The sequence below is a fragment of the Zingiber officinale genome, chromosome 6B (assembly GCF_018446385.1).
Source record: "Zingiber officinale cultivar Zhangliang chromosome 6B, Zo_v1.1, whole genome shotgun sequence".
NCBI lineage: Eukaryota > Viridiplantae > Streptophyta > Magnoliopsida > Zingiberales > Zingiberaceae > Zingiber > Zingiber officinale.
In genome coordinates, this window is record NC_055996.1 from 49560418 (window position 1) to 49632506 (window position 72089).

The following is a 72089-nucleotide window of genomic DNA, read 5'->3' on the forward strand; positions in this document are numbered from 1 at the left end:
AAAAATAGAATAGAGTCCTTAGCCTTGAAGCCTCTTCTAACCCCTCTTTTATAATCCTTGGTCTTGGCAAATAAGGAAAATTTAATAAAAACTTCCTTAATTCTTTTGCCATTGAAAAGGAAAATTTATTTAATTAAAAACAATTTTTCTTTTCAATTTGTAATGGCCGGCCACCACATAAATTCTCCAAGAAAATAAAATTTTAAACAAAAATTAAAACTTCCTTATTTGCTTCCGAAAATTTATAAACTTTCTCCAATAATTTTTATCCCTTCATGATTGGTTTATAAAAAGGAAATTTAATAAATTAAAATCTTTCTTTTAAACATGTGGATAAAAAGAAAGTTATCTCTATAAATTAAAAACTCGTTTAATCTACAAATAAGGAAAGATATCAAATCTTTTCTTAATCTTTTGTAGAAACTTATAAAAGAGAATATTTAATTTTAAACTCTCTTTTAAATCATGAACATGGTTAAAAAGGAAAGTTTTCATAAAATTTAAAATCCTCCTTTAATCAACAAATAAGGAAAGATTTCAAATTTTAAACTCTCTTTTAATCATGTAGATGATTTACAAATTAGGAAAGTTTTTACCAAAAATTAAAACCATCCTTTTAAACTACAAATAAGGAAAGAGATTAATCTCTTCTCTTAATCTTTTGTAGAAAGCTATAAAAGGAAATTTTTAAACTCTCTTTTAAAATCATGATATCCACATAAGAAATAATTTTAATAAAAATCCTTTTTAATATTCTAGTGGCAGGCCACCTAAGCTTGCGACCCAAGCTTTGGCCGGCCACCTACATGGCTCACCCACTTGGTCTTGCCGGCCCTAGCTTGGGTTCCAAGCTAGCTTGGCCGGCTAAGAAGGTGGGTATACGGTGGGTATAAATCTCTATATACTAGAGGCTACGATAGGGACCGAGAGGAGGAATTGGTTTTGGTATCCCGATAAAATTAGCCCCGAACACACAACTTAATTTTATCAATAATAATTCATTCCACTAGAGAACTATTATTGAACTACCGCACCAATCCCAAATTACATTTTGGGCTCCTTCTTATCATGAGTGTGTTAGTCTCCCTGTGTTTAAGATAACAAATGTCCACTAATTAAGTAAGTTACTGACAACTCACTTAATTAATATCTAGCTCCAGGAGTAGTACCACTCAACTTCATCATCATGTCGGACTAAGTCCACCTGCAGGGTTTAACATGACAATCCTTATGAGCTCCTCTTGGGGACATTCTCAACCTAGATTACTAGGACACAGTTTCCTTCTATAATCAACAACACACACTATAAGTGATATCATTTTCCAACTTATCAGGCTTATTGATTCATCGAACTAAATCTCACCTATTGTTAAATTAAAGAAATAAATATCAAATATATATGCTTGTTATTATATTAGGATTAAGAGCACAAACTTCCATAATAACTGAGGTCTTTGTTCCTTTATAAAGTTAGTATAAAAGAAACGACCTCTAATGGTCCTACTCAATACACTTTTAGTGTACTAGTGTAATTATATAGTTAAGATAAACTAACACCTAATTACACTACGACCTTCCAATGGTTTGTTCCTTTCCATCATGGTCTTGAGCTACTGTTTATAATTTATAAGGTACTGATAACATGATCTTCTGTGTGTGACACCACACACCATGTTATCTACAATATAAATTAATTGAACAACTACATTTATCACAAATGTAGACATTTGACCAATGTGATTCTTATTTCTAGATAAATGTTTTATACCAAAAGCTAGGCTTTTAGTATACATTCTAACAGAAGGTGCCTCCAAGAGGGTTGAGGGCGCCTCCAAGTAGTTTGACTGGATAAAGCTCTATCCGGTTGTAAACAGTCACAAAGATTGGGTCTGAGGTGCCTCCAATGTCCTTAAAGGTGCCTCGGACTAGTCTGAGGCACCTACAAGGTGATGGAGGCACCTTCAATGTTGAGGGTGCCCTCAATGATGTTGAGGGCGCCTTCAACCAGCATGGTATAAATACTACCTTTAACCTGCATGGTATAAATAGCTTCCAACTTCTCTTTTTCCTCTTCTTCTGAAGCTCCGATCGCTTGGGTGATTTTGGCCAACCGAAATAGGGCTCACCCGAACTGAATCTCCAACCTTCTCCTCGAGCAGGCTTCTGACTCGGCTTCTCATCCCTCGAATGTCGTGCACGTTCTTCTCGTCCATCGGTGTACTCTTCCGCAGCTCTTTCATCGTTCGGATACACCGAGCCCGTCGACTCTCTTCTTGTATCGTCCTTCTCGCTAACTGCGTCTTTCGCTCGACTTCCTGCGCTCCTAAGTTCCTGCACACTTAGACACAGGGATCAAATAACAAGCAGGACCTAACCTAACTTGGTTGATCACATCAAAACACCCACGGGATCCAACAGATAGTTGTCTTAAAGCTGTAGGATCACTAATGAAATTTGAGTCAGATCATCTAGAACATTAAATACTAATATTGTTGGTTGGTCCTAGGAAGATCGTACCAATTCCACTATACAAAAATTTTGTACAAGTGTCGAACCTTTCCTAACAACCTATTGTGTTCTTTAGAAATTAAATTCGGAATTACAAACGGAACTTAACATTATTGATTTCAAATTTAACTTATCTGTTCTTAATGGTTTAGACTTGGATCGCAAACGATGCTTAACATTATTGATCCAAGTCCACCTATGTTATAAATTTAATTAAATATTAATTTCCAAAATTAGCTTCCAAGACTACATGGTGGGTGAGGCACTAATCCTTCTTGGGTATGGGATCATCCACCACCGCCTAGACAAAGTCTTTTAAGGAAATCTAATATTTAATTTCCTTATATAACTCTAGGTTTAACCAAAAGGAACAATCGAATAACAAATTCGAAAAACAAAAAAAAAATTCGAATCACAAATTCGAAACTCTAGAATCATATGCCTCTTGTGTTTGGAATTCATACAAAGAAAAACTAGCGTGATGCGGAAAATAATTACTAGTAATACCTTTCTTTGTATGCAACAACCTCTTGATCTTCTGCCGTATTCCTCGCCTCCTCTTGGACGTCGTGTGGGCGACGAACCTCCAAGATGAACACCACCCAAAAACTCCTCCTCCTTCTCTAAGTTTCGGCCACAACCACCACCAAGGAACAAAAGAGAGCAAGGGGAAAGGAAAGGGGAGAGGGCCGACCACAAGAGAGAGCACAAGCAAGATAATAAGAATTGATGTATCATGAGGCCTCTCCTCCCCTTCTTTTATAATACTTGTCCAAGGCAAATAAGGAAAGATTTTTACAAAAAATTAATATTTTCCTCTTGTTTTCCTTTCCGCATTTTTAATTCCTTTTTCTCCTCTTAATTGATTGAATGGTCGGCCCCTTGGTTGGGCACCAAGCAAGGGTGGCCGGCCCTTAAAAGAAGAAAAATATATCTTGTAAAAATTTTATAAGCAAAGAAGGAAAGCTCTTATAAAATTTTACAAGCTCTCTTTTAATTTCCTAATGTCGATGTTTTTTTAAAAAAAGAAAATTTTAAAACAAGTTTTAAGATTTAAAACTTCTCATTTAAAATTTTCTTTTTTTAACATGGTTACAAAAAAGGAAAGTTTAAATTTAAAACTCTCTTTTTTAAAACCATGTGGATGGTTAAAAAAGGAAAGTTTTAAAACTATTAAAACTTTCTTTTAAACCATGTGGCCTAATTCAAATAAGGAAAGTTTTATAATTTTAAAATCTCTCTTTTAAAACTTGTAGATATCTACAAAGAGAAGATTTTAAAAATTCAAAACACCCCTCATACTTTGAATTATGTGGCCAACCCCCTTCTTGCTTGGGCACCATGCAAGAGGTCGGCCCCTTTGAGGAGGAAGTGGCCGGCCCCATGGCTTGGTCACCAAGCCATGGGTCGGCCCCCTCTTGGACACCAAGATGGACTTTTCATGAGTGGATATGAGGCGTTAATGAGGCTACGATAGGGACCTAGAGGAGAAATTGATTTTGGCCTCCCGACGAGCTCGAGTATCCTGTGTTCGCCCCGAACACACAACTCAAGTTCATCAATAATAACTCATTCCACTAGAGAGTTATTATTGCACTACCGCACCAATCTCAAATTATATTATGGGCTCCTTCTTATCATGAGTGTGTTAATATCCCTGTGTTTAAGATATTGGATGCCCACTAATTAATTGAGTTACTGACAACTCATTTTAATTAATGTCTTAGTCCAAGAGTAGTACCACTCATCCTTATCGTCATGTCGGACTAAGTCCACCTGCAGGGTTTAACATGACAATCCTTATGAGCTCCTCTTGGAGACATTATCAACCTAGATTACTAGGACACAGTTTCCTTCTATAATCAATAACACACACTATAAGTAATATCATTTCTCAACTTATCGGGCATTTTGATTTATCGAACTAAATCTCACCCTTTGATAAGTCAAAGAAATAAATACTAAATATATGTGCTTGTTATTATATTAGGATTAAAAGCACACACTTCCATAATAATTAAGGTCTTATTTTTTTATTAAGTTAGTACAAAAAGAACTTACCTTAAATGGTCCTGCTCAATACACTCAGAGTGTACTAGTGTAATTATATAGTTAAGATAAACTAATACCTAATTACACTACGACTATTCCAATGGTTTGTTCCTTTCCATTTTAGTCATGAGCTACTGTTTATAATTTATAAAGAACTGATAACATGATCTTCTATGTGTGACACCACATACCATGTCATCTACAATATAAATTAATTGAACAACTACACTTTGCATATAAATGTAGACATTTTGACCAATGTGATTCTTTATTTCAAAATAAATGTTTACAAAAGCTAGGTTTTTAGTATACACTCCAACAATCTCCCACTTATACTAAAAGACTAAGCTGCCATATCTACTGCCATACATTTGATTCCCATCCCCTCCACATGCCGATCAAAAGCTTTCGCCGGAAGGGCCTTAGTGAAAGGATTTGCCAGGTTATCTGCTGATGCAATCTTGGCGACGACAACTTCTCCTCGCTTCACGATGTCTCGTATCAGGTGGTACTTGCGCTCTATATGTTTACTCGCCTTATGGGCTCGTGGTTCCTTCGAGTTTGCAACTGCACCGCTATTATCATAATAAATTGTGATAATTTTGGGCAAACCAGGAATCACATCTAAGTCCATTGGGAAGTTCCTAAGCCATACAGCTTCTTTGGCTGCCTAAGAAGCTGCCACATACTCAGCTTTCATGGTTGAGACTGAAACACATTTCTGCTTAACACTCCTCCATGCAATGACTCCACCTCCTAAAGTAAACACATAGCCTGATGTAGACTTACTATTGTCCCTATTTGATTATAAATCTGAATCCGTGTAACCCACAGAGAGCAAATCATCTGCTTGGTAAACTAGCATATAATCTCTAGTCCTTCTTAGTTGCTTCAATATATGCTTTACAGCAGTCCAATGTCCTTGTTCAGTGTTACTTTAATATCTGCTAGCCATGCCCACGACAAAACAGATATCCGGTCTCGTACACAACATTGTATACATTAGGCTTCCTACAGCCGAAGCATAAGGAACTGCCTTCATGTCCTCCATCTCCTTTGATGTCTTCGGAGACATCTCTTTAGATAAAGCTACTCCATGCCTAAAAGGTAAGAAACATTTCTTTGAGTTTTGCATACTAAAACGAGCAAGGATTGTATCTATATATAAAACTTGAGATAGACACAACATCCTTTTCTTGCGATCCCTTATGACTTTGATCCCAAGAATGTGTGCACATTCTCCTAAGTCCTTCATATCAAATTGTTTAGACAACCATACCCTTACGTCCGATAACACTTTGACATTGTTGCCAATTAACAAAATGTCATCTACGTATAGTACGAGAAATACAACCACGTTTCCGTTACACTTCTTGTATACACAAGACTCATCCGGACACTAAATAAATCCATATGACTAGATTACTTCGTTAAACCAGATTCTCCAAGATCTTGAAGCTTGCTTCAGTCCATAAATGGACCGATTGAGCTTGCACACTAGATGCTCTTTGCCTTTTTCAATGAACCCCTCTGGTTGCTTCATATGGATGTTTTCTTCAAGACTTTCGTTAAGGAAAGCTGTCTTGACATCCATTTGCCAAACCTCATAATCCATATGAGCAGCAATGGATAAGAGTATCCGGATAGACTTAAGCATAGCTACCGGTGAAAGGTCTCCTCATAATCGATTCCCTCTTTATGAGTGTACCCTTTCGCAACAAGCCTTGCTTTGAAGGTTTCTACCTTCCCGTCTGTCCCTCTCTTTATTTTGTAGATCCACTTGCATCCAACGGCTTTTACACCATTTGGTGGTTCTACAAGCTCCCAGACCTTATTAGAATACATCGATTCTATTTCAGAATTCATCGCTTTTTACCAAGATGTTGCATCTTTATCTTGGAGTGGTTTGTCATATGTCCGGGGATCAGGTTCATGTTTACCCGGGATCAAGTCCGAAGACTCTCCCAAAAACATGAATCTCTCAGGTTGTCTCACAACTCTCCCACTACAACGAGGCACTGTCTGCGGTTGTGTATCATGTGTAACACGTGTTGCAGTTTCTTGTGGTACTTTATCTTGTATTGTTGGTACCGAAGTAAACATGTCCTCTCTCATTTCTTCTAGAACAATTTTACTTTTGGGCTTGTGGTGCATTATATAGTCTTCTTCTAAAAATTGGGCATTGGTGCTTACAATAACCTTCTGATCTTTAGGACTATAAAATAAACCACCTTTCGTTCCTCTAGGATAACCCACAAACACACGAACTTCTGTACGAGATTCCAACATATCAGCATCTGCGTTCAACACAAGTGCTGGACTACCCCAAATTTGAATATGTCTCAGACTGGGCTTTTGCCCATTCCACAATTCTGTGAGAGTAGAGGGTACTGATTTAGAAGGTACCAAGTTCAGAATGTGCACTGCCATTTCCAGAGCGTATCTCCAAAATGAATTTGGTAATTCTGAATAACTCATCATCGATCTAACCATCTCCATAAGAGTCATATTCCTTCATTCTACCACATCATTCTGTTGGAGTGTACTAGGTGCGAACAACTGGAATTGAATCCCGACCTCTGATAAGTAATTCCTAAACTCTCCTAAGAGGTATTCGCCACCACGATCAGACCGTAGTGTCTTGATACTTTTACCAAGACGTTTCTCTACATCAGCCTTGTACTCTTTGAACTTATCAAAACACTTAGACTTGCAGCGCATCAAGTAAATGTATCTGTATCTTGAATAATCATCTATAAAGGAGACAAAGTATTCAAAACCACCTCTTGCCTGGATAGACATAGGACCACACAAATCAGAATGAACAAGTTTTAACATATCTTTGGCTCTATACCCCTTGGCCTTAAAAGGTCTCTTGGTCATTTTCCCTTCCAAGAAAGATTCACAGGTTGGAAAGTTTTCCACCACTAATGAACCCAAGAGTCCATCAGCTATAAGCCTTTGAATCCTACTTAAGTTAATATGACCAAGCCTTAAATGCCAAAGATATGTTTGGTTCATTTCCGAAGGTTCCTTTCTCTTATTAGAATTAGAAGATGTGTTATTAATTTCCATTTGTTTCTTTGTGGAAGAAATTGGATTTAAAGTATATAAATTACCAACCAATGCACTAGAACAGATAATAACCCTATTTCTCTTTATAACCACATTGTTATTAAAAGAAACAGAATATCCATCCAAATACAGTTTAGAAACTGAAATTAAATTCTTTTTGAAACTGGGTACATAAAGATAATTTCTTAAAACCAAACTTCTATTCCTATCAAAAGATAAGTAGACGTCTCCCACTACAACAGCCGCCACCTTAGTAGCATTGCCCATGTATACAGTTATCTCTCATTCAAATAGTTGTCGGGTTTCCTGGAACCCCTGCAAAGAGTTACAAACATGATCAGTGGCTCCTGTATCTACATACCAGGTGCTGGTAGATAACACCGCTAAACATGTTTCAACTACTAGAGCATGAGATATACCTTTATTGTTCTCTTTCCTACGAGGACAGTCTGCCTTCTAATGTCCTGACTGCTCTCAGATGAAGCACTTGCCCTTCGACTTCTTCATTCCAGCTTGTGATCCTGTACCTTGAGGTTTATTCACCTTCTTTGCTGAGACAGCCTGTTTCTTCTTCTTCTTGCCTTTCGACCTAGAAGTAGAACCATTTTCAGCATAGTGAATCTGAGAATTATGACGAAATAGCCTTTCTGCTGCCTAAAGTTCTGTCAGTAGTTCCGCCAATGAATACATCCTTTTGTTCATATTATAGTTCAAGCGGAATTGCTCAAAAATTCTGGGTAGCGTTTGGAGAATCATATCAATCTGGGTTTCCCCATCAATTTCTCCTCCAAGGATTTGTATTTCGTTCAAATAAGTCATCATCTTTAGGATATGATCCCTTACGGGAGTCCCCTCTGTCATGGTGGCTGTCATTAATTTTCTCATAGCTTCTTGCCTAGAGGCCCGATCCTGGTAACCAAAGAGATCCTTGAGATTGTTCATTATATCATAAGATGTTGGTAAATCTTGATGCTGATGTTGCAGCACATTTGACATTGAAGCCAAAATGTAACACCGTGTCATCTCATCTGCCTTTAACCATTTCCTATGATTCTCAATCTCCTCTTGTGTAGATTCACCATTAGGCACATTAGGGCAAACCTCTGACAGTACAAACTTATAGCCCTTAGCAGTTAGGACAATGTCAAAGTTTCTTTTCCAATCAATATAATTGGGACCAGTAAGTTTGTTCTCTTTCAGTATAATGGCCAGTGGGTTGAAAGTCATCCTAAGAATTACAAAATAAACTTTGGTCAAGACTCTAAATTTAAAATAATATTGATTCCTCAAACAATACTATTTAAATTAACCAACACCTCAAATTACCGTGAATTTTGCATGTCATGATAGTGTGGGCGTATACAAAATCAAACATTTATAAGAGGAGGTTTTACTCATTAATTTCATTCTTGTCAACCTAACTTTATGACAAATAAAATTAATAGTTGGTTTTTCTTAAGTCAAAAAAATAATAGCAGTGGCTCCGATGAGAGGATACTATTAGATGTGCCTAAGTGTATATCATTACTTGACACTTAGTCCATTAAATAAGATTGTGCCCCTTCTGATGGGGAAGATCACACACTCCTAATTAATTTTCTATAGTTATCCAAAATGAAAGTTTGATCTAGTAATCCACAAACAAACTCATCTGATATGGAGGAAGGCACTCAAAACCAACGCGCAAATTTGTTTGCATCACTTACAAACCAGTAATGGAGACCGTGAAATTTATTTAAAAATCCCTCTCCCACTTAGTTATTTAAGGTGAGGAATTTTAACCTAGCAAGCATACATCACACACATAATAGTAAATAAAAGCAATAAATATGAAAATTAATTTTTCAACTATTATGGTCTTTTCCATCACTGTCCTTCACGTGCTGCCAGCTCTAGGGTTCATGTTGTCGGGTCCATCGAGCTTCCTTTTTTCGCTGCGCTTCTGGTCCTCCAATAGTACCACGCCTTGCAAGGATACGATCTGCGACAAAAAAATAGAATTTTACATATATCGATCCTATATTCCACAAAGGAATGTACATGTAATCTAGATCGAAACAAAAATATAAAATCCTCATAACTAATACAGCTCCGGCTGTATTTAATATTATAATCATACACATACAATAAAATGCCCTTGACATGTCCAAGGGTCCAATCACACACAATATCTGTAAGCCATAATAGTTGGAGCCTGCTGTAACGCCCGCCCTTCCACTACTATTGGCAAGGACGGTGCTACGAGAACATACATACATGCATACATAAGAAATCATTGTAGTGGAAGAAAAATTTCTTTTATTTATTTTTCTTTACAACTTAAAACTTAATTATATAACCAAAACATGTGAACATGTTAGCATTCATGTATATAAAATTTATCTACTATCTATTACTTGAAACATGATACATGCTTGTCTAACTAAAGCATAAAGCATACTAAGATAAGAAGAAGACTAAACATGTATACTGCTCTCTAGAGCTCATGATCACTAACAATTCTCTAAATAAACAAGTACTTAGCATTTCGAGGTATCATGGAAGCAAGGGTAAGTATAGTTCACCTTAAGTATAAAACATCCAACAAGTCAAGCTAATATCATCAAAAGTAGCAAGAAGAAATAATTCACATGCAAAAGCTTAAAACATATATAAGTCCTGAAAACACAAAACAGATCTCTTCTACCATGTCACTGCCACACACATCCTTTGCCCCTCCTGCTGCTCCCTTTAGTTTAACCATGCTTTGCCCTTTTCTGCAGTACAAGGAAAATAAAACTATAAGCACATAGGCTTAGTAAGATCCTTTCCTACTCACAAAAACATACATCATGAAGTTGATATAAAGTAATGACATGTTCATCTAATCAAACAAGCATAAGCATAAGGTAGTAGCATGTTCATTTAGGCATCATAGACATAGCACACAAGAGCATTTTCATGAAGCATAATAATCATGTAGCATGAGATAAGCATATTTAAGATGTTCTTTGAAAACATATATCATAATCATATGACATGAAACAAACATATGCAAGATGTTCTTTGAAAACATATATCATAATCATATGGCATGAAATAAACATATGCAAGATGTTCTTTGAAAACATATATCATAATCATATGGCATGAAACAAACATATGCAAGATGTTCTTTGAAAACATATATCATATAGGTACTTAAACATAAATCTCAACATGAGGACCCGGCATTGTACCACATACATGAATTGCGTGCATTCTAAGTAAATCCGAGGTAGCAAATCTCGAACCTACTAGGAACTAGGCCCGTTTCCTTGACCATCGACCTAGGGGCAACTTAGGAGCCCATCCCATGGACCATTCTTAGGGTCCGGTACAAGCCAATACAAAAGTAAAATAATATATCATGTTTTTGTCATATCATGAAACATAGCATATTCTTGTCATATCATGAAGCATATCATGTTCTTGTCATATCATGAAGCATATCATGTTCTTGTCATATCATGAAACATATCATGTTTTTTTTTTCATATCATGAAGCATATCATGTTCTTGTCATATCATGAAGCATATCATGTTCTTGTCATATCATGAAACATATCATATAACATACACTACAAGAAAAAAGTCATACAACAACGGTTTCTCACCGTTGTCGTAGCCCATTTTCAACTGTTGTTAAAGGCCGTGTTGTTAAAAGGGGTACCCAAAGACAACAGTTTTTAACCGTTGTCTTTGAAGGCAAAGACAACATTTTTACAACAGTGAAAAACTGTTGTCTTTTCCTTCAAAGACAATGGTTAAAAACTGTTGTCTTTGGGCACCCCTTTTAACAACACGGCCTTTAACAACAGTTCAAAATGGGCTACGACAACGGTGAAAAACCGTTGTCTTTTAAAAAAAAAAATTAAAAAAAATTAATACACAATTTTCCAATATTATAAATCATTCAAAATACTAAATTTCAAAATACAATTTAATATACAATTTTCTAACATTCAAAAGTAATATCTATAACATTCTGAAGAAATTTCATAAGCAACCAACAAAATTTCATAAGCAACCAATAAAATAATAACACTATTAAAACAAAGGTAGAACAATATAACACGAGATTTTCTACTTAGATGTCGGTGAAGAGGAGGGATTGCAGCTCCTAGTGCTCCTTAATTTGTTAAAGTCTCTCCATTTTTTTAGCTTGTCGGCATTCTTCCCAATACTCTTGAGGACACCTAAAAAGAGTAGAATGAAATTAATAAAGCCTTATAGTTGAGTTTATGCATAAACATCCTTTCTTGAGATGAAAAATGATAGAGGTGCAAAAGAAAACTATATGAAGAAATTTATAAATTTCATCTGAGCTAAAAATGTGAACTATAGATCTAAATAATAAACTAAATCTAGCAAAAACCCAAACTTTTAAGATGATTTAATCAATATTCAGAAGCTGATATGCTGATATGAGTGCAAAAAAAATTAGTGCAGTAGTTATATTGAAATGTAATGTCACAAAATCATGATGTTCTAACCTCTTTTACCTTTCGAATGGTTAGCCTGATAAAAGCCATTGAATCCTTATGCCATAGACTCGGCAAGGTCGGACAGCTGAAGCTTTTCAGAAGAAAACATGTACTAGCAGCTCTATTACTCTTAACATTTACTGTATGAGATGTTTTGTGATCAAAGGCTGCTGCAATCGAGTAACTTTCACTTCTCTCTTCTTGGCTGGCTGAAACCAAAGATTTGACACCCAAGTTAGACACATTACCAGCATAAGAAGAACTATATCAATCTCTTAATCTAATGGAAAAATAATCAACCAGCTGATCTATGACTTCATACCTTATTTCCACTCTGCTCATAAGAAGTCTGAAATTAAACAGTTCCATCAGGTTTAAACACTCTTGAGATCTACTCAACCCATTCCTCATCAACAAGTTCAAGTGACTTGGAGACTGACACAGTTACATCCAGTGATCCAGACTCAATGGGCAACTTTCCCCCTGTAACCAACCATTTACCCTAATTAATTATAATTGCACAAATAGTCGCAAGATCACTTTTTAGATGCCAAAAGATTACTTCGGCGATTAATGCGTCTGCAGTTGCTTCAATTGTAAACCATATGGATCACTAAATAGAAGTTCTGGACAACTGCCTTGCTGCAAGGAAAGAAGTCAATCCCAACAAAGAACGAAAGGAAGGGGCAACTATGACGAACACGTCGTCTCGAGCGGACAAATCCAATCCCAGACTCGAATCGATCACAGAAGCGAGCACCGCATTGACAGGAATGAAGACGTTATCCGTCAGCAGAAGCACTCGTCTCTTGGCCTCCGACATTTCCCTAAATCATAACTACATAAAAGAAACAGATTGTGGAAGATTCAATATAAACAGAAGACAAAAAAAAAAAAAAGTTATCGAAAACGCTGCCATTCTATGACAGATCAAACAGGGGACGATCCGGCCACCTACCAGCGAGATTGCAACTTGAGGAGAAATCTTCCCGAGCCAAATCGAGGAAAAGAACACTAATAAAATGGCAATTCATAAGAGTTAGGCAACTGATAAAATTTATAAACGTGTAATATAAAGTCAAGATTCAAGAATGTGAAAATGAGTAGAACAATAAAAAGAGATGCACGAGCAAATATTTGCTCATGATAAAAAGCATAGAGCATGAACCAACCAAGGTATATGTTCCATAACCTTTTAAAGTGAAAGCCCTACTCCAAACTCTCATATTTGATTATTACCTTTAAATGGGAAATTGTGTTATGTGCCTGAAAAATCAGAGTTCATGAATTCCTTATGCTTAACCAATGTCAATTGTAATATCAAATTCATATCAGTATTTCAAGTGATGCTTCATTGAGTTCAACTGTAGAAGGCTGCTAACTTGATTGTCTTATATTCTTGACTGATAAAAATCCTAAACACAGAAATAGGAGAGTTAATGCTACAATACAAACACTAATGTGAAGCAAAATTGAAATAATTTAATAAGATGTTTAAGTGATCTATAATAAATCTAGAAATGACCTATAATCACATCATTTATACAAGTGACAAGAAGTGCCCAGTTTGAATATGTTTAGATGACTAAATATGTTATTTGTAAACTGTGTGCTATTTAGTAGGCTTAAGCTATTTTTTTGAGGGAAAACAAAGCACCAAAACAAGAACAACTCATGATCACTTATTTTGGTCACCACAACAGATAATAATTCTATATATGTTGCCTCAACCTGACATTATTATGATCTCTCAGCAAATTCAAAGATTATAAAAATAGTTGGTTTGACCGTAAAGTGCATATCCATAGTCACTGTCGTTTCATCTGAATAAGATTACCAAGTCAATAAGATTGACTTGAAGAGAACATGAACTCAAGAGAGTGGAATGGGTAATAATGTTACATAACAATAGAAATTGTACCTTAGTTGCTACAACAACGAGACTTTCACTATGTTCTACTGTAAGCAAATAACTTGCAAAGGTTTTTTTTAAATGAACCTATACATCTTAATCTAGATCACAACCCCAAAAATCGTGAACAAAGGCACATTTCACAACACCATACCAAAATTCAACTCGTAGTTGTTTGATAAAAGTGCAAATAGCTCGGAAGTTAAAAAAAAAATATTTTTTTACAAAAGAAACATTTAAGAAACCATGAATCGGCCAAACTTTCACTCGGAAGATGTATATTATCCTCCCAAAACATTGAAAATACCACAAAATCATGGAAACTAGAAAAAAAACTTGAATCGAAGTGTTTGAGATCGAACCTCTTTCAAGATCCAATTCCCTCGACGCTGCGATAACAGAAGCTGACAATCAATGTTTTTGCCTATTTTAAACCAGTTGTCTCCGCTGATCCCTAACTCACTGAATCTGTCAAAGAGGGATTATTCAAGGTATGATCAGTGGAGTCTTACCAGAAAAGCCTAACCGTGAGTACCCGCGTCTCCACTTAAACCCCTTTGATGTGATCATTTGCTCCAAGGTAACGACAACGAATAAAATGACCCCCCGCGAGTTTGGAAGAGGTTCACAGGAAGGGGGCAGCGGCTAGGGCTCGAAGAGGAAGACGCTTGCGGGGAGGGGGCGGCTAAGGCACGAAGATGAAGAGGCTTAGGAGGAGGGGGGCGGTGGCCTAGAGCTCAAAGAGGAAGACACTTGCGGGGAGGGGGCGGCGGCCTAGGGCTTGAAGAGGAAGACGCTCGCGGGGAAGGGGGCGGCTAGGGCACGAAGATGAAGACGCTCGAGGAGGGGGCAGCTAGGGCACGAAGTAAAATAGACAAATGACGAAGGAGAAAAAGTGGCGAAAGAAAAAACAATCGCATTCAACAACACTTAATAGACAACGGTTTTTAAAAACCGTTGTCGTAATCCAAAAAAAGCGCACATAGACAACAGTTTTAAAAAACTGTTGTCGTACCCTTTAAAAACCGTTGTCATATCCCCAAAAAAACATAAATAGACAACGATTTTTAAAAACCGTTGTCATAGGCCAAAAAAATTACTAAAAGACAACAGTTTTTGTTAAAACCATTGTTAAAAGGTAAAAAGACAACGGTTTGGTATAAAACCGTTGTTGTTTGAGTGTTGTTGAATGACATTTTTCTTGTAGTGATAACATAGAGAGTCATTATCATGCATGGTTAGGGTTTTGAACTTTCCATAATTCCTAATCCACATCTTGGCCGAAACTTGCATGAACATGAACTTAAATTTTAAGCAACTTTAACCAAGAAAAGCATCATATTAGCATCACATCATACATAGCATAACATGGGAGAAAACATAAGCAAGTCTAGTTGGAACTAAGCTTCCCTAATTCCCTTCCTTGCTTCTTGGCCGAAACTTACAAGGTATGACCTTAGGTTTTAAGCATTTTTAAAACAAGGAAAGTATCATACTAGCATCACATGGTACTCATCCTAACATGGGAGACCTTTAGCAACATAGAAAGACTTCTTACCCTATTTTTTCTTAGTTGGCCGAAACTTACAAGAGGTGTCATCCTAGGTGTTAAGCAACATAAAACATGAAAACTTTACACTAACATCATATAATGGATTACATACCATGAGCAAGCATAGTTAGGTTTTAAAACTTTCCTAAATCTATTTTATTCCTCCTTGGCCGAAACCTAAGAGCATGGTTCTAGGGTTTTTAGCAACTTTAAAATATGGAAAACCTTAACTAACATAATCTAGTAGATCACATGCCATAAGGAATCATAAGCAAGCATAGTTTAGGTTTAGAACTTTCTTAAATTCCTCTTATTTTTTTCTTGGCCGAAACCCTAAGAGCATGGTTCTAGGGTTTTTAACAACTTTAAAACATGGAAACCTTAACTAACATAACATAGTAGATCACATACCATAAGGAATCATAAACAAGCATAGTTTAGGCTTAAAGACTTTCTTAAATCTATTTGTTCCTTCTTGGCCGAAACCCTAAGAGCATGGTTCTAGGGTTTTTAACAACTTTAAAACATGAAAACCTTAACTAACATAACATAGTAGATCACATACTATAAGGAATCATAAACAAGTATAGTTTAGGTTTAAAGACTTTCTTAAATCTATTTGTTCCTTCTTGGCCGAAACCCTAAGAGCATGGTTTTAGGGTTTTTGGCAACTTTAAAACATGAAAACCTTAACTAACATAGCATAGTAGATCACATACTATAAGGACGCATAAGCAAGCCTAGTTTAGGTTTAAAAACTTTCTTAAATCTATTTTGTTCCTTCTTGGCCGAAACCCTAAGAGCATGGTTCTAGGGTTTTTGGCAACTTTAAAACATGGAAAACATCTTATTAACATCACCTAACTTATTAAGCATCATAAGAAAATACATAAGCAAACCTAAATAGAGTTTAAACTTTCCTAAGCCCTTAATCTCTTCTTGGCCGAAACCTATGAGCATGATTTCTAGGTTTTCAAGCAACATAAAATATGAATAACACTTGTAAACTACTTATACCGCAGGTGAGGGAGATACTTACATCCTCTTGCTTGGGTTTACTAAGAGAATATCCTTGGTGAAGAAGAAGGAAGAAACCCTTTTCGCTTCTAGAATTCCCTTTTTCCTTATTTTCTTTTCTTGTAATGAGAAGTATGCTTCAAGAGCTTCCTTTTGTGAAGTTTTCTTAGGGAGAAAGCCCTTAACTTGGATTCGGCAATGAGAGAAACAAGGGGCTTGGATTTTCGGTGAAGGAAGGAGAAGGAGGAAGAAGGAGGAATAAGGAAAAGAATAATTTTTCTTTCCCTTTCTTCTATTTATTCTCCATGAAAGAGAGAAGGGAAAATACCTTTTTATTTTTCCTTTCCTTTATTCTAAATGAAGGGAGAAGGGAAAATGAACTCTTCATGCTAAATGAAAGGGGAGAAAGAAAAGATAAACTTTTCTTCTAGGTGAAGGAAGAAAGGTGTCCCTTCACCATCCCTACTCTTAACTACAATTCTCTTTTCCTTCTTACCAATGCTTTCTCTTAGCCTATTGGTTAACCCATACTACTTAAAACTTTGCCACTTGTTAAGAGGTTCAAGGTTCAAGCCTTGACCACTCTTCTTTTTTTTCCTATTTTCTTTTTGGTTCCATTTTCTCTTATTCTTAAAAAAAAATCATATGAAAGTGCTAGGCATTACACCTGCAACCACAAAGTTAGCACATCTTACCATTATCCTGCCTAAATTATGTATAACATATGCATAACTAAACTGAAAACCAAACACACAGAGGCAAATCCTAGCTCTGATACCAATTGTTGGTTGGTCCTAGGAAGATCGTACATGTTCCACTATACAAAAATTTTGTACAAGTGTCAAACCTTTCGTAACAACCTATTGTGTTCTTTAGAAATTAAATTCGAAATTGCAAATGGAATTTAACATTATTGATTCCAATTTAACTTATCTGTTCTTAATGGTTTAGACTTGGATCGCAAACGATGCTTAACATTATTGATCCAAGTCCACTTATGTTATAAATTTAATTAAATATTAATTTCCAAAATTGGCTTCCAGGACTGCATGGTGAGGCACTAGTCCTTCTTGGGTATGAGATCATCCACCACCGCCTAAATAATGTAACAACCCAATTTTCCCTATTTCGAGTTCTAAATGTCTTCGAAAATATCTGGAAATGCTTTTAAAATGTTCTAGAGATTTTTAGAGTATTTTTACATAATTTTTGGAGGTCGTTTGGTATTTTTACAAAACGAAGAAGTTTAGACAAAAAATTGTGTAAACCAAGATTCGACCCTTAGACCTCGGACAAGTCATAAGCCTTAAGCAAAGCGAGGCAACCAAATGAGCCATAGGTCTTTTGTGAATATATATGGAACGAAATGTATATATATATGCAGTAGTTGGAACATTTAAAATAAATCGAAATAAAAAGGACGTGGCTGAAGGATTGAAGCCGAGACCCTGGACTCGGTTAAAACCTAGCCAACCAACTGTGCTAGCGGGCGTTTTTTTTAAAGAAGGAGAAATATTCTAGTTAAGCAGTAGTTAATGATTAGGGAATAAATAGGAAGAAAAATAGTTACCGCCAAGACTCGAACCCGTGAGCTGCGCCTTAAGCAAAACGCAGCTAACCAACTGTGCCAACGGTTGTTGTTAATTAAGGAAAGAACGGATTATATTTAAGGTAGAGTTAGTAGTCGAATATCCTAGTTACAAAGGGAGGTTTATTTTCTCCCGTGACCTAACTTTCTTCTCTTCTCTTCTCACGCGACGGCGCCGACTCCTGCTCGGGCGAAAATGCAGCACCTCCGAGGGCTCTCTCTCCGGCGCCGGCGAAGGGCTTTCCCGGCGTGTCCTCAACCGTGTGCGACCACCATCGTCGAGGAGGATCTGTGGGCGCAAGAAGAAGCCGAAAACTCAAGTTATCCGAACCCTAGAATCATTCATCTTCTTCGGTTGTAAGTTAAAGAAGCAAGGTGAGTTGCTACTCACCTGCAGTAGGAGTAGTTCCGCGAGTCTTGATTTGCGAATGAGCTCTGATTTGGTATTTCTGCGCCTTCCTGTTGTTCGGCTGGTTTCCTTTTGGTTCTTGCGATTTTGGTGTTGCTGCCGTGGGTTTCAAAGAAGGATCAAGAAATGGTTTAGTTTAATCGAGCATCTAGATTGAATTAAATAACAAGAAATAGTTACATATATATGTAGTTATATATAGTTCTGTATCTTATGGAAATGAATCTGCAAATGTTTAAATGCCATCTTGTAGCTTCATTCTCATATTGAGATGCGGACATACTTCAAAATAGGTTGTGATTAACTTAAATGAATTTTAAGTTCATGTTTACCTTCGACTTGGGTTTTGTAAGCCTATAGCATTCAAATTGTCAATTAATGTATAAGCTATGAACAAATGGAACAAGTTTTACATAAGTTTGAAGATCCCAGTAGGTTTTAGCTTCAGTTGGAGCTTGCTGTGAGGTTTCGGTTTGCGCTGTGAAAGGGGCACGAACAGTCTTATTTTCTGTGGTATTTGCAGTAGATATGGACAACTCCAATTAGAGTATAGAATAGCCTTCCTTGGTGTATTTCTGTAGATACGGGCAGCTTCATTTGGAGCATAGAACAACCCTCCTCCTTGTGTAGTTTTCCATGTTTCAATTAGTTCCTTAACAATAGCCTATGTTTGTTATCATGTGTATGTGTACAGAAGTTTTCATTGCTATCAGTTGAGAATGTGCAACATCTTAGTTTTGATTCCTCCTTGCTAATTACCATACATGAACAACCCCTTATTTTGAGTAGATAGTTTAAGAAGTTTGTTAGTATTAACAAGCATGAATAGATTCTTATTATGTTAGTATGAATAGCATTTTAGTTAGATGTTCCTTTGCAATTAACTAGCACGAACAGCAATATTGTACATTACAAGTTTGGTTTTCTTGCTGGTTTACTAAGCATGAACTAGACAACTTGTATGAAAGTAAGCAGTTTAGGCTTCTTTAAGTTCCAGCAAGTTAAATCTTTTGTTACCATGCTAGTATTCAGTTTTAAGATCTTATTTTTAGCCATTTAATTTTAAGCAGGCAGAATTAGATTTTTCTTGCTACTACACAAGCATGTTAAACTCTTCTAGAAGATTATGAGAAGTAATAAGTAAGAAAAGACCAAGGTCTTAAACCTGATCCTAAATTCCAGCATTTGAGGATTAGCAGCACGCAAGGTGCTTGAAGAAATGCCAAGGCATTTTATATTAGAAGAGGTAAAAGAATAACAAGTATAAGGAAAAAATAAGTATTTTACTTTTAAATGGCATGTACCGGACACAAGGTCCATTGGGTGGGCTCCTAGATCGCCCCTAGGCACAAGATCGCCTAGAAGTACCTTAGTAGTTTCGGGATTAGCTACCTCGACTCTTATTAAGGATGCGCGCAAATTGGTACAATGTCGGGCCCAAGAGAAGTTTATTATTATTTTGAAGCATAAAAGTATTAAAGTATAAGTATTAAGCAAGTGAAATAAGATACAGAAGGTGTTTAGAATTCAGTAAGTTAAGTTCTTTATGCTAGCATGATAGTATAGACTTGCCTTACATGTTTAGCCTTTCAGTATGTTTCTTTACTATTAGAAGAGCATGAGTTAGCTTACTGTTATTCACTATTTATGAGCATGAGTAGCTATACATGTTTAGTATTTCAGTTAGTATGATTCCTTTATTGGTTTATGAGCATGATTAGCTATACATGTTTAGTATTTCAGTTAGTATGATTCCTTTGTTATGTATGAGCATGAGTAGTTTTACATGTTAGCATTCAGTTTTAGCATGTTTTTATTTATATACATGCATATCGAGTTTTTTGTGAGTTAGATAGCGCTCACTAAGATTTATGCTTATAGTTTGCATTTCCTCCTACTGCAAATAAAGGAAAAACTAAAGTATGAAAGGAAGGCGACAAGGTGGTGGTGATGAAGGTGTGTGATGGCTGGACTATGGGGAGATCAAGAGTTTGCTAAGGAATTGTCAAGACCTTTCTGTTTAGAGTTCTTTTTGGTTTTCCTTAAACGCTATTATGAAGTTGGGACTGTAATTGAGTTTATTCCGTACTTGTAGGCTGATATGTCCTATTGTTGGAGTTATATACTTGTTTACCATTGCTAGAATAGTTTCCTTTGAGTTATTGTGTTATTATTACTGCGTGGTTGTGAAAAAAATGTGTTCTAGCCGCCTGTGGCTGAGTATATATTATTTGTATTGTTGATTTGGTCATCGATACAGGGGAGACTTTGCCGAAATTTTTCGATAGGGATTCCTCGTGGTTTTTAATTATACCGGTTAAGTAGAGTTAGTAATTAAGTAACGGTCACACTTAGAAAGTAGCAGAGTATTAAGAAGGGTGGTCGTTACAAATAAAGCCTTTTAAGGAAATCTAATATTAAATTTCCTTATATAACTCTAGGTTTAACCAAAAGGAACAATCGAATCACAAATTTGAAAAATAAAAAAAAACTCAAATTCGAAACTCTAGAATCATATGCCTCTTGTGTTTGGAATTCATACAAAGAAAAACTAGCATGATGCAGAAAATAATTACTAGTTATACCTTTCTTTGTATGCAACAACCTCTTGATCTTCTACCGTATTCCTCGTCTCCTCTTGGACGTCATGTGGGCAATGAACCTCCAAGATGAACACCACCCAAAAGCTCCTCCTCCTTCTCTAAGTTTCGACCACAACCACCACCAAAGAACAAAAGAGAGCAAGGGGAAAGGAAAGGGGAGAGGGTCGACCACAAGAGAGAGCACAAGCAAGAGAATAAGAATTGATGTATCATGAGGCCTCTCCTCCCCTTCTTTTATAATACTTGCCCAAGGCAAATAAGGAAAGATTTTTACAAAAAATTAAAAAATTTCTCTTGTTTTCCTTTCCTCCTTTTTAATTCATTTTTCTCCTCTTAATTGATTGAATGGTCGGCCCCTTGCTTGGGCACCAAGCAAGGGTGGCCGGCCCTTAAAAGAAGAAAAATATATCTTGTAAAAATTTTATAAGTAAAGAAGGAAATCACTTATAAAATTTTACAAGCTCTCTTTTAATTTCCTAATGTGGATGTTTTTTTTTTAAAAAGAAAAATTTAAAACAAGTTTTAAGATTTAAAACTTCTCATTTAAAATTTTCTTTTTTAACATGGTTACAAAAAAGGAACGTTTTAAATTTAAAACTCTCTTTCTAAAAACCATGTAGATGGTTAAAAAAGGAAAATTTTAAAACTATTAAAATTTTCTTTTAAACCATGTGACCTAATTCAAATAAGGAAAGTTTTATAATTTTAAAATCTCTCTTTTAAAACTTGTAGATATCTACAAAGAGAAAATTTTAAAAATTCAAAACACCCCTCATACTTTGAATTATATGGCCGACCCCCTTCTTGCTTGGGCACCAAGCAAGAGGTCGGCCCCGTTGAGGAGGAAGTGGCCGACCCCATGGCTTGGTCACCAAGCCATGGGTCGACCCCCTCTTGGACACCAAGATGGGCTTTTCATGAGTGGATATGAGGCATTAATGAGGCTACGACAGGGACCTAGAGGAGAAATTGGTTTTGGCCTCCCGACGAGCTCGAGTATCACGTGTTCGCCCCGAACACACAACTCAAGTTCATCAATAATAACTCATTCCACTAGAGAGTTATTATTGCACTACCGCACCAATCCCAAATTATATTATGGGCTCCTTCTTATCATGAGTGTGTTAATCTCCCTGTGTTTAAGATATCGGATGTCCACTAATTAATTGAGTTACTGACAACTCATTTTAATTAATGTCTTAGTCCAAGAGTAGTACCACTCATCCTTATCATCATGTCAGACTAAGTCTACCTGCAGAGTTTAACATGACAATCCTTATGAGCTCCTCTTGGGGACATTATCAACTTAGATTACTAGGACACAGTTTCCTTCTATAATCAACAATACACACTATAAGTAATTTCATATCCCAACTTATCGGGCCTTTTGATTTATCGAACTAAATCTCACCCTTTGATAAGTCAAAGAAATAAATACTAAATATATGTGTTTGCTATTATATTAGGATTAAGAGCACACACTTCCATAATAATTAAAGTCTTGTTCTTTTATTAAGTCAGTACAAAAAGAACTTACCTTAAATGGTCCTGCTCAATACACTCAGAGTGTACTAGTGTAATTTATTAGTTAAGATAAACTAATATCTAATTACACTATGACTATTCCAATGGTTTGTTCCTTTCCATCTTAGTCGTGAGCTACTATTTATAATTTATAGAACTGATAACATGATCTTCTGTGTGTGACACCACACACCATGTCATCTACAATATAAATTAATTGAACAACTATACTTAGCATATAAATGTAGATATTGTGACCAATGTGATTCTTTATTTCAAAATAAATATTTACAAAAGCTAGACTTTTAATATACACTCTAACAAATATGTCTAACTCTGAGGCAATTTGACATCTCTGAGTATATGACCAATTAAGTATTCTAGAGCATTGATTGCAAGTATGACCAATAATGTGACAGATTTGACATTGTTTTGAATTTATTTTTTGTCATGATGTTGTTAATTATTTGACATTGTAAATAAAAGTAAAAAAGGAATAAAGGCGTGGGAAGATGATAGATAAAATAAAATTAAAAAATAATTAAAAAAATTAAAAATATCAACATGAAATACAATGATGTATTCTACCAAGGTGAGGAAGGGAGCTATAATTGATGAGCAGCAAATTAGAGAAAAAAAATACGTCTTCTCAAAAGCAAAGTATGAAATAGAGAAGCAAATTAGAGGGAGAAGGAAACAAAAGTTTATGACTCTAATATCATGTGAGATTTGATAATAGAACAATAAAATTGATTATCTTGGTTTGTCCATAAATACATAATTTATAGATACATTATAAAACTCTATCAATTGAGTAATAAAAGGAAAAAGTATTATAAAAGTTAATGTGTCCTAATGGTAAGTTGATTTGGCATAATCATGTTGAATGAAAGATTGATTTGGTAGCAAAATTCTTTTGTTACTAGGTTAGCATTTAATTTGATTTTAAGAGTAATAAAAGAGATGTTAAGAACATAATAACATCAAGGATGAATCTAAGTCTTGGTGAGCAACAAAAGTGAGGCTCGGTAAGGTTTTTGGGGAATTCATATAGTATCATGGTTCAAAACCCAGTTAGGGCAAAGGTGGGCTTGATAGTACAGGATTTTCGACGGTTGAGGTTAGATGTTGGGTGAATTATCGTGAATATTATTAGGATGTATACTAAAAGCCTAACTTTTTGTATAAATATTTATTTTGAAATAAGAATCACATTGGTCAAATATCTGCATTTATGTTAAATGTAGTTGTCCATTTAATTTATATTGTAGATAATATGGTGTATGGTGTCACACAGAAGATCATGTTATCAGTTCCTTATAAATTATAAATAGTAGCTCACAACCAAGATAGATAGGGACAAACCATTGGAACGGTTGTAGTATAATTTGGTATTAGTTTATCTTGACCATAAAATTACACTAGTACACTATGAGTGTATTGAGCAGGACCATTTGAGGTTGTTCTTTTTATACAGACTGCATAAAAAACACATGACCTCTGTTATTATGGAAGTGTGTGCTCTTAATCCCGATATAATAACAAGCACATATACTTAGTATTTATTTCTTTAATTTATCAATGGGTGAGATTTATTCAGTTGGATCAATAGGACTGATAAGTTGAGAAATAATATTATTTATATGTGTGTTGTTAAATATAGAAGGAAACTGTGTCCAAGTAATCTAGGTTGATGATATCCCTTTGAGGAGCTCATAAGGATTGTCATGTAAACCCTGCAGATGGACCTAGTCCGACATGACAATGAAGTTGAGTGGTACTACTCTTGGAGCTAGATGTTAATTAAGTGAGTGTCAGTAACTCATTTAATTAATGAGCATTCGATATATTAAACACAGGGAGATTAACACACTCATAATAAGAAAGAGCCCATAATGTCATATGAGATTGGTGCGGTAGTTCAATAATAACTCTTTAGTGGTATGAGTTATTATTGATGAACTTGAGTTGGGTGTTCGGGTCGAACACAGGAAGCTCAAGCTTATCGGGAGACCAAAACCAATTCCTCCTTTCGGTCTTTGTTATAGCCTCTATAAAACCTTGTATCCATAAAGTCCACTTCTTACCCTAGTAATGAGCCGGACACATCCTTACTTGGTGCAAGGGGGCCGACCAAGCATTAGCTTAGAGCCCAAGAGGTGGCCCACCAAGCTTAGTGCCCAAGCGAGGGGTCGGCCACATAGGATTAAAAGGAGAGATTTTATTAAAATCTTTCCTTTTATAGCTATCCACATGATTTTAAAAGAGAGTTTTAAATTTTAAAATATTTCCTTTTATAGCTATCTACAAAGGTTTAAAAGAGATATTTTAATTTTATTAAAATCTTTCATTTTTTGTAGTTATTTATAATGTTTAAAAAGAGAGATTTTAATTTTGACAAAACTTTCCTTTTTTGTAACCATTATTTAAAAGAGAAGTTTTAATTTTAATCTTTCCTTTTTTGTAGTCTTCTACATTATTTAAAAGAGAGATTAATTTTAAAACTTTCCTTTTATAGTCATCACAATAGGAAATTTAAAAAAGAGAGATTTTAATTATTATTAAAATTTCTTTTTTTGCCATGACCAAAGATTATAAAAGAGAGGTAGAGGGTGCCTTATAAAAAACACACATATCTCTACAATTTTTCCTCTCTTTTCCTTGGTGGTCGGCCTCTCTCCCTTTCCTCTTCCTAAGGCCGGTGGCACCTTGTTTCTTCTCTCTCTTTCTTCTTTCTAAGGCAGCACCCATCTCTTCTTGGTGGCCGAAACTTGAAAGAAAAGGAGCACTTGGTGACCTATTGTTTGAGAGGAAGAAGAAGAGAAGAAAGTTTCCTATTTTGGCATTCCTTGGTGGTCAGAATTTCTTGGAGGAGAAGAAGTAGTTTGGGTGGATTCCATCTTGATAGATCATCGTTCACACGACGTCTAAGAGGAGGAGAGAAATACAACTAAATATCAAGAGGTTTTTATTTACAAAGAAAGGTATAATTAATTCTTAATTCCGTAGTGAAACGTATGTTATTTTATTTTAATTCCGTAGTTCAAAGGGATAAATATTTTTCAATGTAAAAGATAATGACACGTATGTTATTTTATTTTAATTTTCATTGTGAAGGTGTTCATATTACGTTATAGGTGAACTATATATATTGTTTTATAAAACGAAACTACTGATTTGAAAGTTAAACTATTTCTGATAGTGTCATTATACAAATTTAAACCTCCACATTTTATATAAAAGGGGTTATCGGTACACCCTCAACTAAAATAACAATAAATTCCTTATAAAAATAAATAAATTCCAGTCAAATAATCGATTAAAAATAAGTAAATTGACAAACATGACAAAGAATAGAAAGACTGATGACTGCAATAAGCAAAAACCCCTAATTTCTTGTTCTCGAGGCAGACAAATTAGACTTTCGAGTAGCATCTCAATGGGAATTCCAACCCTAGTAGTTAATTTCCTTTCTTATCGCCATCTAAAAGCTAGGCCATGACTTAAGTGAACAAATTTCTTACCATCTCTTTTATCTATCAGAGCTCTAAAAATAGAATCTCTTCGAGTTTAGGGTAAGACATGGAATGTTTACTTCGACGGATAAGTGATACGAAAATTTATAGTATAGTTAGTGTACGGGAAGAAATATAATAAATAAGGAATAAATTAGTTATTCCAATGAAATAAAAATAATAAAGAGCCTTAAGTAAAATTCTTAAAGGCTGCAATTAGATTTATTTATTTCTTCCTTCTAAATCATGTGTTGTAATTTGTAGATACCAAAAGATGCCATGTATGTCATACGATGGCAAATACCATATGACAGTTGCTTGTCTCGAGGGCCAAAAATAAGTTTGTGTTTGTACGATAAAAGATGCTCAGAAAGAATTGATGTCTAAATTATGCATGGTATTAATATTCATCAGGCTTAATTTGTATTAAGAAATGTCTAAATTTTAATGTATCAAATTTCTAATGTTCTAAATTTTCATAGAGCTCTCATGATTTTAAAATCCTCTAAAGCACCCTCGGACTACAGTAGAACGGTAAAGCGCTTTCAAAGTTCTCTAAATATCCATGGATCAATTTCTAAATATCCATGGATATATTACAAACTTAATTTTCTCTAGTAGAAAGATAACTTTATAATGTTGGTTGTGGAGCGATTAGTCGTTCATATTTCAGGATTTATTATAATTACTGGTAGAAAATTTTAATGAGATTTGATCGGCCACCTCCAATTATATCTTAATTATCAAGAAAAAATAATTAAAAAAAATCTCCTAGGAGCTTCTAATATAATTTCCTGTATCACTGGATAATACGTGGCATTAAAGTCTATCTTGAGAAGTTTACAATTTGGACTTTGTTGCACATTGAAAATTCTACCAATTCGTTTTTTCCTGATCACATTTCTTCATTATTGCGAAATGTTTGTCTTACTCTTTATTAGCTTAATTGGCCCAACACTCGATCTACATATTCTATACTCACAAGATCTATATAAAGAGGGGGTTACTCCCCCTCAGCACATTATCCGTTTCTCTTTCTGCTTCTTAGTATTATTCCCTACCAAAATGGTTGTCGGTTCTTGCATCGACGAGATCACCGTCAACGTTTCCAACTGAAGGCTTTGGAAGGGAGCGGTTTGCGATGCACATATTTTGTACCCTAAGATCATGCCTGAATTTTTCGCCAAGTACGAACGTGTTGGAAAAGGAGTTGGCTCTATTAACATTCTTCACTTTGCTCCAGGTCTACAGCTGTTTTCTTTTACCAAAAAGTAGGCGAATAGCCTACCAAAATCACATTAAGTAAAAATTGTTTATATGTAGAAAATCAATTTGTTCCAACTATTTCTGTTATTGATTATACATGCTAAAATATTCTTTTCATTTTGTGCACAAAAAATTGCAGCTTCCAAAATGCCAATAGGAAGGGTCAACAAGACCAAGGTAGAGATATTCGATGAGGCAACATACTCGACTAAGTATTCGGTCATCGAAGGAGGCTTTGTCGGTGTGTATTTTAAATCGGTTAGCTATGAGAGCACATTTGAAGCAACGGGCCCCAACACTTGCGTTGCAAAGGTCAAGACCGTGTATGAAACACTCGAAGATAAGCCTCCTAGTCCTAGCGAAGAAGAGTTAAAAGCCATTAGAGATGGAGCAACCCAAGTGCTAAAGGCCGTCGAAGCATATTTGATTGCCAACCCCGATGTCTATGCATAAATCCCTGTGTTTTGCGTCCAACAGTACTTGTTTTCCATCCTCGACTTACATGATTAGTCTATATGTATCGTGCATCCAATAGTTGTGTGTCGTTAATAAAGGATGGTTTATATAGAATGCATCAATAAAGGATGATGTTTGTGCACTTGTTCCTATTTAATTTTTCACTTATTCTCCAATTCATTTTACAATAATCATAGTGTTTAATTTATTAAACGCCATTATATCTATCTTATTTAGTCCTCACCCTGATCCCCAACTATAATGAATTTGTAGAATTTTTTTTTCTAAATGTGACACGTAATTAAAGGATGTTGAGCTTCTTAACCGTCCACTGCAAGTACTTATCGATTTATTATGATGGCCGGTGAAAAAATTCTATGGGGCCAAATCGATCACTCCATGAGAATAACTAGATTTATAATTTTTTTTATTTAGTTCTCACCCTATAATTATTCACTTATTTCAAATTACTAGCCACTAGAATTATCATACACTAGAGAAAATAATTATGTAATCTTCTCAATTAAATAATATTGTGCTACAATAATACACAATAATAAAAGACCAAAAAATACAAACATATTATATATATATATATTAATGCTAACACAATTTCTTTTACATGGTTTAGAACCTTTGACGACTCCATTTTAAGGTCCGTGATCATTAATCATTTTTGTTAGACAATCCACTAAAAATTCGTCAATTACAAAAACACCGATTATAATAAATGAAATAAAAATAATAAACACTTGTACTGACAACTTGCAAAGATGTAGACTTGAGCGTTGTCATCGGCGGATCGTTTCGGTGTTGTGGAAAGCTTTTCGAAACAACAAGCAAACTTGGAAGTAGTAGATAATTATGTGTGTAGGGTGCTAGTTGAACTCTCTTTTTATACCCTTGTTCGGGGGCTTGACTAGTCCCTGACGCCCCCATCTGGCTGATGTGGCATCCCCTTAGTAAAACTCTATCGACAACTTTTATCCTGACGCAGGCACTTGGATCGTTCCCAAGCGCTGGACGCTAACATGTGTCGGTCAATTAGAGTGCGTCAACTCATCTACTAAAGTGGCTGAGTTTAGGCCCATCTAAGAGCCTAGATCCACTCAGGGCATCCGGACCTCGAGCTCTTGGATCGTTCTAGGTGCTTGGAAGCACTTTTTTTTAACCAACTTTCAACTCTCGATTTTTTGCACCACGAGTTAGAGAGACAAGCATAATATAATAATCATAATGATCAGGTCAGTCTCAGGATTATCTGGTTCTAACTTTCGATTTCGCATGAAACCGTAGATCAAATCGATGCTTACTATTCTCTCAACAGAACATGCGTCATCACCTATTCCTCTTAAGAGAGTTACCTTTTGTCAAATACCTGTTTGGACTTTTGCTTAGCATCTGATCTTGATCTTCGAGACTTACGCTAGACGTTCGATTCTTGATCCGCCTAGACTTCCACCTAGTGTACACGACCCCCAGGACTTCTGCTCGATGTTCTCGATCTGTCAAGTCTTCTGCCCAGTCCACCCGACTAGGATTTCATGTCCAATCTCTTGACAAGGACTTCAAGCCTAATCCCTTGAATAGGAATTCGTGTCCAATCCTTTGATCATGACTTTGTTGCCTAGCCTCAACTAAATCTTGCATGTACACTTAGATAAGCTTTTTAGATCACAATACAATTTAACTTTGAACATTTTGCCATTATCAAAACTAGGTTTGATTATATATATATATATATATAAACCCCAATTTTTTTAAAAAAATAATATTTCTTCGTATATAAACGCCAAATATATTACTATACCCCATAAACGCCTAAAACTTTTTTATTTTTTATTTTTCTTTTAGGTTGAATACTATAACCCAATTGGAAAGTTTGAACCTAGAAGTAAAATCTTGAAATATTTTAACTTAAATATTATATAACTCAATTGGGAAGTCTGAATCCTAAGGATAAAAAATTAAAAAAAAAACCTATGTCAACCCAAGGGCCCCTAGCACGCACAGTCATGCACCAAATAACTGTGTAGGATATCATCGCGAGCACACACAGTCGCACACCAAATAGGCCTGTAGGATATCAGAATTTAAATTATTTATGAAAAAAACATTATGACACTTGAGCAATGAGCAAGTAATCGTAGTTTTGAGAATCAAGGATGGGTTAACTCCCTGCTCGATCACTTCTAGTTGACTTTTTGCTACTGGATCTTCATCTTTAATCAAGTTAGTTGTCAATGAGTTGGTCTTCAACAGATTCTGTCTTTCTTGGGTCGATGTCGGGAAGATCAGATCTTGAGGAGTGGGTTTCCTTCTTCTTAGCTAAAAAAGATCAACAAAGGTTAGAAGGGGGGCTAAGGCATATTTTGGCTCGGCCCATTGAACACTCAATTCAAAATGAGAATAAAGTGGAGGATAAGACAGGAAATAGTAAAAGTAAAATAGTTGTTGAGCCAAGTTGTGCATACCTTCTTACCTTGTATAGAAAAGAAGAAGAAAAGGTGCTTCTTCGGTAGGCAATGATGTCCCTTCTTCACTTGGCGTATTCATTCCAAGTGACTATAGAAGTAAAATAGTTTTTGACCCAAGTTGTGCAAACCTTCTTACCTTGTATATAAAAGAAGACGAAAAGGTGCTTCTTCGGTAGGCGATGACGTCCCTTCTTCAGTCGGCGTCTTCATTCCAAGTGACGGTAGAATTCCAAGAGGTTGTGCCATGGTTTTCCTTTATTTGAAACCGATATATGTTTTCCTGAGTTTATAACTTACACTCATTACTGCCAACAAGATTTCCATTGGAAATTCTTGACTTGACTCCCTTCCATAACTGAAGCGCCTCTTCCTTTAACCCATTCAATTCAAGCTCATTAGTTTACTGAATAAACATTATATGGACTCGGCCCCAACTTTTCTAGATTATATGGCTAAACATTATATGGACTCGGCCCCAACTTTTCTAGATTATATGGACTCGGCCCCAACTTTTCTAGATTATTCAGGCTCATTAGTTTACTGAATAAACATTATATGGCTACAACAAAACTATGGCGAGACCCAATTTTTTATATTATTTAATTTTATTTTTGAGGACAGGAAAAATATTGACTCAATAAATGCATTTGATCATGGATGAGGTACCAGACACACGCTTCCCAATTGCTAGGCCGACTTGCTAAAGTATCATGTTCAATCATGAGATCGACTTGTGGAAGACCTCATGACCACCGCATAACCCACCAAATGTCTCCAAAATTTGGAAACCTCAAAGTTCTATATAGCTGCTTCGTCTATTGCCGATGAACATAAATCCCCAAAATACCTCGATCCCACCAAGCAATATCCAAAAGCAACAATAAGATCTTGTGGTGTTAACCTAAATCGAACGACCCACAACACTGAAGGTGAATTTATCAATTGCCCAATCAATTCCAATACCTTCTATGTTTCCGCAACAAATCTCCCAATTAACTACCTTAATTGATTGGTACTACAAAATTTCCTAGTTTACCGACGGTAAATTCTATCAAAAATCCATTGGTATATTTGATTATCGATGGAATTCCGATAGAAAAACGTTTGTTGGAATATTATTCATCGAAACGGGGTTTACCGATGGAAATCAAAATTCCATCGGTATTTTTTACTTAATAAATATTTCATTGATAAATACCACTGAGAATACTATTTACCGCAACCACATTTATCGATGAAAATACAATTTCCGTCGGTAACCAAAAGCTCGATTTACCGACGAAAATACTATTTTCGTTGGTAATTACTAATAGAAACATTGTTTTCATCTGTAATTAAAATCATATTTATTGATAGAAATACTCTTTCTGTCGATGATTACTGATGGAAACACTATCTCCATCGGTAATCATCGACGGAAAGAGTATTTTCTTCGGTGATTATCAAAACTAAATATCAACAGAAACTTTGCTTACGTCGATGTGCTGTCAGTAAAAAAAAATTAGAATGAGTCCATTTACATTTGGGATCTATTTATAATTTACATATCTATATAAAACTATCACAGGCGATGACATTTCATATATATAAATCTCACATTTTATAATTTATACATACAATCACATTTTACACATCCTAATAATTCATATACGCAATCACATTTTACACATCATAGCAATCCATACCTACAATCACATTTTACACATCCTAACAATCCATACATACAAACAAACTAACACAATTATAACAATTCATATATCACAAACAAATAAATAATATTGTGGATAGAAAAATAGATAGAGACAAACACAATCTAAACAAAACATAATCTAAACAAAATATTAAAATAATAATAGAAACAAATATCCATATATAAATCTAAATATACATAATCAAATATTTAAGTTCATACCATGATAACAAATACTACAAAGAAAACTAGTCATATAAAATCTTGCATAAAGTCAAATACGATAGATTATGATCAGATTATTGTATAAGTTAAAACATTTCATATATTTATAATAAATTTTACATGTAATAAAAAAGATACTAGGATAAAAAGAAGATGATGATGATGATGATGATGATCGTGATGAATATATAAATCATGATGCCTGAAATATCTAGTAATATAATATTTAGAAATGAGCATATTAGAATATCAAAATCAAATATATTTTTCATGGTTTATGTATGCTAAATAAAAAATAAAGTTGTAATTGAACAAACCTCAAAAAAAAGCTACTCGCCACGGTTTGATGGGTCTTGAGTCTCCTATGACTCAAAACCATGTGGTGTCTGTGTGTCGGCAAAATTAGCCACGATCACTTGCATACGGGAAAAGAGAGCTTCATTATCTGCATCAAGTGCGGCTCTAATCCTATCCTACTTGGCTCTCCTCTATTGCTCAGGAGCCCTCCACTGGTCCATAAAAGTCATCCTCTTATCCATTGACTTCAGTTGAGTGTGTAATTCTTCATTTTCACACCTTAAACACTATATCTCAATAGAAGAAGATGAACTAGCATGACCCCTAGGAGTTCTCAAACGATCAAATGCCACTTTGGCCTGGGAAGCCAAGGTCATAGAGGGTGATGTTTTTTATCCTTCCACTGACAATATCATAATATATCTCATTTAGCGCGTCGGTGGATAGAGACTGTGACCCCCCTCTCTCTGATGGTGACTGAGATGCTTGAGCCACTTTTTATGTCATTTGCTCATGTGTGGAAAAATATATTATTGATTAATATCTAATTTGATTATAATTACTAAAGTTAATTAAAATAGAAATGAACGCATGTAATAATATTAATAATCTTATGTGTAGGGCTCGGGATCGAGAATCAACAAATGACCCATCTTTCATCTTGTGGGTCTTCAGAAAAACCTCCATACATGTGGGATGTTGAGCAAGATCATGCTCCTGCATACAAAAATAATTTGAGACATAATTATACAAATTTAGTAATAAATATAAAATTTATTCTAGTTGGCCATCTTTCTGTAGCTCAAGTGGTCGTCCATACACTCCATGTGACCTCGGAAACATACGGTGACCTAGCGCCCTTTTTTCTTATATAGTATATAAAGTTTGGCACAGTGACTATTCCATGTAGCTTTAAATTGTTCTTCTTGTCCTTCTTCACATATATATCTTTTCTATAATTATAAGTTCAGAATTTAGTATATGAAAGGATAAATATATTATGGAATACCAAATATATTAAATTTACTTACTACAAATTTATTATAATAAAATATTTTCATCTCTTGGTCTACATGTCTCCATGTAGTACTAGAAGTACACACTCATTCTTTAAACGTTTTAGTAATATAAGAGGCAACTCGATGGTCATTAGGAACAAATCTGTAAGAAAAATATTAAGGTATGAAAATTATTGAAAAATATATGAACTTGAATTACTAATAACAAAAAATACTTGCGAATCTCCAACAACTCTAAGAACCTTGTAGCCATGGGGTGCGATAATAATATCTGCAAAATAACATTATAACACAATATACAAAAGTTTACAAACATGCATGACATCAATATAAAATAATATGGAATTTAACAGTTTCAACATCACATTAACATCTGTCTAATCAACATTAACAAATTCAAAGTCTTCATCGCTAGACTTTGTTAGTACAAATTTATAATTATTGTTGGGCATCTTTCTATCATCTATCCTCGTAATGACATTAACATCTACAAGTAATTGAGATATGGATTGGAGTTATGAATCAATTGAATGTCTCTCCACTTCGTCATTCTAAAACACATCATGATTTTAAGCAGTGATGGTGTTCGACATTTCTATAATCGAGCGAGGTTTCATTCTACTAATAGACAATCATTCACTACATCTTTTCTTTGTAAGATATTTAAGATAGAAAACTTGTCCTGCTTGTACCTTGAAAATAAAAGACTCAAACTTGTTGAACCTTTTGTTTGCATTAACCTCAACTAAATTATAGTTTGGATATGATCTGGTACTTATTCTTGAAGTAGGATCATACTATGAATATTTGAATAGCATGCACCCCTTTTATTTGTAATGCAAGATATTCAACCTCTACGATTTCCTCAAATCTATCATAGTAATCAAACTAAGTGTTATTATTGTTTATAAATCCTATTTTTCCAATAGCTGATGTTTTCCCCTTTGAACAGCGGGGTGTGAATCGTGCTGTAACCTTCTTGATAGGAGTTGACATTCTTGCACTCACAAAATTAACAAAAGGAATTTCTAAGACTCTCGTCTTGGGATTAGCAGTAAAGGATAAAAAGAAAATAAGTGTATAGAAAAAATAAAAATCTTTTTAAAGAATGAAATTTTTTTTATATTAAAAATGCTTGAAAAACTATTAAGTAAATTCAGAGCGACCTACTCTGATACCAATTGATGGATTGAGTAGAGGTGATAGAGGGGGAGGGGTGAATATAGCTCGTTTAAAACTTTTTATTTTATCGCAACAAATAGATCAGAGTAAAGCAACAAAAAAAGAAAGAGTAATAAAGATTACTCAGGTGGTTACTTGGTTTGGAGCCTATGTTGACTCCTACTCCAAGATCCGCTATCCTTGATTGCACAATTGGGTAATCCACTATGATTATTCTTTCCAAAATTTTTTGAAAGAAGCAATGCATACAAATGCAAGTAGAAGATAGTAACAAACTATTATCTTCTTTGAAATTAAATACAATGCAAGCTTGAATAAAATATACCAACAAGAATAGTGATAAAGATCATCGACACTTCATTGAAGCAGTAGCTTGCTTGAAGATGAGTAGCAGAGTAGCAAGAATGATAGCTTTGTCACAGAGTGATTAGAATTAGATTACACTACCTTGGACCTTGAGCTCCCCTTTTATAAGCCTTGTTCGGTTGACCGAAAAGTCATTCGATCGACTGATCCTTTTGGTAGACCGATCTCCCTATCGGTCGACTAAACACCTGTATTTATTTCTTCACTAAAATCTGATCTTCACTGCATTAAGTGCATTAATTGATCACCTTGTTTGTTCTATCGAACAGTATAGTTTCCTTGTTTGCTGAGATTTTCCATTCATTTGCCATTAATGCTTTGACTGTTCGGTTGATAGATACCTTGGTTCGATCGACTGATCAGTCTGGCTTCCAATTTTTCTTTGGCATTATCTAATCTCTATTCTGTATCAACTTGGTTTGGTCAACCAATCTATGGGTTTAGTTGACCGATCAAACTGGTTCTTGCAAAAAAGAGTTAAACATATATTTCTTGCAAAACAAATGTTAGGATAGTATATATGATGCATGAGTAGTAATTGATAGTAAGACTATCTTGATCTAAACTTAGAAACCTTCCCGGTTTCTTTAGTCGGATTAGCGACCTAAGGTTGTTCTTTTCTGGAGCATGATCTCACCATCGCTCCTCTCTAGTTGTTTACCTCAACCTACCTGCCAAACACTGATCTTCCAGACTTGTTTGGACTTTGCTGCTTAGCATTGGATTGCCTCACTAGGGCTTCCTCTCGATACCATGTCCTCCAGACCTATCAAGCTTCCCTGCCAAATGTCAGGTCCTCTCGACCTACTTGGACTACCTGCCTGACTTCCACGATCTACTAAGACTTTCCTGGTTGTGTAAATATTCTGTACACTTAGTTAATTTTATAGATCACAACTGGACTTAACTTGAATCTTTGATAACATCAAAACTCATGTTTGATTATGGTGCACCCTGCACCAACAGTAAAGAGTTAAGCTAGAGCCTAGCTCTAAGAGCCATCAAGAAGTACAAACTCGACTCAGACTCAGATATTGACGCAAAGCAAGAAGCTTATATGGAAAGGAAGTTTAAAAAGTTTTTTAAATCTAACAAGTTTAATGAAATGCAGACCATAAAAATCCTAGAAATAAAAGAAAGGTTTGATGCTACCATTGCCAAAAAGAATGACACATAAAGGTGTTGGTTGCTACTCGGAATACCGTCCTAGTTCCCCTGTACAAAATTTGTATAAGCATAGAACTATCCTAGCTACCCATGTGTTCTACTAAAGTTAAATTTGGATTGCAAACTATGCTTAACATTATTAATCCAAATTTCCCTTTAGAAGTTAAACTTGAATTGGGAACAAAACTTAACATTCTTACTTCAAGTTTAACCGATGTGATCTTCCTAAGTTAAACCATATTACAGAAGTTGATCAAATATCTATTTCAAGGATTGACTTCCAGGTCAAACGTGGTGAGACACTAGGCCTTCTTGGGTATGGGATAATCCACCACTGCCTAGACAAAACCTTTCAAAGAAATCAGAAATTTAAACTTCTCACAGTAAACTAGGTTTAACTATAGAGACCTCAACAGAAACACAATATCAAAATATGAAATCGAAAACATAAAATCGATAGAAAAAATGATAATTAAAAACTCGATAACCTCTTGTGTTTGGTTTTACAAGATCTATGCAAAAGGATGCACTAGTTATGATACGGAAACTAATAACTAGTTATACCTTTCATAGCTTATAGACCTCTTGATCTTCTATTGTATTCCTCTTCTTATCTCGGATGTCGTGTGGGCGACGATCTACCAAGATGAGAATCGAACCAAGCCTTCTTCTTCCTTCCAAGTTTCGGCCACCAACTTTCTCCAAGAGATGATGAAGATCGGCCACCAACCAAGCTCCAAGGGATGCTAGGAAACAATGTCTCCTATCTCTTCTTCTTCTCCAAAGCAAAATCTGGCCACCAAGATCTCTCCAAGAAGGTGATGCCGCTGGCCACTTAAGAAGAAGAATAGGGGAAGAGGAAGAGCCGGCCACCACCAAGGAAGAGAGGAGAGGAATAATAGATGTCTTGTTATGTGAGGCACCCTCTCCTCCTCTTTTATATTCCTTGGTCTTGGCGAATAAGGAAAGTTTTAAACATAATTAAAACTTCCTTATATTCCTTGCCAATAACTAAAAAGGAAAGTTTTAAAACAAAAAATTAAAACTTCCTTTTCTTCTTGTCATGGCCGGCCACCCCTTTAATTCCAAACAAGGAAAGTTTTAAACATGAAATTAAAACTTTCTTATTTGTTTCCGGTAAGAAATTTTAATTAAAAATTTCTTTCTTTAAATCCCTTGTTGGTTGTAAAAGGAATATTATATAAATTAAAATATCTTTTTTAAAACATGTGGATGGTTACAAGAAAGGAAAGTTTTATCAAAAATTAAAATCTTTCTTTTAACTACAAATAATGAAAGATATCAAACCTTTCTCTTAATCCTTTGTAGAAAGCTATAAAAGGAAAGATTTAAAATTTTAAAACTCTATTTTAAAACCATGGCTTCCACATAAGGAAAGATTTAACAATTTATAATCTCCTTTTAATGTATATGTGGCCGGCCACACTTGCTTGGGCTCCAAGCTAGGGTCGGCCACAACTTGACTCACAACTTGGTTTGGTTTGGCCGACCCTAGCTTGGGCTCCAAGCTAGGCTTGGCCGACCACCAAGAAGTGGATAAGAAGTTGGATTTTTGGTGGATATAAGACTTTATAAATAAGAGGCTACAATAGGGACCGAGAGGAGGAATTGGTTTTAATCTCCCAATGAGCTTGAGCTTCCCGTGTTCACTCCAAATACCCAACTCAAGTTCATCAATAATATCTCATTCCACTAAAGAGTTATTATTGCACTACCGCACCAATCCCATATTACTATATGGGCTCCTTCTTACCATGAGTTTGTTAGTCTCCCTGTGTTTAAGATATTGAATGTCCAATAATTAAATGAGTTATTGACAGCTCACTTAATTAATATCTAGCTCCAAGAGTAGTACCACTCAACCTTATCGTCATGTCGGACTAAGTCCACCTGCAGGGCTTACATGACAATCCTTATGAGCTCCTCAATGGGGCATCATCAACCTAAATTACTAGGATACAGTTTCATTCTATAATCAATAACACACCATATAAATAATATCATTTCCCAACTTATCGGGCCTATTGATTTAACGAGCTAAATCGCACCCTTTGATAAATTAAAGAAATAAATATTAAGTATATGTGCTTATTATTATATCACGATTAAGGGTACACATTTTCATAATAACAGAGGTATTGTTCTTTTATATAGTCAGTATAAAAAGATACTACCTCAAATGGTCCTGCTCAATACACTCATAGTGTACTAGTGTAATGTAACGACCCAATTTTCCTTAATTCGAGTTCCAAATGTCCATAAAAATATTTGGAAATACTTTTAAAATATTCTAGAGATTTTTAGGAATTTTTAGAGTATTTTTATGTAATTTTTGGAGGTCGTTTAATAGGGTTACAAAAAGAAAGAAGTTTTGATAAAAAAAAGTTGAAGGTGAGATTCGAACCCACGACCTCGGGTCGGACTGACCCAAGCAAAACCGGCCCAACCAGCTGAGCTACGCTCGTTTTGTTAATTATATATGGAGCGATATATATTTAAGTAATAGTTGGAACTGAAATAACCTAGGTTATTAAAGGGAATTATTTTCCTTTCCCGAAACCTAATTCCTTTCTCACCTCTTCTCCTCACGCGGCGTCGCGACTTCTGCTCGGGCGAAGGAGGCGGCGGAGCTAGGTTAGGGCTTCTCTTCCGACGGCTGGTCAAGGTTCTCCGAGGGGTCTTCTCCACCTCCTTGAGATCCTCTCGTTGAGGAGAGTCCGTGAGCACAAGAAGAGACCGAGATCGCAAGCTTCTCCAAACCCGAGAAACTCATCTTCTCCGGTTGTAAGTCAAAGTATTCCAAGAAAAGGTGAGTTGCTTCTCACCTGCAGTAGGAGTTGTTCCGAACTTCGATTTATCTTCACGGTTTTCGGATTTTAGGTTGTGGAGATTTTTGGATTTCGTTCCTTCTTGATTCGGTTCTGTTCCTTTCCGTTAGTGCTATGCAAGTGAATGAACTTTGATCCTTCTTCTTGATCCGAATCCTAGCATCAGTTGGCAAATTGTTCCTTTTAAATTTTCAGTTGTGCTTAGGTTTACTTCCATCCGAACCCTAACTTTTAGTTGGAGATTAGTTTTTTTAGCTTCAGTTTTGATGTATATACATATATATGCACATTGAGTATTATGAGCTAGTTTAATTTGTTGGTTCCTTTAGTTTTCTGCCGTGAGTCTTGAAGGAAGAATATGCATGATTAAGTTTAGTTTTTGGTTGCCCTAACTAATGTTTCGAGCATGAACAGTTTTAAGCTTAAGGTTGAGTTTTAGTTCCTTCCTTTGTATTCGGATTTTTCCTATGGCTTCCAGATCATGCTTTATAGAATAGGGTAGCTAGGGACCTATTTGCTTGATGCTTATGTTCTGTTATAGCATGCTTAAAGGTATTTATTTGCTTGATGCTTATGTTCTGTTATAGCATGCTAAAAGGTATTTATTTGCTTGATGCTTGTGTTCTGTTATAGCATGCATGTCCTGAATTTAGTCTTGTACATGTGCAGATTGATATTTCATTTATATCATTGAAACAAGCATTATAAAGGTCTTAATTCCAGCATGTGTTAGTTTTGTTTTGTGCTATTTGCTGGATATGAATAAGCATGATTTTATTAGCAAATGTAGAACTTAGTTGAGTTCCTTTCATTGCTGTTTAGTATTTCCTGATGAAGCATGATATACTGTTAATTCCATGTAGCAATGATTCCTTTATTTTCTAGATTCTATTGCATGCCTAGTAGTTGAATTTGTTTTTCTTTCACAGCATGCTTAAGTTGTTCTAGTTTCCTAATTGCTATTGGAATAACATGAGCAGTTCTATTTTAAGCATGCAGATTTAGTTTTCAGCCTTTAGTTATTTACAGTCTTACATTTAGTTTAAACTTGTATACAGATTTTCAGTACGTAGGGTGTGTTCTAGTGCACACCAAGTGCTAGATAGAAAGCTTAGCTCAATTTAATGCTACAGTAGGCATTTTAATAGCTCAGTAAATGCAGTAGAAGCATTTAAAATAACTTATTTAGTCTTGCTTCAGCTTATATGGGACTACGGTCCAATGGGTGGGCTCCCACAGTCGCCTCTAGGTTCAGATAACCTAGTTCTAGGTTCAGATAACCTAGTTAAAGCAAGATAAGAAAATTCAGCTATGAAATAGTATTTTATTTTTAGCAGTGGCACTGTACTGGATTAGATATCCATTGGGTTGGGCTCCCATAGTCGTCCCTAGGTTTAGATAACCTAGTAAACCCTACTAGACTCGGAACTTGCAATCCGGGTTTAGTTAGGGATGCGCGTACAGTTGCCGGGCCCATCAGCAGCATGATTATTATTTTAATCTATTATGTAAATAGTTTTCAAAACTTCACAAATTAGTTATGTGAATACAAGTTAGACTCAGTTTAGCATTAATTAGTTTAGCTTAGGTATCAATTCAGTTTCTTATTGATACACATGATAGTTCTATGATTAGCTTTACATGTTAGCTTTTCAGTTAGTTTCTTCGCTGTTTATGAGCATGATTAGTTGTACATGTTTAGTATTTCAGTTAGTATGTTTCCTCTGCTATTTATGAGCATGATTAACTATACATGTTTAGTATTTCAGTTAGCATGATTCCTTCGCTATTTATGAGCATGATTAGCTATACATGTTAGCTTTTCAGTTAGTTGTTTTCTTTGCTATTTATGAGCATGAGTAGCTTTACATGTTAGTACTCAGTTTTAGCATGTTTTCATTTATATACATGCATATCGAGTTTTTGTGAGTAGATAGCGCTCACTAAGCTTTATGCTTATAGACTGCATTTCCTCCTACTGCAGATAAATGAAAAGCTAAAGTATAAGGAAGAAGGCGACAAGGAGATGCTGTGACGGTGTGTGATGTGTGGACTATGGAGATCCTTGAGACTTAGCTAAAGAACTCACTTAGTTTAAGATTTGTTATGTTTCCTTTTCTTTTCTCCTTAATGCTATGATGAAGTTGAGATTGTAATTGAGTTTATTTCCGCATCTGTAGTTTGATACCTCCTATTGTTGGAGTGATATGGTTGTTTGCCATTGCTAGAGTAGTTTCATATTTTTATTGTGCTATTATACTGCGTGGTTGTGAAATTATATGTTCCAGCCGCCTGTGGCTGAGTATACATGTTATGTATCCCAGTTTGGGGTCACCGGTACAGGGGAGACTCTGCCGAAATTTTTCGGTAGAGTTTCTATGTGATTTTTAATCATACCGGTTAAGTAGAGTTAGTAGTCAAGTAGCGGTCATCCTTAGAGTGTAGTAGTAGTAAGAAGGGTGGTCGTTACAGTTGGTATCAGAGCAGTTCCCATTCTCCAGCATCACACACATCAGCATCAGCCTTGCCGTCTTCCAAGTAAGAATACTTCTATTCTATTTATGTTTCTTGCTTTCATGTTTAGGAATAATTATAGCATGCATATGGGTGATAGCCTCTAACATGTTTATAGTAGCTAGTTAAACGTGATTAGATTAGTTATGTGCATCCTCTATGTCTTTAGAAATGGCACGAGGACGCCCAGCTAAGCAGGCACCAGCTACTGAGCCCCAGCAAGAGGCAGGCAGTTCAGTGCCCCTCCCAGACCTTACAGCATTAGTGGCTCAGTTACAGCAGCAGCTAGCTGAACAGCAACAGGAGATAGCCACCTTAAAGGCTAATCAGCAGAATACTCCCACAGTCACCCCAGAACCTAACCTAGCGACCCCAGCATTTATAGAGGTTCCACCAGTCCAGCCCACAGCACCAGTAGCTCCAGCAGCGGAAGCAAAGAGAGAGGCTTACCTGATCCAGTGGCAGCGAATCAAGCCCGAGAACTTCTCAGGCACCAGCGAACCATGGGATGCACAAGCCTGGTTCAAAACACTGGAGAGCACGGTGGAGAAGGTGAAGTGTGCCTCCTTCCGCTTAGAGGAGACGCATGCATGTGGTGGGAGAGAGTCGGCGGCGCCCAGTGAACCAGATGACATGGGCTGACTTCGAGAAAGAATTCTTCGAGGAGTTCTTTCACATGCGGGTCACAAACCGCCACTACGACGAGTTCACGGAGTTTCGTCAGGGCAACCTATCAGTTGAGGAAGCCGTGAAGAAATTCAACAGACTGGCTCGTCTATGTCCCGAATTAGTCAGCACAGAAAAGGAACGAGTTCGGCTGATGCTCAAAATGTTGAGGCCGGAAATAGCGATGAACGTGGCTGGTGGCATACATAGGCCACAAACCACAGAAGAACTAGTGAGTAGTGCTCTGATCACCGAGCACTACCAGAACAGCATCAAGCAGCAGAAGCAAGTCTCCTCAGATTCCAAAGGCCAAGGAAGTTCAGATACTCAGAAATCTCAAGGCCACAGCTCTAACTGGAAAGAGAACTCCAACAGCAAGCGCAAATCAGGGAGTGATCCAAAAGGAGGACCATCTAGCAAGCGACCCAGTTATCCAAAGTGTGCTACTTGTGGGAAATTCCACCCAGGGGTCTGTCGCAAGGGCACACGAGGATGCTTTGAATGTGGACAAGAAGGGCACATGGCCAAGCAGTGCCCGAACAAGACCGGTCTCCCTCAGCCACAGCAGATTCAGTATGCAGGCCAGCCAGCTCAGTTATATCAGATGCAGGCCGCCCTAGAAGGTCCACCTATCAGCCAGGGCAGATTAGAAGCCCCTCCAGCGATGGCGAATGCAAGGATGTACTCACTCACCAGAGAGGACGTAGCCAATGCCTCGACAGTTGTCACAGGTCAGATTAGTATTTTTCAGTATAGTGCTACTGTTCTATTTGATACTGGGGCAACCCATTCTTATATAGCCAGGGCATTCGCCGAAAAGTTAGCAATACCCCCAGAGGTACTCAGTAGTCAGTTTCTAACAACATTACCTTCGGGAGAAGTTATGACATCCACGCACTGGCTCAGAACAGTGCCCGTCATGATAGCAGACAGAGAACTCTTTTGTGATCTGATAGTGCTAGACATGACTGACTACGATGTCATATTTGGAATGAATTTCCTGATCAGATACGGTGCCTCCATAGAGTGCCGTAAACAGAAAGTCATATTCCAACCTGAAGCAGAAGCACAGTTCGAGTACATTGGGGAACCCAAGAGAAAAAGGGCAAGTTAAGTCCTCGATACGTAGGACCCTACCCCGATCATAGAGAGAATTGGGAAGGTAGCTTACAAGCTAGACTTACCTCAAGATATGTCAGCAATACACAATGCATTTCATGTCTCCATGCTAAAGAAGTGTATTCACGACCTTAGCCAAGTGATTCAGCCTCAGACAGTGTAGATCCAAGAGGATCTTAGCTATGAGAGCAGACACAGATAGTGGACAGAGCAGACAAGATACTAGGAAACAGAGAAGTGTCATTAGAAAAAGTCATCTGGTAGAACCAGAAGCACGAGAAAGTTACTAGGGGAGCGTGGAGACAGCATGAGACAGAAATATATCCAGAATTATTCTAAGTTCGAGGACGAACTTTTTATAAGGGAGGGAGAATTGTAACGACCCAATTTTCCTTAATTCGAGTTCCAAATGTCCATAAAAATATTTGGAAATACTTTTAAAATATTCTAGAGATTTTTAGGAATTTTTAGAGTATTTTTATGTAATTTTTGGAGGTCGTTTAATAGGGTTACAAAAAGAAAGAAGTTTTGATAAAAAAACGTTGAAGGTGAGATTCGAACCCACGACCTCGGGTCGGACTGACCCAAGCAAAACCGGCCCAACCAGCTGAGCTACGCTCGTTTTGTTAATTATATATGGAGCGATATATATTTAAGTAATAGTTGGAACTGAAATAACCTAGGTTATTAAAGGGAATTATTTTCCTTTCCCGAAACCTAATTCCTTTCTCACCTCTTCTCCTCACGCGGCGTCGCGACTTCTGCTCGGGCGAAGGAGGCGGCGGAGCTAGGTTAGGGCTTCTCTTCCGACGGCTGGTCAAGGTTCTCCGAGGGGTCTTCTCCACCTCCTTGAGATCCTCTCGTTGAGGAGAGTCCGTGAGCACAAGAAGAGACCGAGATCGCAAGCTTCTCCAAACCCGAGAAACTCATCTTCTCCGGTTGTAAGTCAAAGTATTCCAAGAAAAGGTGAGTTGCTTCTCACCTGCAGTAGGAGTTGTTCCGAACTTCGATTTATCTTCACGGTTTTCGGATTTTAGGTTGTGGAGATTTTTGGATTTCGTTCCTTCTTGATTCGGTTCTGTTCCTTTCCGTTAGTGCTATGCAAGTGAATGAACTTTGATCCTTCTTCTTGATCCGAATCCTAGCATCAGTTGGCAAATTGTTCCTTTTAAATTTTCAGTTGTGCTTAGGTTTACTTCCATCCGAACCCTAACTTTTAGTTGGAGATTAGTTTTTTTAGCTTCAGTTTTGATGTATATACATATATATGCACATTGAGTATTATGAGCTAGTTTAATTTGTTGGTTCCTTTAGTTTTCTGCCGTGAGTCTTGAAGGAAGAATATGCATGATTAAGTTTAGTTTTTGGTTGCCCTAACTAATGTTTCGAGCATGAACAGTTTTAAGCTTAAGGTTGAGTTTTAGTTCCTTCCTTTGTATTCGGATTTTTCTATGGCTTGGATCATGCTTTATAGAATAGGGTAGCTAGGGACCTATTTGCTTGATGCTTATGTTCTGTTATAGCATGCTTAAAGGTATTTATTTGCTTGATGCTTATGTTCTGTTATAGCATGCTAAAAGGTATTTATTTGCTTGATGCTTGTGTTCTGTTATAGCATGCATGTCCTGAATTTAGTCTTGTACATGTGCAGATTGATATTTCATTTATATCATTGAAACAAGCATTATAAAGGTCTTAATTCCAGCATGTGTTAGTTTTGTTTTGTGCTATTTGCTGGATATGAATAAGCATGATTTTATTAGCAAATGTAGAACTTAGTTGAGTTCCTTTCATTGCTGTTTAGTATTTCCTGATGAAGCATGATATACTGTTAATTCCATGTAGCAATGATTCCTTTATTTTCTAGATTCTATTGCATGCCTAGTAGTTGAATTTGTTTTTCTTTCACAGCATGCTTAAGTTGTTCTAGTTTCCTAATTGCTATTGGAATAACATGAGCAGTTCTATTTTAAGCATGCAGATTTAGTTTTCAGCCTTTAGTTATTTACAGTCTTACATTTAGTTTAAACTTGTATACAGATTTTCAGTACGTAGGGTGTGTTCTAGTGCACACCAAGTGCTAGATAGAATGCTTAGCTCAATTTAATGCTACAGTAGGCATTTTAATAGCTCAGTAAATGCAGTAGAAGCATTTAAAATAACTTATTTAGTCTTGCTTCAGCTTATATGGGACTACGGTCCAATGGGTGGGCTCCCACAGTCGCCTCTAGGTTCAGATAACCTAGTTCTAGGTTCAGATAACCTAGTTAAAGCAAGATAAGAAAATTAGCTATGAAATTAGTATTTTATTTTCAGCAGTGGCACTGTACTGGATTAGATATCCATTGGGTTGGGCTCCCACAGTCGTCCCTAGGTTTAGATAACCTAGTAAACCCTACTAGACTCGGAACTTGCAATCCCGGGTTTAGTTAGGGATGCGCGCACAGCAAGTACAGTTGCCGGGCCCATCAGCAGCATGATTATTATTTTAATCTATTATGTAAATAGTTTTCAAAACTTCACAAATTAGTTATGTGAATACAAGTTAGACTCAGTTTAGCATTAATTAGTTCAGCTAATGTATCAGTTCAGTTTCTTATTGATACACATGATAGTTCTATGATTAGCTTTACATGTTAGCTTTTCAGTTAGTTTCTTCGCTGTTTATGAGCATGATTAGTTGTACATGTTTAGTATTTCAGTTAGTATGTTTCCTCTGCTATTTATGAGCATGATTAGCTATACATGTTTAGTATTTCAGTTAGCATGATTCCTTCGCTATTTATGAGCATGATTAGCTATACATGTTAGCTTTTCAGTTAGTTGTTTTCTTTGCTATTTATGAGCATGAGTAGCTTTACATGTTAGTACTCAGTTTTAGCATGTTTTCATTTATATACATGCATATCGAGTTTTTGTGAGTAGATAGCGCTCACTAAGCTTTATGCTTATAGACTGCATTTCCTCCTACTGCAGATAAATGAAAAGCTAAAGTATAAGGAAGAAGGCGACAAGGAGATGCTGTGACGGTGTGTGATGTGTGGACTATGGAGATCCTTGAGACTTAGCTAAAGAACTCACTTAGTTTAAGATTTGTTATGTTTCCTTTTCTTTTCTCCTTAATGCTATGATGAAGTTGAGATTGTAATTGAGTTTATTTCCGCATCTGTAGTTTGATACCTCCTATTGTTGGAGTGATATGGTTGTTTGCCATTGCTAGAGTAGTTTCATATTTTTATTGTGCTATTATACTGCGTGGTTGTGAAATTATATGTTCCAGCCGCCTGTGGCTGAGTATACATGTTATGTATCCCAGTTTGGGGTCACCGGTACAGGGGAGACTCTGCCGAAATTTTTCGGTAGAGTTTCTATGTGATTTTTAATCATACCGGTTAAGTAGAGTTAGTAGTCAAGTAGCGGTCATCCTTAGAGTGTAGTAGTAGTAAGAAGGGTGGTCGTTACATGTAATTTATTAGTCAAGATAAACTAATACCTAATTACACTACAACCACTCCAATGGTTTGTCTCATTCTATCTTGGTTGTGAGCAACTATTTATAATTTATAAGGAACTGATAACATGAACTTCTGTGTGTCTCTACAATATAAATTAATGGACAACTACACTTAGCATAAATGTAGACATTTGACCAATGTGATTCTTATTTTAAAAATAAATATTTACAAAAAGCTAGACTTTTAGTATACATTCTAACAAAAGGAGGACTGTCCAAAGCTCAAAAAGGAGAAAGACAAAGGACCAAGTTAATTCAAGCAAAAAATCTCAAGGCCACTTGGGATGATAGTTCATCATCCAAGTTTGAAATAGAAGCCTATGCTGGACTAGCACTAGTGGCTATTCACAAAGAACCAAGCAACTCAGAAGCCAGCATTGATGAAGGGGGAGCCACATTAGAAGAATACAGTGATGTAAGGGGAGAATCTAGTTTCAAGTCAAAAATGGTAAGTGAGATATGACTCTTACCTTCTGATCAATTATGCTTTCAAATAAAATCCATGTCTAAGTTTATATGTAAATTGAAAACAAAAAATGAAAAATTAAAAAATAAAAATCAAGAAATAAAAATAATCTTAGAAAAATCATATTTATTAGAGGATTTCGATAAATTAAAAATTAAAAATTGAAAATACTATGTTGAAAGAACAAATAGAAAATTTAAAAAATTTTGTATGTTCACACTACAACAAAAACATTAAAAGACAACGGTTAAAAACCGTTGTCATAGGCCCTTTAAACCCGTTGTAACTGACACTGTTGTTAAATGTGCGGTAAAAGACAACGGTTTAAAACCGTTGTCTTTGACCACATTAGACAACAGTCATGCAACGGATTTAAAGTGTTGTCTTTTAATACCAAAGACAACAGTTCTGCAACAGTATAAAACTATTGTAATTGCCAGTTTTGCAAAAATTTGACCGCAGATATACTTTTAACAACATATACACTGTTGTCTTTCTTCAAAATTTAGTTTAAAACCATTGTCTTAGAATACTTTTCACAACGGTTAAAAATCGTTGTCTTTGGACATTCAGTTGCATGTCTATATATGTACTTTTCACAACGGTTAAAACCATGGCCATTGCACACAAACTGGTACAACGTAACATTTATACATTCACAAAAATAGTTTTCAACATATATACATTCGATTAGTTGTCTTTAATTTATATATACATCTTGTCTCAACCAAAAACCGGTACATGTGTACATTCACTTAAGTTTATAAACAATTCTATACAATTACTACAAGCTATCCAAACATGACCACAAGTAGTATCCAATCATGACAACCACAAAAGATGAAACCACAAAATTAAGTTTATAAGACCACAACCATGCAAATTAATCTGTCCTTTTTCTGAATAAATCAAGTCAGGATCGGATATGAAACAATCTTCACGTACTGGTTCTTTTTCTGCATACCCAGCAATTTCTCCCTAGTATGAAAATAAAATATAGTTAAAGCCATAGAAAAAAAGAATGGCCAAATAAGCACGAAAAACGTTGCCGCTTCACAATTTCATGAGTAGTCAAGCAAGTGAGCATGAAAAAAGTTTATGAAACTGGTTCATATGGCTGTTCCAACCCTTCAAATTCATTTCTTTTGTTAGTTCAAGGCTAATTGTACAAAGTTTGACAAATAGTACAACAGATAAGTTAAAGAAATAAGGTAATTGAATTAAATCGTCCTGTGCATGAAATAGAGCAAAAGTGTGCAGTGGACAAGGACTGAAACCAGGATTGGCAAAAACGTTTTAGCAAGCAGATGAAGTTGAATCCAACACATACCAAGTACGCATGAGCTATACATAATCTAATATGATAACACCACCCTGCTTAAGTCAAGGTGAAGCCTTACACGGAATAAACCAACAATCCCTGTAGCTAGTAACAGCAAATAAAGGAGGGCAGAATACATTGGGAAGCAAAAAGCAGTCAGATCCGAGCAACTCTAGGTAAGTCTAGATAGTTGATGTATCTTGCATATAGTGATTGCTAAATTGGTTTGGTTTGGTTTGCCATAAGTAAGTCCAAACAACTATGTGAATGAACTTGGTCATTGTGATTCTCAACAAAGTGTAAGTTATTTCCATCCAACTTTAACTCATTCCGACCATTCATCATGTCCAACAAATTGCAAATTTCAAATATTTTCAATTATTGTTTGATTGAGAAACCATTTTCATTCCCAAAGAAAATAAGAATCTCAATACTATTAATTAAATTGGTCTTGCTCCTGCATTTCCCCCATGTATTATCATGTTCATAAATCAGGTAAATGCTCAAAATATTTATCTAGCTCACCTCCTTTACGTGTAAATCCTAGTCTGCAGAAAACTGTCCATTAAGAAAGGAAACAATTCATGATGCTCAAAGTTAATCAGTTCATCATAATCTGACAAGTGTGTTAGTCCTACAGAAATGTGTTTACCAGCAAATGATATATATGTTTGAACATCTCAAAATCTTAAGATGTTGAAAAACATTTCATGCATTCCAGTATAAGAATAATAATAAAATAGAGATGTTCTACCTGGATGTCCTACACACTAAAGTTTTAATAATCATGATGTTTCCAGGGGCATATCTGTTAGGATCAGATTATGTAATTTGCATTATATGCAAATACTTTCCGAATAGATCAAGTCATTGTATGATTTTAAATACCTAGTCATAAATATAGTCTTGTATGCATTCTGTCCACTCGGAACGCACTTCATCAATTTCTTCTCTAGAGTACTGGGGTTTGATGAACTGTGAACAAAGACATAGATTAGATTAGTAAAAAACAATCAAAAGATGATAAGTGCAAAATGATAAACACACAAATATTTGAGAAGATTGAGAATTGAATGTCAAATATTACTATTGATCGAATTGAATCTCTCTCGATAGTTTTCAATTCTTCAATAATATCTCTCATATATCTCATCACATAAAAATCACACTGTTTCGCATCTGGTTGGCGAGGACCCTATGTTAAAAACAAATTGTAAATGTCTAATATACATGTTTAATTGTTTATAATTTAATCATAAGTAGACATGCATACCTTTACTACTTCCCATGTAACATGTTTTTTCCCTTTTTTTGGAACTTGAAACTTTATTATTCTCAACCCAATTACATTTAAACATTGGAACTTGAAACTTTTGATAATGGAATATAGCCTAGATAAATTGATAGTTTCCTCAAAACAGATAAACCAAAGAACACTTCCAGCAAGACTTACCTATGTTCAAAGACAAGCCCATTTGTGTTGGTCGAAGGCTTTGATAGTAGCCCCTCCAGCATTCTAAGCCTTCTCCAATGGGTGCCCAATGCCCAAAGCTCGGGGAAAAGAAGGACCGTGCTACCGAAGTATACCTGAAGCAGAACAAGTTGCAATGAAAATAATATTAACAATAATATAGTACTTGAGAAAATTGTACAGAAAGAAAAGGAAACAGAAGTACTTGGTAGATGGAGACTCCCTAAGAACAATATCAAGGGCTTGAATGACTTCTTGAGGTGCCTCAATCTGTCAACCAACTAAAAACCTCCTTCAGGTTGTGTATGCTTGTGTTTCCAGCAAGCTTAATAATCACTCTAAAATCCTTGACCTTCCTGAAGAAGAGGAAAACCACACAATTTTAACAGATACGGTCAACATAAAGCTTCAGTTGAGAAATAGTACCTTCCATCATTTTCAGGCAGTGAAACCGTGAACTCCTTTGACTTAAAAGGAAAAGTACCAGCTGTATACAGGTTCTTCCTTCCATCATAAGCTGGCATTCTCCTTCCCAAGGCTTTATCCTTATGCGCCTTGACAAGCTCAGAGATGATTTTTCTATTGGTAGCTCTGGACACTGATTCAGGCACTATACTCACCTACAAATTCAGAACAAGGTATTCTCCATCAAATGGGAAGAACGATGCATAACGAAAGAGAAACATAGAAACTTACATCATAGTGGAAAAGAGTATTGTCGGCAATCTCGACAAGGAAATGGTTAGCCCTAACTAAGCACGACCTTCCAACGGTGCCGAAATCCGACCGAGCCGGATGCCTCAAACCCTTGCTAGAAGCCGGAGGCGCCGCCGGCTGAGGAGTCTGCTCCTTCGTGGGCTCGGCGATCGTGGGATGCCGGAGTTCTTCGCCGATAGAAGAGGACGAAGGCGAATCTGCTGCTGTGGCCAGCGGCGAAGGACAGTACGATGCGGACGGAGTCGTCGACGATTCCTGAGAGCGAGGAGCCGGAGCATATCCGCCCCTTCCTCCGCCGCCACGCGATCTGCCGCCGTCAACAGGACCCCGACCGCCCCGTCCACCGCCACGGCGACCACCTCCATATGCTCCTCATTTGCCGGACATTGCGAGAGACAGGGCTCATATGGGAGAAGGAGTAGCAACAAACCAAAAGATGTTGGTGAGAGTCTGCGAGAGAGGTTTAGCCAGAGAGGAGTTTTGAGGAGAGGGGTTCGTGCAAAGGGGTGGAAGGCAAAAACGTGTGAGGAGTGGAGAAGATTGTGTGAGGAGATCGGGAAGAGGAGATTGTGTGAGGAGAGGGAACATGAAGAGATCGCGGGATGAGGAGAGGAGAAAGACACAGTTGCCTAGGGTTCCCGAAGACTAAGGGGAGGGAAAACACGCGCCAAAATATATTTCGGAGAGGGGAAGACATTAAACCAGGGCAATGGAACAAAAGAATTAGGTTTACAACGGTTTACAAAACTGTAGTCGTATCCTCTAAAAAATGCGCTTAAAAACAACGGTTTTAGAAAACCGTTGTAAAATGTGTTGTTGATTAGAAAACAATTCGCTCAACGACAACGGTTTTTACAAAAACCGTTGTCTTTTGTTTTTCTTTAGAGCTAAAAGACAACGGTTTTGTCAAAAACCGTTGTCTTTTGTCAAATTAACAACAGTTCCCTCAAAAACCGTTGTCTTTATAGTGTTGTCTTTTAACAAATTTGTTGTAGTGTCAAATTTTGCTACTTTAAATTTAAAAAATTATCAAGGGTAAAATTAGATTACAGATTCCATAAGGGGCAAATCAGAAAAGTAATAAAAAAAGTACATTTCAATTTTTTTTTTTTTGATTAATCCAATAGGTAGAAATTTATATTTGATTTCAAAATCATGTTAAAATTAAATCTTTATACATGTTTTAATTTTAATTTACTTTAATATTTTTTTTCTTAAAATTATCTAACTTTTCATATAACTTTTTTGTATCATTTCTTTTCAAAATTAATTAGATCTTGATTTTTTTTGAGAAAAAAGATTTTATTACTTATCTTTAGAATTTTTTTTGAAATTGTACTACTTTTAATTAATTTTCTATAAATATTTTTACCAAACTATTAATTTTTTATATTAAAAATTCTCCAAAAGTCAATCTTCAAAAAATTATTTTTTTAAAGATATAATTTCTGTTTTACATAATAAGAACAAGTTGCAAAAATTTTCGAGCTTAAAATCTATTTATTAAGAATTCTTTTTAAAAATACATCTCTTTATAAATAATAATTTATTACTGCTTATATTAATTTTATTAATTTGTGAAAATTCTATTACTATTTTAAATAAGTATGTTTAATAGCTACAAAAATTTTCAAAATTTTTCAATGATTCAAAATAATTTTAAAATTATTTTTTTTAAAATTGACTTTTAAATCACAAAAAAAAACAATTTTTTGAAGAATAATTCCCAGAATTTTTTTAAGTGTTAGTCATTATTTCTTTAACCCTTAAAATTTTTACTTCTATTTTTAATATGATCAAAGGGAAAGAATTATAGATTAAATCTAGGAGAGTTACATTTTACTTTGAGTATTAAATATTTTAATTTTGCATAATTATTAATTGCATAGCATGATTATTAATTACAATTATTTTACTATTTTTTTGTTTGTTTTACCCTAACTTAACTTGAATTGCTCACATCAAAAAAAGAAGGGTTATAAGTACCCGTGGTAGTTTTGATATACTTAACAAAATTAAGTTAGGTCCTGTTGTGTTTGATGCATTGTGTCTAAGTGTGCAAGAACTTAGGAGTACAAGAAGTTGAGCGAAAGACGCAGTGAACGAGAAAGATGGTACGGGAAAGGAGCCGATGGACTCGGTACATCCAAGGGATGAGGAGCTATGGAAGAGTACACCGGTGGATGAGAAGTGCGTGCACGATGTTCGAGGGATGAGAAGCTAGGAAGGAAGCTTGCTCGAGGAGAAGGTCGTAGATGTGTTCAAGTGAGCTCAACTCCGGTTAACCGGAGCATCACCTACGTGAAGAAGATCAACTAAGGAGCTGATCTGTCTCAGTGAAGGAAGCTTCAATGGTATGGAAGGCGCCTTCGATGAATAGTATCGAAGGCGCCTTCTAGCCTGTTAGAGGCGCCTTCAATAGTCGTTCATCGAAGATAAACTTTTATCTTCGGCAGATAAAACTTATCATGTTGGAGGCACCTTGGACCTACTTGACGGTACCTTCAAGCAATATATAGGATTTTCCAGGGGGTATAAAAAGTCCCCAGAATCTAGGGATTAAACAACAACTTGAGTATTCAATTCCTAGTTTATTTATGAGCTGTCAAAGAGTGTAAGAAGCTTATCCGTCTTCAACTAAGAAGATTTTTATTGAGCTTTCAATCGTCTTGAATTAACAACCACCTAGATTCTAACTATGTAACTATTGTGCCTCTTTTCTTTTAATTTGATTTCATTTCCTTAATGTTAATTATCTATTGCTACTTAATCTAATTGTGCATCCTTGCTAAGTTTGAAAAGCAAGAGATTGTTTTTATTCTAAATTTGATCATAGGCTATTCATCCCCCCTCTAGCCGGTCGCACTGGGGCAAGCAATAGATGGAACATGAAAGATATTACCCATATGAAAAGTGTGATTGAATAAATGAATGTATGTGTTTCCAAGATTAACAATTTGCAAACCAAAATCATTGCCTACTTGAACTATATCTGAGTTATTATATGACCTTACATCTATAAGGATATTATAATCTAATATGACATGATGAGTTATTCCAGTATCAATATATCTTTCAGTAAATAAAAACTCTAGTGGTTTACCACAAGAATTAAACAGAAAGACTTAACAGATTTTGTCAACTAATTGTGGATCTCAAAGTTGAAATCACCTTGATCAGATTGTCTACACTACAACAAAAATCACTTTTCGCAATGCGCTATTAACAGCGTACATTAAAAACATGCCGTTAATAGTATTATTAACGGTGTGCATGTTGATGTGCGCTGTTAATAGTATGAATTTTGAAATAAAAAAAGGTATTAATAACGCGCATTAAAAGCACGCCGTTAATAATATATTATTAACAGCATGCATTTTAATGTATGCTGCGAATAGTTAATAATAATAACAACGTGCAAAAGTAGCATGCTGTTAATATGATAAGTTATTATTAACAGCGTAAGAAACAGTAATATAATCAAATTTATATTTTTTTACCTTGCGTAATATTAATTCCACTTTCTCATAATTATTTTTTTCCTTTTATTCTTTAATTTCCGATTCCCAAACTCTTCCCAAACTCTTCGCACATCCCGTGCCGCACGCCCGTCAAACTTCCTCCCGAAAGAGGTTTCTCCCGCCGTCCCTCCTCATCGAGACCTTCTCTCCCACACCATCGAAGCCTTCTCTCCCACACTATCGAGACCTCGCCGCCTCCTCATCTCGGTAGCCAGCGATTCTGCCGCTTCCTCATCTCTGCAGCGCCTCCTCATCTTCGCATCCACTCCCTCAAGAAATCTTCGCCGTCTCAAGATCGCCGTCTCTCATCATCTCTGCAAAGACTCCAAATCTCTCCCTGCCGCATCATCGATAAATCGTCGCTGCCTCCCCACCTCCATAGGCCATGCCCTTTGTCGCCTCCTCATCTCCACAGCTGCCCCTAGACCTATTCCTTGCCTCAAGATATATTGTGGTAACTTATATTCTTGTAAATGTTTTGTGTTTAAATTTTCTCTAAATTTATGGGCACAATTATGTGTTTGGTTTTGCTTTTCCTTTTGGATGCCTGGAATTTTTTTTTCTGTTTGGTTCTACTTTTCCATTGTTTTCGTTCTTAGTAAGTTCTTCCTCGGACATTAGTATTTACTTACGGATGCAAGAAGTGCTCAAAGAGATAGCCTCTTCAAAAAGCAAACTTTATAATTGTTCAAGAGAGAACAAGATATCTTTCAATTAGCAATGGTCCAAATCTCCCTTTATTTAATCATATTAATAAATATGATATTCATTACTTAATCATAATATATTATGTGCTAAAACCTAATTTTAATAAAAAAAATTTTCTTCTCATTTATTTAGAAGCATCATGTGTAACTTCATGTGCAATAATTTTCCTATGTTTCTGATTTATTTTTATTTTGCTTCATGAGATGCTATAGATGATACCACTTATGTCACTTAATTTGTTTTCAGTATTTTATATTTTAATCAAATTCAAAAAATTCTTAATTACATTGTATTTTCATGCATTAATCTTAGCAAAAAATATTTGTCAATTTGTATATATGCTTGCGTAGTTGTAACTGCATTATTTATCAATTGTGTCAATATTACTTTAACATGACAGTAAATACAATATTGAAATTTAATGTTTTCTTAGTTTAAAAAATAATGATGTAGGAATCAGTTTTTATATTTAAGTTTTTGTATTGATTAAGTAATGTTTTGTTTATAAAAATGTTAGGAATATTTTGGGAAAGAAAATTATGGATAAGGAATGGATGCATCTCCCTTCAAGGCTTGTACCAGAGTATGAAGAAGGGGTAAAAAAAATTATTGCACAAGCTAGGGACTATGCAAAAACACGTGAAGTAATCTTATGTCCTTGAAAGCGTTGTAAAAATAAGAAGTATATGAAATTTGACCAAGTGTACGACCACTTAATTATTAAGGGGTTCGATCCTACTTACACTACTTGGGTCTTCCATGGTGAAACTAATAACTCACAATCTCAAGGTGAAGATAGTCCAAGAGGAGTTCAGAAAGAGGATGAAAGTAGAGAGACATATAACTTATATAAGGATATTTTTGTGTCGGAAGAAATGGTTGGACACACTATATCTGAGGCAAAAGCTTATGAGTTTGTTGATTTATTAGAAGATGCAGAAACTCCTCTTTTTCCTGGTTGTACAACTTACACTAAATTATCGGCAGTTGTCACACTATATAATTACAAGTCTACTAATGGTCACACAGACACTAGTTTCAATGAGCTCCTTACGATCTTAGTTGACATGCTTCTAGAAAATAACACACTTCAAGAAACTGTTTACGCGATGAGAAAGTTATTGAAACCATTTGATTTAGGATATGAGAAGATTCATGCTTGCCCAAATGATTGCTGTTTATTTAGAAAGGAGCTTAAAGATCTGGACTCGTGTCCAAAATGTGGTTCCTCAAGATGGAAGATAGACAAAGTCACCACCAAAGTTTGTAAAGGAGTTCCTGAAAAGGTCCTACGATATTTTCCAGTGATACCAAGATTGAAAATGAAGTTTAAATCAAAAGAAAAGGCTGAAGAGTTGATTTGGCACTCGAACCACAAAAGTCAAGAGCATATGATGCGTCATCCAGTCGATTCAGTAGCTTGGGATACAATAGAGCATAAGTGGCTAGATTTTGCATTTGATCCTAGAAATCTCCACCTTGGTCTTGCAACCGATGGATTCAACCCTTTTGGCAACCTTAGTTCTAAATATAGTTGTTGGCCCATTATTTTGGTCAATTATAACCTTCCTCCATTGATGTGCATGGTAAAGGAAAATCTTATGCTAACTGTAATGCCCGCCCTCCCCTCCTGCTAAGTGGAGGCGGGGTTACCTTCTATTATACATAACGTACGTACAAAATAGTTTTTATGATTTTTCTTTTTAAAACAGCGGAAGTAATTGTTCATTTAAATCACAACTAATCATACCAATATGCCCAGCATAGTTATTGTAGGACCGTTGGGCCGGCTAGGAGGGGGTTGTTGGATATCCTACTAACACAAAAAGGAAAACAAACCCTCCTCGAACTCTTTAGGCTAACACTTGCATAATTAAGTTAAGCAGATAAATTAAAAGCATAAAGAAAAGCGAGGCACAAAAGATTTACTTGGTTACAACCGATGTGGTTGTTAATCCAAGGAAGATTAAGCTCAATAAAACTCCTTCAGGCGGAGAAGCCTCGTACAGCGTTGAAGTGCAGAAAATAGAAGCTTAGACTAAAAGAGAGTGTGCAAGCACTGGATTTACAATCAGTGAGTTCTATTTAAGCTTCTGGACCAAGGCTATATTTATAGTCTTGGTCCGGGCGCCTGGAAGGGTTCCGGGCGCCCTGGGGGGATAAATTTTATCCCCCAACGGTCGGATCGAGTCAAAACTCGATCCTGTTGAAAAGTCGATTCCAGGCTCCCGGAAGGGTTCCGGGCGCCCCGGTCGGTTCCGGGCGCCCGGAGCCCTAATGTCAACATAAGTTGACTTTTCGACTCCGGTTCAACTCGTCTCAGTTCGGCTCGTCTTGGTCCGGGTCTGTTCGCTCCGGCTCCGCTAGCTTGGGTGATCTCTGCCATCCGGAATAGGGCTCACCCGAACTCATCTTCCGGTCATCTCGAGCGTGCTTCCTTCCGGCTTCTCGTCCCTCGGAATTGCCGTGTGTTCCTTCTCGTCCACCAGGGTATTCATCCGCAGACTTCGTCCCTCGGTCGCACCCCGTGCCGACCTTCGCGCTAGCTGCGTCTCTTGCTCCCCGAGCAATCTTCCGCTCTGGCTTTCGTACCTCGGAACCACGGCGCGCACTTCCTTCTCGTCCGCCGGTGTACTCTTCCGCAGCACCTCGTCCCTCGGACGCACAGCGTGCCGTCCTTCTCGCTAGCTGCGTCTTCCGCTCGAGTACCTGTGCTCCTAAGCTCCTGCACACTTAGACACAAGGTTAGAAACAACGCAGGACCTAACTTAACTTGTTGATTACACTAAAAAAACCTTGGGGTTCCAACAATCTCCCCCTTTTTGGTGTGATCAACCCAAGTTAAGCTAGGGTCAAAAATAGATATGAAATTAAACAGTTTATTGCAATAACATGCAACATGATAGATAAAATTAAATTTTAACAGAATTAAATTTCAATTTTCTCTACCTCCCCCTAGACTTATACTTTCTCTTCTCCCCCTTTGATCACAATAAAAATGGGGAACAACTAAAATCTAAGGGTTGACATTAAAAAAATTTGAAAATATATTTCAATAATTTTCAGGGAAATATTTCTAAGTCAAGACAAATTTCTAAGTCAAGAAAAAAAATTTCAAGTATTCGTCATCAATAATTAAACACTTTCTAAGCCGAAAAATTTATGCAAGAAAATTTTAAAAAAATTGATAGCATGAAAAAAAAATTTTCTATGCATTTATTTATTTTATACTGATACTTATATCAACAAGTTTTAAATTTCCATTTCAATTTTTCTTAACTTCTCAAATTACACTTTTTCAAAATTAAAGCCACAGATATTAAACATGCAATAATTTGTATCATGTTAATTTCTATTAATTTTTGAATTGCAACTTCACAAAAATATTCAAATAGCATAGATTCTAACTTGATAAAATTTTTTGATAATATAAAAAATTCTTTCGGCAATGTGTTTGAATGAATATTTTGTAATTTGTCAGAATTTTTTAACAATAAGAATTTGTAGGAATCTATTAATAATATGTTTCTTAATCCGAAAATATTTTTCGATGAATCAATTTCTAATTCATAAAACTTTTTCAATAAAGTAATTTGTAATTCCAAATTTTTAGGACCAAAAAAAGTTTTCGATAATATTTCTAAGTTGCATAATTCTTTCGAAAAACTTCTTTGTGATTCACAAAAGTTTTTTAGCAAGGTTTCCAACTTGCAAAATTCTTCTGTTAAGATATTTTGAAATTCGAAGAACTCTTTCGATAATATTTCAAATTTGCAAGATAAGTTTGACAATTGATTTTCTAATATAAAAAACTCTTTCGATGATTCGCAAAAATTTTCAGGCAATTCTTCGATTGAATCATTCAATTGATCAGAGGTTCGAGTCCATACCTGACTTACCTTGTCAGTAATTGATTCTCCCCCTATCGAGTTGCTTTCTTCCGAAGATTCTCCCCCTTCATCGATCTCGAGATGTACTTCGGTTGTTGTAGTACTTACCTCGATTTCAGACTCTTCTGTCGGTGGCTCGGTGTCTATTGAGGTGTCAGCTTCTAAAGTTCTTCGTAGAGCTGCAAGAACTTTTCCCAAAGTTCTTTTGCGCTTTCATAATCTGCGACCTTTTTGAAATCTTCCTTTGGTATTACATTCAGAAGATAATATTTTGCTCGCCCATTTGCCATAGACTCCTCACGTTGCTTTTCGTTCCAGAGGCGTAGATCGAGTCCTTCTCCGTTCGTGTTCTTTGGTTCTTCATAACCAAATTTCATTATTAAAGAAATATCAGAATCTGAGTTAAGGTATACCTCCATGTTTTGTTTCCAGATGGAAAACTCCCCCTCGAATGCAGGTGGGTAGTCGCTAGCTCCGGCCATCGTTTTGTTGCTTCAGACGGCGGTTAGTCCTTCTGAGGCGTACTCGGCTCTGATACCACTTGTAGGACCGTTGGGCCGGCTAGGAGGGGGTTGTTGGATATCCTGCTAACACAAAAGGAAAACAAACCCTCCTCGAACTCTTTAGGCTAACACTTGCATAATTAAGTTAAGCAGATAAATTAAAAGCATAAAGAAAAGCGAGGCACAAAAGATTTACTTGGTTACAACCGATGTGGTTGTTAATCCAAGGAAGATTAAGCTCAATAAAACTCCTTCTGGCGGAGAAGCCTCGTACAGCGTTGAAGTGCAGAAAATAGAAGCTTAGACTAAAAGAGAGTGTGCAAGCACTGGATTTACAATCAGTGAGTTCTATTTAAGCTTCTGGACCAAGGCTATATTTATAGTCTTGGTCCGGGCGCCTGGAAGGGTTCCGGGCGCCCTGGGGCGGATAAATTTTATCCCCCAACGGTCGGATCGAGTCAAAACTCGATCCTGTTGAAAAGTCGATTCTGGGCGCCCGGAAGGGTTCTGGGTGCCCCGGTCGGTTCCGGGCGCCCGGAATGGTTCCGGGCGCCCGGAGCCCTAAGGTCAACATAAGTTGACTTTTTGACTCCGGTTCAACTCGTCTCAGTTCGGCTCGTCTTGGTCCGGGTCTGTTCGCTCTGGCTCCGCTAGCTTGGATGATCTCTGCCATCCGGAATAGGGCTCACCCGAACCCATCTTCCAGTCTTCTCAAGCGTGCTTCCCTCCGGCTTCTCGTCCCTCGGAATTGCCGCGTGTTCCTTCTCGTCCACCAGGGTACTCATCCGCAGACTTCGTCCCTCGGTCGCACCCCGTGCCGACCTTCGCGCTAGCTGCGTCTCTTGCTCCCCGAGCTCCCTCGGAACCACCGCGCGCACTTCCTTCTCATCCGCCGGTGTACTCTTCCGCAGCACCTCGTCCCTCGGACGCACAGCGTGCCGTCCTTCTCGCTAGCTGCATCTTCCGCTCGAGTACCTGTGCTCCTAAGCTCCTGCACACTTAGACACAAGGTTAGAAACAACGCAGGACCTAACTTAACTTGTTGATTACACTAAAACAACCTTGGGGTTCCAATAGTTATAAGCTTAAAGAAACATAATTATCCATTCCTAACATAAGCGTAAGTAAAAGTGATCATGCAAGTCATCAACATAAAATAAACATATTTCATATCATTCCTAAGTTCACATAAGCAGGTCATTTATTTTCTTTAGCCAAGCCACCACCACACACATCTCTTGCCCCTCCTGCTGCTCCTTTAGTTTATCCATCGTTTACCTTTATCTGTGGTACAAGGAAAGTAAGCTATGAGCACACAAGGCTCAGTAAGATCCTTTCCTACTCATAAAAAACCGTACATATCATATAAGAGTAATCATATCACATATCATAGCGTAAATGAAACTCATATCATATCATAAATGAAAATCATATCATGGTATAAAATAACAATCATATCATAGCATAAAGTGAGCATTATATCGTGACATAAACTTATCATATCATAGCATAAAGTAAGCATCATATCATGGCATAGACTTATCATGGCATAAATGACAATCATATCATAACGTAAAGTAAGCATCATAACATATCATGTCATATCATAAAAATAAGCATCATGACATATCATATCATAGCATAAAGAACATCCTATCATAGCATGTGAGTAAGAGTCATATCATATCATTCCATATTATAAACATATATGCAAGATGTCCTTTAAATCATGGGTGATGTCATGTGTAAGATGCTTTTCAAAACATGCTTCATGTCATGTGCAAAATGTCTTAAAACAATATCATATAGTACTTAAAAATAATCTCAACATGAGGGGGCCCGGTTTAGTACCACATACATACATAAATGCGCGCATCCTAAGTAGACTCAAGGTAGCTAGTCTTGAACCTACTAGGAAATTAGGCCCGTAGCTCGACCTAGGGGCACGTAAGGAGCCCACCCTTTACTAGGCCCGCCCGTTTCTTAGTCCATCGACCTAGGGGCGCATAAGGAGCCCACCCTTTTGGTACAAGCCATACAAATTAAAATATTATGTCATATACATATCATAGCATATCATGTTCATGTCATTCATAACATATCATATACATGTCATTCATAGCATATCATATACATGTCATTCATAGCACATCATGTACATGTCATTCATAGCATATCATATTCATGTCATTCATAGCATATCATGTATATGTCATCCATAGCATATCATATTCATGTCATTCATAGCATATCATGTACATGTCATTCATAACTTTTCATAACATAGAGAGTGCTCTTAGTCCCACTTGATAGGGAAGCAACTCTTAGGCCTTTCACTTAGCTTGTCATAAAGAGTGCTCTTAGTCCCAACAATAGGGAAGCATCTCTTAGGCCTTTTCTTTTCATTTCATAAAGCATACATATTTGAGCATTTAGCACATCATAGAAGACATTTTCATGCATAATTCATAAGCATACATAAAATGAGCATTTAACATATCATGGAAAACATAAGAATGCATGGAACATAAGTTAGCATCTCCTAATTCATATCATGGCAAAGTGAAGCACATAAAGAGTCATAATTGGGTCTCAAACATCAACCTACTAAGGGTGGCCGAAACATGCAAGGGTTCTTCTAGATTGCAAGAAATCATAAAAGCATATGAACCTTAAATCAATTCATAACATTTATCATAAGGAACATCATAAGCATATTAAATTTAGGTTCTAAGCTTCCTAGGTCTAAATTTCACAATGTGGCCGAAACATGCAAGGCCTAGATCTAGGTTACAATTAGCATATCAACATGTGAACCCTAAACAATTTTAATAACATTTATTATAAGCAACAATATGAGCATATTGAGTTTAGGTTTCAAGCTTCCTAGGTCTACAAACTATAAGTGGCCGAATGTCATAAGGTGTGGAGCTAGGTTCTCAACCAAATACAAGCATGAAAATATCATGTTAATTTCATATTATATCATAGGGAAAAACATGAGCATGTTAGAGTTGAGTTTAAGCTTGCCTAAGCCTTAAATTCTATCTTGGCCGAAAGTTTTCAATGTGGAAACCTAGTTCTAAACAACATGAAATCTTAAGTACATCAAGTTATCTTCATATCATATCATGAGGGAGATCATAAGCAAGTTAGATTTGAGTTTGAGCCTCACTAGAGTTTTTAATCCTTTCATGGCCGAAACCCTAAGGTAAGGTTTACCTAGTTCCAAACCACATACAAGCATGAAACATCAAGGAAACATTCATAACATATCATGAGAATGATCATAAGCATGTTAGTTTGAGTTTTAAGCTTCTCTAGGGTTTTTATTCCTTTCATGGCCGAAACTCTAAGGTAAGGTTCACCTAGTTCCAAACCACATACAAGCATGAAACATCAAGGAAACATTCATAACATATCATGAGAAAGATCATAAGCATGTTAGTTTGAGTTTTAAGCTTCTCTAGGGTTTTTATTCCTTTCATGGCCGAAACTCTAAGGTAAGATTCACCTAGTTCCAAACCACACACAAGCATGAAACATCAAGGAAACATTCATAACATATCATGAGAAAGATCATAAGCATGTTAGTTTGAGTTTTAAGCTTCTCTAGGTCTTACAACTCATCATGGCCGAAAGTTTCAAGGGAAACCCTAGGTTTTTAAGCCATCTAAACTTGAAGAAAAACCCCATAACTACTTGTACCACAGGTGAGGGGATGCTTACCTCCTCTTGCTTGGTCTTTTTCTTAAGAAATATACCCTTGTGAAGAAGAAGAAGAGAGCTCCTCCTTCTAGTATTTCCTTCGCTTCTCTTGCTTGTAAGAAGTAGGTCTTGAGGCTTTCTTCTTGAGGTTTAGTTTTTCTTAGGGAGAAAACATAGTTGAATCTCAAAAACTTGGGAGAGGGATGGCTCAAGGTCTCGGCAATGGTGAGGAAAGGGAAGAGGAAAATGAAACTCTTTTTTTTCTATTTTCCTTCTTATGCCAAGTGGGAGGAAGAAGCAAAGATGAATTTTTGCCTTCCCTTTCTCATTAACTCCTTCCTAATTATCCTTAATGAGGTAAAGTGTCCCCATTCATCCCCTTAATTCCTCTCATCTCATTCCCTCATGCATCTCCACGAAAATGGAAGAGAAGGAAGAAGGAAAAGACAACTTGTCTTTTGCTAGCTTTCTTTTAAATCATGAGAATGAGGAAGAAGACTACTTGAGATTTTCTTACTTCCTTACTCTTACTTTTTATCTAAAATTTTCATTCTCTATTCAACAATAATTTATGATGGTCTAGTGGTAAATCCATAATCCCTAAAGATGAAAAAGGTTCAAGGTTCAATCCTTAACCAATTCCTTTTTTTATATATTTTTGGTTCTATCTTATCTTTTTATTCTAAAAGAGAATCTTCACATACTTAGCTTAAGAAATTCGTGGGTGTTACACTAACATTACTGATTCCAGGTCTGAAACAACCTGGAAATGATATAGATGTATACTTGCAACCTCTTGTGGAGGATTTGAAGGAGTTATGGGATAGAGGTGTGGAGGCATATGATGTATTTAGTAAATCAATGTTCAATCTGAAGGTTATTTTGATGTGGATGATCAATGATTTTCCAGCTTATGGAAACTTAGCTGGATGCGCCACAAAAGGGAAACTCGCTTGCCCAATATGTGGTGAAGACATATGTTCTATGTGGCTCAAATTTAGTAGAAAGTTTGCATACTTAGGCCATAGGAGATTTCTTGCTCCTAATCATCCATTTCGTCAGAAAAAGAAGTGGTTTAATGGGAAAAAAGAGAGTAAAGGGAAACCTAGACCTTTGAATGGGTTAGAAATTTTCAATGCATTGAAAGATATTGAAAATGATTGGGGTAAAAAGAAAAAGGGTGTGACTATCAACACTTTGAGGAAAAAGAGAAAAAAGCATGATAGTTCAAAGGAAGAACAAAAACTAGTTCAACAGTGGAAGAAAAAGTCAATTTTTTTCGATTTACCATATTGGAGTGTAAGTTAATTTGAACTCTGTTCATTAGTTTTTACAAATTTGTTATTTTTTGTTCCTAAATTTTTAGAAATTTTGTGAACTAACACTATGAAATATATTGATGTTTACCTTTAGGGCCTCTTGCTACGTCATAGCTTAGATGTGATGCATGTTGAAAAAAATGTCTGCGAGAATATCATAGGCACATTGTTAAATTTGAAAAACAAATCCAAAGATGGTGTGAATGTTCGCAAAGATTTAGTACACTTAAAAATCAGAGAAGAATTACATCCCCAAGAAAAAGGAGAAAATAAATATCATTTGCCTGCTGCGCCGTACACATTGTTTAAAAAAGAAATGAATGTGTTTTGCTCTAGGTTGAAAAAAATAAAGTTACCTGATGGATATAGCTCAAATATTGGTAATTGTGTTTCTATAGAAGAGTGTAAGCTTATTGGGTTGAAATCTCATGATTGTCATGTTCTAATGCAACAATTGCTATCAGTGGCTTTGAGAAATCTTCTACCGAAAGGTCCACGTAATGCTATCTTTCTGTTGGGTGCATTTTACAATGAATTGTGTCATAGAGTATTAGACAGGAACCATTTAGAACAATTGGAGGAGAATATTGTGGAAATTCTATGCATGTTGGAAAGGTATTTTCCACCTGCTTTTTTTACTATCTCAGTTCACTTAACAAGAGAGACTCGCTTGTGTGGACCAGTCCAATTCCGTTGGATGTATCCATTTGAAAGGTAATAAATAATAATAATCTTTTTGCAAATTTTATATTATGAAATGATTTAGATTTTTCCATCAGCCCTTCTTTCTTGTGAAATTTTACTTTGTGTTTTAGATTTATGAAAACATTAAAAGGGTATGTGAAGAACCGGGCAAGACCAGAAGGATGTATAGCTGAGTGTTACCTCGCAAAAGAATGAATGATATTCTGTAGTTCTTATATAAAAAAGGCTTCTAGTATTGGTGTTCGTTCTAGAAGGAACGATGATTTGGATGATGGATTATTAGAAGGTCACCCAATTTCTAAAGGGAAAGAAAAGATTTTAGAGGACCACGTGTTGTAAGCTGCACATCGATATGTATTGTTCAATACTGCAAAAGTTGAACCTTAATTACTTACAGTGAGTGTAGTTAATTTCATGCTGCATTTCTTGATCTATTACATATCTTATGTATGCTAACATTTCCCTTCAATGATTTTAAATAGGATGCATATGACGAGCTTAAACAAACAAATTGTCATTTCTCAAGTAACGAAACGTTGTTACAAAAGCAACATATGTAAACATTTGCCGAATGGTTATCAAAACATGTTCTTGTTAATTCTTCAGGCAGAATTGAATGGCTAGCACATGGTCCATGAAATCACGTTACATCTTTACGGGATATATTATCAATGGTCATCGATTCCACACAATTGATGTTGAAAGGTCGACACAAGATAATGGTGTTTCAATTGAAGCCGATACAATTTGTCAATCTAATGCTAATGACAATTCACATACAGTCCGGAGATTATCATACTATGGGGTTATACGGGATATTATTTTGCTAGATTACTATTCTTTCAAAGTGCCTATTTTTAGGTGTGATTGGGTCAATCTTAGAACTGGTATCAAAATTGAAGATGATTTTACATTGCTCAACTTACACCAAGACCTAAAAACCTTCGAAAATGATCCTTTCATTTTAGCATCACAAGCAAAACAAGTATTCTATTCCAAGGATAATGATGAATCAAATTGGTATGTATCGCTAAAAGCACCGCCTCGAGGTCTTCATAACATGAATGTGCTTGAAGAAGATGTGTATACGTCATCAAGACCTCTTGATGTGTCCCTAATTGAGATCAACATTACTGAGAAAGAACCGTACTCAAGGAATGACTGTGAGGGAATTGATGTGATTGAAACATGATCGGTAGATGTTCTTTATAGTTATTTATTTTGATTGGTACATGTTATTATCTAGTGATGCCTACCTTTTATTTAGTGTTTCAATATATTTTCATCTTCTTATCTGGTTATTTATTTTCACCAATTAATCATGCTATATTACATGTTTGGTCAGGTGATTACATAGCATTGAAAGATGAGCAAAATGGTTAAAAAACTTAGCAAAGGAGCTGTAGATGAAATTCAGGTGATATTGTATTCTATTTTAAAACTTGGTTTATTTTACTAAAGGTATTTCAATATATCTTTTTGTTATTTTACAGGAAAATATAACTAATAGGTTATCGAGAGTGGACTCTAACAATTCAGCCAATTTATCACAAGATTTACATGGTAAGGAACCAATTGATGATGAGAAAAAAGATAATAAGAAAGGACGGGGTGCGTCAAAGTTGAAAATGGTTAGTGGCCAAGACAAGTGCAAAGAGCTAGAGCGCAATGAGTTTGGACAGTCGATTGGAGATAATTCAGTTAAGTACGCTTCGTTCCTAGGTTGCATGATAAAAGAATTTGTGCCATATACATTAGATGGATGAAATGATATAGATGAAGAGGTGAAAGATAGGATGTGGAGTTGTCTTCAAGTAATATATTTAATTACTCAATTTTTCATTTCCATTTTTAATACAAAATATAGACATATTTTCATGATATTTAATATATATACAGCTGACTTATAAAGTTGAGGATTGAGAAAAGAAATCAATTTTTCAAAAGTTAGCTAAATTGTGGCGCGATAGAAAATCCAAATTGCAAATACTTGTGCGCGAAGCTAATAAAAGTCGAGTGGCTTCACGAGATCTCAATATTTTGAAGCCTGAATTTATGGATCAAAATCAGTGGGACTTGTTTGTAAAGAGGACTTTATCATCTACTTTTCAAGTAAGTATTTATTCACTCAGACCATGATTGGTATGTGAATGCATTACATTTATTATAGTTACAACGGTTGGGCAAGAAACTACTAAGTTTTAATATATTAGACAGTTTGATTATGTGATTTTAACTAATCTTAGGAAAAGAGTGCAAGATTTAGAGCAATGAGGGAAAAACAAGATCATATTCACACAATGAGTCGGAGAGGTTATGCTCGTTGGACTAACATTATGGTAAATATGTTTAAATTTTATAATTTAAGAAATGGGTAATGAGTTATATATATATATATATATATATATATATATATATATATATCTTTTGGAGTATGTTCTAACGATTTTGTATATATTTCTATATTTCAGGAAAAAAATCGAGATACAAAAATTACTAGATCGCAAGTTTGGATTGAGGGTCATAAGAAAAAAATGGGGAGCCTAGTAGTCAAACTGTTGGAGAGAAAATGGTAAGCATATCCACTAAACTATTACTTGCTCCAAAACTGCATAGATATAAACTATTATTTGCTCCAAAACTATTATTTTTCTAATACTTATGCATGATATGATGCATCCTTATTTTTGCACTTCATACTATTCTAATAGCCTTTCGATTGAAATTAGTTTTACTATTATATGGCCTGAAAAAAAAAACAAATTTTCTTATTCCTAATTATAGATTATTTTTCCCACACCTTTTTTGATTCAACTCATTTGCAGGTACTGAAATTCCAGTGTCCCATGTCATGGAACAAGGTATAAAACACTCCAAAGGCATCATAACATACTAGAGAAGTAGGGTTATATGTGCCACCATTGATCAATGATTTTTCATCAAGAAAGAAGGGTTAAAATATGACTTCTTTCTTCTCATAAAATGATTTCAGATTGTTTTTTTTTCTGCACTTTCCTGGAAGCATATTTACTGCACTTTCTGAAGTTGATCAGCTTTTTTTTTACTGCACTTACTTGGAAGTTTTGTTCCCTTAAGTTTGAGAAATGAATAATTATATTACACTTTGGTCCTTACTATGTATTTGAGTATTACATTGAACTTACTTGGAGCTTTTTTAATTTATTGCACTTACTTGTATTTACTTGGAGTTTTTTTTTACTGGACTTACTTATTGCACTTACTCGGTTCACTTATAAATTATCATTTTCTTTTTGCAGAAAGAAATAATGGAATGTCCTCCTGAATCTCAAAACACAACTAATATTGCTAATGATGCAATTAGCATTGTATTTGACAAAGAAGCTCGGGGTAGAGTGCGCGACGTGGCCTTTGGAGTTACACCATCGAAAGTTGGAGCTTCTGTGTAAACACGTGGAACTGTTCAACAACTTCAAACTATAGTACAGAACGTTCAACAACAAATGGAAGATATGAGACAACAAAATCAACTAGAAATGCAAGAAATGAGGAACGTGTTTTTTACAAAGTATGAGCAACAAAATCATCAAGAACAGGTTAGTAAGTAAACAGTATATATACAATAAGTTTGGTATATAAACTTAATTGTTTTCGAATTATCATGATGATATTACTTAACACAATTGTGTTGTTAAATTAGATTGCAAGTTATGGCATTTGAAGTGGTGTTGGGAACGAATTTGGGAGCAACAGTGATATCAATATTGGTGCCAACAAAAGTGGTGATTTTGGTCATATTTCTTAGGTAATTAAAATTATGTATTTTTTTAACCATAAATTTGTTATAATTGCTAGACATGATTGAATTAATAACCTTGTATTGTTTATTTATAGTCAAATTTGAAGAATGTGAGTCATGGAGATATCCCTATTAATGCTAATGTAAGCTGTTTCATTGATGTGTTGATGAATTAATTGTTGTTGAAGGTCGAATTGCATCCACAGATCCAAATACAAAAGTGCATCACGTCATTCTTGGTGGATCATGTTGGAAAGTTTGGGTTGACAAGGTTTTGGTAGAAAAAGTGGACCTAATTCGACCAAATGATGAAATGTAGTTTCTGGATGATGCAATAGGAAGTACGGTCGCATGGTTATCTAAATTTATAGTACTTGTTTGATTGATACATATTCTACTTGTTTGTGATGATTGGATTTTAATCGAAGTTTGTAATAGCTACTCTTGGATCTTAAAACTGTTTTTGGTATAATGAAATGACTTTTATTAATTGTGTGTGGATTGGATTTGTATTTAATTTATTGTGAAATGTTTATTGATTGTTTTAGCATAATGAAATTATTTTGTTTTATATTCATTAGACTATCCGCGGCGCGCATTGCATGCTGCAGAAAATAGTATCCGAAAGCACAATGCACGCTGCGGAAATTACTATCCGCGGCATGCATTGCGTGCTGCGGATATTATTTTCCGTAGCGTGCATTGCATGCCGCGGATACTATTATTCGCGGCGTGCATTGCACGCTGCGGATATTATTTTTAATTTCACGAAAAATACAATCCACAGTGCACAATGCATGCTGCGGATAGTCTTTTCTGCGGCGCGCAATGCGCGCCGCGGATAGTATTTTCTGCAGCGCGCAATGCACGCCGCGAATAATATAGGACTTTCAACAGCTTTCAACTGCGTAACATGCAATGTGCGCCGCGGAAAGTGAATTTGCGCGCTTCAAAAATGATTTTTGTTGTAGTGCTAGAATATTAAATACTAATATGTCTAACTCTGAGGTAATTTGACATCTCTGAGAATATGACGAATCAAAATCTTCTAGAGCATTGCAAGTATAACCAACAATGCGACAGATTTGACATTGTTTTGAACTTTACTTTTGACCATGATGTTGTTAATTATTTGACATTGTAAATAAAAGCAAAAAAGGAACAAAGGCGTGGGAAGAGGATAGATAAAATAAAATTAAAAAATAATGAAAAAATTAAAAAATAACAACATGAAATACAATGATGTATTCTACAAAGGTGAGGAAGGGAGCTATAATTGCTGAGCAGCAAATTAGAGAAAAAAATACGTCTTCTCAGAAGCAAAGTATGAAATAGAGAAGCAAATGAGAGAGAAGGAAACAAAAGTTGATGGCTCTGATATCATGTGAGATTTGATAATAGAACAATAAAATTGATTATCTTTGTTTGCCCATAAATATATAATTTATAGATACATTATAAAACTCCATCAATTGAGTAATAAAAGGAAAAAGTATTATAAAAATTAATGTGTCCTAATGCTGAGTTGATTTGGCGTAATCATCTTGAATGATTCTCTTTTAGGATTGATTTGGTAATAATTCTTTTGTTACTAGGTTAGCATTTAATTTGATTTTAAGAGTAATAAAAGAGATGTTAAGAAGATAATAATATCAAGGATTTATCTAAGTCTTGGTGAGCAACAAAAGTGAGGTTCGGTAAGGCTTTTGGGGAATTCATATAGTATCATGGTTCAAAACCCAGCTAGGGCAAAGGTGGGCTTGATAGTACTGGATTTTCGACGATTGAGGTTAGATGTTGGGTGAATTATCATGAATACTTTCAGATTTATTTAGTGGATGAATCAAAAGAAGGTCGCTCACTCAAAGATTAGTCCGGTTTGTAAGGATCTGGATATCAGGATTTTATATATATATAAGGAATAGTTAGGTGGACGAAAGTTCAAATCCATTAAAGCTAGAAGTTGACTTTTGAATGCACATAAATTGCACTTTAAATTTATTGAGTAGACAAATCAAAAGAAAAGTTGTCTATCTATTATCAAATATTATCATATTTCATACTCTCCTCGTAGTATAATAGTAAAATATTCAGAGAAATAATTAAGAGGATGAGAATTTGAATTCTACTAAGGCTGAATATTCTTAGTATGCATAAATTGTTCGAATTTATCTGGTAGAAAAACTAAATATTCTTAGTATGCATAAATTGTTCGAATTTATCTGGTAGAAAAACTAAATATTCTTAGTATGCATAAATTGTTCGAATTTATCCGGTAGAAAAACTAAAGGGAAAGACTCTCTAACTAATATATAAAAAAGAAGTCTCTTAACATACTTTTTATAAAAAAAAAAAAAAACATAGGAGGAAAAGACATCATGACTATATTTTTAATATATCTTATTTCACTGTATATCATTCGTAGTCATTGGTAATACTTAGTCAGACGTGTTTTCAATATTGAAGAATAGTATTTGAAAATATTAAGAGTGACATGGACATTTTCACTGTCAAATAACAATAAAATTGCTGTGATAGTGATTTAATCTATTTGCTCATAGTTTAAGTGTTCAAACCTTGGAGAAGACATTATTTGGAGCTTATTTGTACATTTTATTTTCCTAAATTCTAATATATATTTTTATTTTTTTCAAAGGGATAAATATTTTCCAATGTAAAAGATAATGGCACGTATTTTATTTTATTTTATTTTAATTTTCACTGTGAAGGTGGTCATATTACGTTAGAGGTGAACTATATATATTTTTTTTATAAAACGAATTAAACTATTGACTTGAAAGTTAAATTATTTCTGATAGTGTCATTATACAAATTTAAACCTCGACATTTTATATAAAAGGGGTTATCGGTATCCCCTCAGCTAAAATAACAATAAATTCCTTATAAAAATAAAT

General features: G+C 35.7%; 1 protein-coding gene across 1 annotated transcript; it reads left to right on the forward strand.

Annotated features, from left to right (window-relative positions):
- The first annotated feature begins 27277 nt into the window (after positions 1-27277).
- Positions 27278-28124, forward strand: LOC121990144 (pathogenesis-related protein STH-2-like). Its single transcript, XM_042544353.1, has 2 exons — positions 27278-27503; positions 27666-28124. Exons 1-2 carry the CDS (start codon positions 27428-27430, stop codon positions 27977-27979), a joined length of 390 nt encoding a protein of 129 aa, XP_042400287.1. The 5' UTR covers positions 27278-27427; the 3' UTR covers positions 27980-28124.
- Positions 28125-72089: the final 43965 nt, after the last annotated feature.

Bases quoted from the DNA above. Each gene is read 5' to 3' on its own strand.
- LOC121990144 (XM_042544353.1), top strand. From the start codon at position 27,428: ATGCCTGAATTTTTCGCCAAGTACGAACGTGTTGGAAAAGGAGTTGGC. The intron at 27,504-27,665 runs GTCTACAGCTGT...AAAAAATTGCAG, and splicing joins CATTCTTCACTTTGCTCCAG to CTTCCAAAATGCCAATAGGA.